At 36.7% G+C, this 71398-nt stretch overlaps 6 protein-coding genes across 7 annotated transcripts; 4 read left to right on the top strand and 2 right to left on the bottom strand.

Moving 5' to 3' along the window:
- The first annotated feature begins 12777 nt into the window (after nt 1-12777).
- On the top strand, nt 12778-20390 carry LOC108677419. Its single transcript, XM_018165638.2, has 8 exons — nt 12778-12906; nt 14344-14497; nt 14796-15052; nt 15212-15349; nt 15876-16262; nt 16604-16810; nt 17167-17498; nt 17790-20390. Exons 1-8 carry the CDS (start codon nt 12825-12827, stop codon nt 20082-20084), a joined length of 3852 nt encoding a protein of 1283 aa, XP_018021127.1. The 5' UTR covers nt 12778-12824; the 3' UTR covers nt 20085-20390.
- An 81-nt stretch (nt 20391-20471) lies between these two features.
- On the bottom strand, nt 20472-27103 carry LOC108677420. 2 transcript variants are annotated; one of them, XM_047882165.1, is made up of 10 exons: nt 27023-27103; nt 26601-26723; nt 26116-26255; nt 25208-25296; nt 24674-24763; nt 24193-24277; nt 22857-23036; nt 21856-21960; nt 21116-21222; nt 20472-20799 (listed from the first exon to the last, which is right to left on the bottom strand). In XM_047882165.1, the coding sequence occupies exons 2-10, from the start codon at nt 26716-26718 to the stop codon at nt 20772-20774; spliced, it is 942 nt and encodes a 313-aa protein (XP_047738121.1). In that variant the 5' UTR covers nt 26719-26723; nt 27023-27103; the 3' UTR covers nt 20472-20771. The 2 variants fall into 2 exon arrangements, with proteins under 2 accessions (XP_047738121.1, XP_018021128.1); XM_018165639.2 differs by having other exon boundaries at nt 27017-27101.
- A 405-nt stretch (nt 27104-27508) lies between these two features.
- On the top strand, nt 27509-30977 carry LOC108677414. Its single transcript, XM_018165632.2, has 7 exons — nt 27509-27614; nt 27887-28015; nt 28310-28535; nt 29044-29215; nt 29520-29735; nt 30100-30177; nt 30568-30977. The coding sequence occupies exons 2-7, from the start codon at nt 27901-27903 to the stop codon at nt 30703-30705; spliced, it is 945 nt and encodes a 314-aa protein (XP_018021121.1). The 5' UTR covers nt 27509-27614; nt 27887-27900; the 3' UTR covers nt 30706-30977.
- Nucleotides 30978-32218: 1241 nt separating this feature from the next.
- Nucleotides 32219-36216, top strand: LOC108677413. The gene is made up of 9 exons (XM_018165631.2): nt 32219-32276; nt 32866-32967; nt 33382-33446; nt 33604-33773; nt 34000-34171; nt 34456-34590; nt 34928-35035; nt 35339-35425; nt 35683-36216. Exons 2-9 carry the CDS (start codon nt 32868-32870, stop codon nt 35806-35808), a joined length of 963 nt encoding a protein of 320 aa, XP_018021120.1. The 5' UTR covers nt 32219-32276; nt 32866-32867; the 3' UTR covers nt 35809-36216.
- A 7254-nt stretch (nt 36217-43470) lies between these two features.
- Nucleotides 43471-46264, top strand: LOC108677416. The gene is made up of 4 exons (XM_018165635.2): nt 43471-43675; nt 43950-44058; nt 44737-44886; nt 45163-46264. The coding sequence occupies exons 1-4, from the start codon at nt 43542-43544 to the stop codon at nt 45232-45234; spliced, it is 465 nt and encodes a 154-aa protein (XP_018021124.1). The 5' UTR covers nt 43471-43541; the 3' UTR covers nt 45235-46264.
- Nucleotides 46265-59287: 13023 nt separating this feature from the next.
- On the bottom strand, nt 59288-62860 carry LOC108677426. Its single transcript, XM_018165644.1, has 3 exons — nt 62673-62860; nt 62367-62446; nt 59288-61720 (listed from the first exon to the last, which is right to left on the bottom strand). The coding sequence occupies exon 3, from the start codon at nt 61664-61666 to the stop codon at nt 59912-59914; it is 1755 nt and encodes a 584-aa protein (XP_018021133.1). The 5' UTR covers nt 61667-61720; nt 62367-62446; nt 62673-62860; the 3' UTR covers nt 59288-59911.
- Nucleotides 62861-71398: the final 8538 nt, after the last annotated feature.

The raw sequence follows: 71398 nt of genomic DNA, 5'->3' as shown, positions 1-71398 counted from the left end.
CTACTTGGCTACAAAATTTTATTCAAATTTTTTAGTATACTAAAGCGCGCTGTAGCCATGCTCACTTCTGCAGACAAAATTCCTCAAGAAAATCTCTTCTTCATGCATTGTCTGGTCGCCTGCATGCCGGACTCCGCAGAACGCAGAACTCTACACTAATTTTGCCTCCGCAGAACCAGAAAGTCTCGCAAAAACCTGCAATCGCTGTCTGCCAGTTCATCAGCATAACTCGTTCAGCCGCCTCGAGAAATTTCTAAGACATCTTCGCAGCAGACCGATACAAGTGCTCGATATTTACTGACGTTTTGCAGGCGTACTGTGAGTTCTCCGTGCTCGAGAAGTTATTTTGAAACCGTCTAATTTTTGTTGGTTTTGTCTTCCCATTAAATACTTTGTTTGATTTAACCCCTTTGAATGTTAAATCAACAGTCACTAAATGAGATTCCATCTTCAGTTCCATTCAACAAACAACAAATTTAATTCCATTGGGTTAAACAGAATTTTCAATTATACTCGAATATTAAATCGTCTCTGAATTCCTGGGTCAAGTAATTAATCCAGCCAGTTTTAAAAACATGGGCACTTCAGATTATTTCAAATATTCAAATTTTATGAGAAGGCTTCGCCGGCCTTCTTTATTGCTGCTGCAGCGCTCTAAAATTACAGTAGCAATTATGGTAATTATTAATTTGCCTTCTTAGCATTATAACCTGGTCAGCTTCGTCTCATGGACAACCCTTAATTAGCTACAGCGTTTAATTCCTTTATTTTACTCAATTATGATTTAGTGCTTTTCTTACTTCCACATTGACCGAAGATAAAATTTATTTCAAGTATATTTCTCATACCACCGATTTATTTATACTGCAATGTCAAACGATGCAAAAAGAAGCAAGACTTTCTCAGTTTTAAAGCGACAAATTTATTATTTTATTCAGAATGAACCCTACAGATTAGTTCGATTAGTTCAACTAGTTATTTTGATTCATATTTTGGCCAGAAGGAGAGATAGGTTTTGGTTAGGAAGAGGAAACTAATTCAGCTGCTAGAAAAATGTATAAATAACTCTAAGTGCCTTCATATTGTAAATCATTGATTAGGTGGCAAAATGCAATCTGTTCCATTGAGAGATGCAGCAATTAAATAGTTAATAGCAATGAATAATTTCGGAGAAGCAGATAACCTAAATCAAATTCTCGCTCATAACAATTTTATAATTGATAAATCAATACCAACGAGACACTTTACGACAACAACTTAACTTCACTTCTTGCTAAACACCAAATCCTACACCCAAATGACCGGTCTGGTTCAGTGGCAGGCGCCAGCATTGCACGCCGTCGATGAGTGCAGGCACAACGATGGCTGCCAGCTTTGAATTTGCAATTACTTTTTTTCAAAGCTGGGGTTCAATTAATGTTTTTAGAGCACACCGCAGGTTTGAGGCGTCGAGGCCAGCGCTGCTAACCGGTCTTCAAACATGTACTGCCCTTCTTCTCTGCTCATTTGAGAAAATAGTTTGGTTTATTGTATTATTTCTACCGGAATAAACAAATTTATTGAAAATAATTGGCCAGCATTAATAAAGATATAGAAATTCGGAACATAAATGAATATTTGTCACCGTTAACCCTCTAGGTTTGATTTCAAGTTACTAAACTAAAGCATCGCACTGATCAGTCTAAATTCTAAACATTATGCTGTTCATCATAAGCATAAATCTTTCAAAAAGAAAAGTTTGCAAAGATGTTTCGCCCCGATAACAACGAGAAAAAATCGTGATTCATTTCTGTATTATGCAAGCCTGCGCAATTTGTATAAAAATTAAACAAAGGATCGTAACCTCAAGCAGCAGATAAGCCGCTGTGCAGATGACGCTGCCTCGTACAGAGACGCAAGCGAACCAATGGCGCCATATTTTGACGGTCTATTTAGGACCGATCGTATCGTGCCTGCTGCTGAATTGTAACGACCGCTCACCAACGTAAACTGAGATCAGCAGTGCTTGCAGCTGACCAACACGGTGCTGTCCAGTGTCCAATGCTGACTGAACTCATCTGACCAACGAGGGGCTGTCCAATGCTGACTGAACTGAGAATGAAAATAACTGCTGATCCTAGCTTCCGACTGACAACTAATCTTTGTTAGATTAGACTGCTAGAGCTGTGTTAATTGCAGACAGACTCTTTGTTGACGATTAACAACTAATGCTGACAGCTGACCAAAGTAAGCAAGCTGACGTAACGAAGTAGTTTATTGTAACTTACGTGATAACAAAACAATTCTATTTCGATCAAATATTTACCTTTTAATCAAATTTATTTTCTACTAATTCTGATTCTTTAACCTTGGAAACTCAAGCACAGTGCCTATTGACCACAAAATATCCCACATATTTTCGACAAATGTTCAACACGTGAAGCAATCTTACTGCAATATCGCAGTTTGTCAACACCATGTCTATGTGTGCCCTAGCACCCGCCCAGCGCGTCGAGTTCACATCAATAAAGAAGAGCTTTGTTGAGACAGCATCGCAACGCTGGTGAGCTGCAAACGGCAACGCTGAAACCGATGCCAGAGTTTACATTGAAATTCTAAACAGAAGCCCCGAAGAAGCCTCTACCCGCTCAACATAGCCTCGAAAACAAATTGTAAACCAAGTTTTACGGCTGTGACGCGAATAATGTTCTAATTTAAGAAACTTCAAGTGAAATTTAACGAAAATTGCTACAATTTTTTTAACTGCGCCTTTATCCAGATTAAAATCGTTCAACGAATAATACATATCTTTGGATAAAGCAGCAAGCGAAACGCTTACACTTTAAACTAAATTTCTACACTACAAAAACGTGAGCAGCAATGGCAGCAACCATAAAGTAAATATGTGAATCTGACAGCTTAAATTCTCGACACCTTAAAGGAAGATTTTTGAATATTTTCAGCTCAAACAAAATCAGCTACAATTAATCTAATCGCAGGATGACGACCAACTTCAATTTTATCCGTCGAATTACTTTTTAAATTTTCGATTTCACCTCGCCAAACTAGTCCTTAAATCGCTCTAACTAATTAACCGATACCAAACTCGGGCGAGTTTCAATTTATCAGCATATTAATTGAAAAAAGTAGTTCGCATTATATTAGTGGTCCATTATTATGGCCCCCCTGAACAATACAGGCGCTGCATCAAACATGGCGATGATTCGAACAAACATCCCACGCACGTAAGTCACTCACATTTTGATGAGGGTGTCACTGTCACACTGGATACAATGAACTGCTGAATTTGGTCATGCTTGACCAATGTTCTGAGTGCAAGCGTTATAAGGCACGGCATTAGATTTCATTTGCATAAACAACTTCAACTCTTCAAGAAAGGTCGTAACAAGGAGCTGTTGGAGCTCTTCAGACTCCATTACAGTCTCGACACGTGAGCCTTCCTCATAAGATTCGCTGCTCATCAGCCACGAGTTCAAGCTGGGAAGGAACATAAAAAACATTTATTTATGACTCTAAGTTATGTACCATTGAATTGCTTTCAGCAGCTGATCTGTTTTCAAATTGAAAACAGTTCCCTAATCGTTCCCATGCAATGACTGACGTAACTTAATTTGAATAAAATATTCACTGGAGTGATGAAAATTGCTGAAAGATGATGTACGAATAAACAAAATTTTATTATTATTTAATTGTAATTTAAATCGTGTTAAAAGTATAATATCAGCATTCGCTGAAGCAGCTAGCCAAAATCAGTTTATTATTCGCACTGAACCCCTATATATGTATGATATTAAACGAAAACAGTCGCGCAATCGAAAGTCATGAAGTTCTAATCACTTGCAATGATAAACTATCATTCACACGAAAGGCACATCAAAGACTCACTACACTCTATCCACAACTCCACTTCATAAGCCTCCATCTATATAATACCGGAAAATTTTAAATCGATAGATTTCCCGGTGCAATTGGTGATTTTTGATCGCGTCTTCTGCAATACGTAATAGGCAGCATGTACAGGGTGAACCAGAATTAAGTAACCCTTTTAATTTATTAATAAATAAAAAACTAAGAACGTTATGAATTTGAAACTTGTTTTATTTAAAAGAAGAACATTTTTATTTCTAATATTGTATCCTAGTTTTTAAATATAATATATTTTAAATGCCCACCACAATTGTTTTGACAAAATAGGGCTCTTCTCTTCGTTGCTTTCATAACTTTCATTAGTAATTTCCCGGTATCCGCAAATTTTCGATAAAGAGATTTAATTGTTTTTTTTTTGAAGGACTGATTCTTGTTTTGAAATGGATCCTGTAATCACGTTGAACTTCTGTTATTGACATCGTCCTGATGTAGGTTTGCAGAATTTTCGTTCTTTCTTCTTTGCTGTAGCGAATCATGATGAAAATTTAAGGCTTGATGATACAATATTACCATAAAAATGTTCTTCTTTTAAATAAAACAAGTTTCAACTTCATAACGTTCTTAGTTTTTTATTTATTAACAAATTAAAAGGGTTACTTAATTCTGGTTCACCCTGTATAATGTGTACGGTAAAATCAGGGAAATCATTTTTCTGTATTTACGACTGTGAACCTTCAGAAATACAAAGCGTTTTGTATGACGATCATAAATATCAAGGGCTTGAGTGATAAACAAAGGATCTTAAAGGTTTATATGAGATTAGAATATTTATGGCACTCAAGGAGCAGGCTTTCGCTCTAAATAAGGTTATTCAGGTGAGTGATAAGGAAAACAGGCAAACAAGAGTCGCGGCCATTTACGGCGGCTGATGACCAGGGGCGTCTCTCTTTAGGATAAGAAAAAAATACAAAGAGAGCAAGGTGATGTGGAGGGAGGGTAAAGAGTGAAATCTAAAAGTAAATAAGAGAAAGAAACCCTATACCCAGACACTGCTGGAGTCTATTCACGCTTACAAAGGAGTTGAATAGCACTCCAGACGAGCCCCAAGCAAAGGCTGTGGATGCTGTAAACTGAGATTCATGTTATGAACCAAAAATATAAGAGAAATGATCGATGCAAGATCGTGACCTAACACTGAACGCATTAAGAAAATGAACTTGACGCGAAACGCAAAAACTTGAGACAATTTCTAATATTCATTCATGAAAAAAAAATTTCTGGCGTAAAAAGCTTTGATTGATGAGTTTTTTTTACAAATTTTAGAGACAAAGTTTCACACAAAAAAAAGTGTGAAAATATCCGGATTCACGGTTTAGCATGAAGCTTCTCTATATTGAATACAAAACAAATTAATGAGATTAAATTGTTCGAGGATAAAAATTACTCTCAATAGATTGTGAACAGTTTGAATTTACTTACGCTTGTGCATGAAGCTTCTCTAGATTGAATGAAAGAATAATAAGTTAGCCTTTAATTAGAAATTTGCGGTTAGTAATCTTCTATGAAATATTCCAACACAATTTATCTTATGTTGATATTCGCATTCCTTACGCACAGACTAGTTGGTTAAAACATATCTGAAGCCCGTTATCAAATTAAATCAGAGATTAGAGCCTACATCGATCGTTGTATTCACCCCGGCAATTAATCGCGAGTTTGTTGTGTTTGAGATGAAGGATAAAGCAATCTTAATGGTCTGTAGACACGACGGAATGTGCGCGACGTTATAGCAGCGATACGGACTGTGGCGCCATCCACGCGCTGCCAGCACTTACAGTACAGTTCATCCCGTAATGACCCGACGGCATCCCGGCGGGACGTCGGGACACGAGACGTTGTTCTTTGGCGGCAACGATGGTTCGTTCTTCTCGTGGTGGTGAACTCCTCATTCTTTCCAATCTGTGTGAAATGAAAAAAAAATTACATGACTTGAGGCTGATGTATAAGTAATATGCTCTGACATACATCAGTTCCGGTGCCAGCAGAGGTGTTTTATTATCACCGCTTGTGCTAAATTATACTTTAAATCATGGCAAGCTAATTAATCCAATCGTCAAATATTATGCTAGACTCAAAGATTTTTAGTTCGTCACTAAAATTTTGTAAGATAGCCAACTTGGATGTCCCCCTACAGATACTTTGTTGAAAAACACGCTGCATCCCCATCCCTATAAAGTTGCAGTCGTGTCTAGATATGATGTTCCAGCTGATAGTTCGTACATAGTATTAAGAAATATCTTGTTCATAAACATATGACTAATCTTACACTTACAATTGTCGATAATTGAGCATGTGCCGAAATGGGAATCATTAACTCTCAATAAATCGATATATGACGCTCTGATTGACACTCAAAGAGCCGATATGAGTCCTTAATAAAAAATAGCGATTTGAAAAGCAAGGGAGAATAAGACACGTTTTGATTAGCACCAAATTAACCGGAAAAGACTTTTTTTAAATGCCGAAATAAATTTACTATACAAAATCCACTAGTATGAAAAACATTGCGGACATTATGATGGAAGTAGATAAAAATAGGCCTTCAAACGTTATCCTCACCCCCTTTGTCTTAAATACGCTTTTGCATTCAGTAGAATACACATCTTGCTACAAATAATATCTCTAAGTTCATTCTTTCTTTAACCCGCATCAGAGTGCATGTTTACACAATTCTCATGCAAGCATTAATCATCACAAAGTCGTCTCCTACAACTAAGACAAAGCCATTTTCTAGATCTTCTGTTGCTAAATCAGGCTATCCTTAAAAGATCGCATCGCCTTGCCCTTAAGGGTTCAGATTAAGTGCACTCCTAGGGCACTCCACTTCAGATTAAGGGCACTCCTTGTTATGCCTGTACATGGTTCCTTGAACTCAATGCATGAGAAGCCCAAGCCCGCCTCGACAATAGAAGAGCGCTATGACTTGAGTTGGCTGTTGCTTCGCGACAGGCAATGCAGATGTCATAAATCCTTTTTATGTACATATGGATGATATAAATTGAATCTCATGACTGCTTGCAAAGTGTGAAATTTAATATGAATTCTGCATAAAATCGTAAGCAAAATCCTCATCGATATGTTTGATATAAATTATGTATTATTTCGCGCTGTTTACTAGCAGCCACAAATTTACGCTTTTTTGATTGTTGACCCGACAGGCGTGGCTGTTCGCCTGATAAAATTTGTGGGTTCAGTGAACTTCTCGAGAATATCTATTGGTGCACTTCCCTTAACACAGCTAGGTGCTGAAAAAACGCCAGTGCTGCGTTCATGACAAGTACCATGAGTGGAAAAACAACCTTTGCGATGGATTCTATAGAAAACATGTATTTGAAAATGCCATAGCTCGGGCCCGATCATGCACTTGTACGCGACTAGTAATCGTCTCAACATACGTTCAGTTAAGCGAGTGCGCTGTACGTTACTGCTGCACTATAAAGCGGATCAGAACATCGAAACAATTTTACGATTTTCTTAGGTCTCCCAAAACTCGATTGACTAACAATGGACTCAATCGTGGATCAGTCGAGAACAGCAGAACCTGTCGCGCTCCCAATATTTTCGCGCAATTTGGGCATAATGAGGAGCTTGAGTAGGAAATTTCTTTTTAATAGTCCGAGTTTGGTTCGACTTTGAAGTAGCCAACCTCCACGTACAGTTAGGTTGGCTACACATAACATGACAAGTATTAAAGTCACTTGTTTGCTTGAATCGCAAGTTAAGCAGGAATTTAAAGGCAAAGACAATACCACAAAAATTCACCATATCTTTATAAGATAAAACGTTTCGGAGTCCAGCTCCATCGTCAGTTCATAACACAAAATTCTGTTCAGAAAAAATTCAGTCCTAGAAACGCAAATACAATCAATTAGTAAAGTAAAATGCACTGTCAGGTTTCAAAACGGAAAATAAATAAATAAAACATGAAATTAACGCTAGTAAACGGCCTATCTATTTACTATTGAAAGAGGAAAGGTAAATAGTAAATAGAGGAAATAGTAAATAGATAGGCCGTTTACCGTTTACTAGCGTTAATTTCATGTCTTACTTATTTATTTTCCGTTTTGAAACCTGACAGTGCATTTTACTTTACTAATTGATTGTATTTGTGTTTCTAGGACTAAACTTTTTCTGAACAGAATTTTGTGTTATGAACTGACGATGGAGCTGGACTCCGAAACGTTTTATCTTATAAAGATATGATGAATTTTTGGGGTATTGTCTTTGCTTTTAAATTCCTGATTACACGACAATTCTTTACCTCTCATACTTAATACCTAAATAATACATCAAACACAAATTAACTGGTTTACTCATATCCACATTCGAATGGAGAATCAGGTTGTTCTTTATTTATACATAGGCAAAAATTTTCGACTCTCTCGACCTTCATTTATTATTCACATTAAGTTATTTTTTCAACAATATACTTGCCTGTATTTTCTTGCATTATTACCTGTCATTTACAGATATAAATTGAATATTATAACCTTCCACAGTTCTCACAATACTGAAATATCTGCGGATATTTACTGAATACTGAAATATCCCAATACGCAATTTGCAGATATTTATCTTGCTATCTGATTCCTCACTTCCCCATGCCTGTTGCAACGTATCTGCGTCAGCGTTTGTTTACGCAAAAAACTCCAATTAAGCGTTTTAATCCTTAACCCCCTGCAGGAGACTCCGATGCCCGGGTTCTTATCACTGGTTGTTGCAACAAATTGACAGATCTGATCTGCAGCGAAATAAGAGTTGGGATTAGCCAGAATTCGACTCACAACAGAATAAGCAAAAAGAAAATTCTTCTCTGTTAATGAGAAGATCCACAGAAACCGAACATTTCTGCTCGACGTGATTCGTAGAAAATATAATCAGCTTTGGGATTCAAATGGACACTAATGATTTTTCATATAAAAAGTTCATACATACTAAGCGATTATGCATGAATTTAAAAAGCGTTTTTCGTTCAGGAAACATCATTAAGATGGAGACATTTATCATTTAACAAGACATAAAAACTAATTAAAACCACGCAGAAAAAGAGTAGAAGCTGCTCACCAATGGAGATAAAATCAGCTATGACCGCTTCGAAACGTGATGCTCTTTTATAATTCAACGGGAGGCAACGGAAATTTAACAAGACTCAAGTGAAGTGGTAACTTATGATCAAGGAGAGAAAGAGCATGAAAATAATTAAGAATTAATGAAGCTCGAAACACAATCACGCGCTGTGGAGAAACGTTACAAGCGAAAGTTAAAGTTACGTTCCAAGGAAATCGAAACTTTAGGAAATTTCATCTGTCCAAAAAGTGACCAATATTGCGTCCCTGAGCCATTCCTATCAACTACACTCGAGTCACAAATTCAAGCAATATATTACTGTGTTAATTGCGTTTATTCCATTTGGCTGTTTCACATTTCGAAATACAAACAATATAGGTAGATTTTTATCCGTGATGTAAGTATACATCAAATACATACATTGTGCGTCGAGTAAATTTCTGACAAGTTGATAGGGAATTGATACGATCCGATGTAAACTGCTGATTGATTTTCTCTCGATACACTTCATAAAATTCATGACTAATTCGGTAGCTATATGCCGGAATCTTGGTACCTGCTTAAAAATTTTTTTCACGTTTTGTTACAATATTGAGTTAATTATGCAAGTCAAATGGGAACGAGATTGCTCAACGGATTTTAATGTTAATTGGATGAATATTTTTTTCTAGAAATCATCAACAAGCATTCAAAGAAACACAATTAAATTCTTCATATACAATTGAAATGTGTTGCTCGCAAATAAAACGAAAGACAGAAAAAATGAATTTTTTTTAAAGAGTTGTGACATGTTTTGAAGAAACTCCACATAATTTAGAAAAATCATGGTAAAAAAAACATAGTTCATCGTGATATGGAAAATGGAGCTTTGTAATTTCAGAAGCAATATAAAGCAGTTGGCGCGTTAGGCCTTTTTTATGGGGCTTCAGGTCACCTGAAATATTCTTAAGGCCCAAATAAACAATTTATATTTCTTTCTTAAAATAATTTTTTTAACTGCCTACAAATTCAATATAATGTGGCCTGACTCATAGTCTAAATAAATAATCATACAACCAGTCGTTATTAACTTGAATGTGATTGATTGAATGTGATTAACTTTGCACCCTTGTCTTTAAAACCTAGTGACGGTCCTGAAAACGCGGCCTCTCTCACGGCCGGTCTCGCGGCCGTGATTCCAAATTCAGTGAGCGTGGAATATCTCGCAAAATACTGAACGTAGCTTGATGAATATTTTGAAAAATTGTCACGAGCTAAACATCACCGTTAGGCTCTAATGATTATGTGTACCAAGTTTCATCAAGCTACGTTCAGTATTTTGCGAGATATTCCACGCTCACTGAATTTGGAATCACGGCCGCGAGACCGGCCGTGAGAGAGGCCGCGTTTTTTGTCCGAGACGTGTTCCTGAGTGGAACTCATCAGGGTTGCCAGATAAACGAAATAATGGCTAAGTCCGCGAACAAAAAAGGCCAAAAAAGGCCTATAACTTAATAAATATTAATATATTTGTAGGTTCCGGTGTAAGAATTCCATTTTTTTTTGCAGTTTATAAATTTTAATTAGGAAGTACCCATATCATAAATTTTAGTCAGCCAACGCCATTCAAGTTACCCAAAACTTGTTAGTCACGTGAATAAATTAAAAAAGGTGCTTCGGCTACGTTTAAATCTACGTTCACTGAACTCATCGAAGTGTAGATGAGTTCGAGGTGAAATGGATGAAGGTAGATGAGTTCAAACAGGGGGGATGGGAGTGGCAATGCTGACGGATGAGTATATCGAGTAGTCCAGATTGGCAAAATTAGTAGAAAAGATAACTTAGACGGCTGCCTACTTTAATAAACATATATTTCATATATTAGTGAAATTGATAGGGATATGGGAAGTGTTCGGCTGATAAATGGTGACAGGGCTTCGGGACTGGCTCCGAACTGCCTGACGCCTGTGTATGCGGAGCAGCCATCAGAGCGACTGCGAGAGCCTGCGGGTCGTCACTTCAGTTGACCATCAGCACTGAACGTGGGAGGTTGCGCCATTGAGTGCGCGCAATTGTTTAGCAAAGTTAAAGGGAATAGAAGCTAAAGTTTAACGTGGTGTACCGGTTCTAAATACATTATTTTACGTTATTATTCAGAAGTAAAATATTGTGCGTCGTATTATTTAAGACTTTTTGGCAGTGAATGTCATCACATTAGACTAGATTAATTAAATTGAGCCCCCGTTCTAGACGCATTCATCGCCAGTTTTTTCCTCTGCTGCCTGACCGACAGGGCGAGGTTGTTCATTGGAAACACTCGTTATCGCAAGAATTTCATCTCCTCTTAATTTTTTATGGGCCATGACGACCCAGAGCTACATTGTTGAAGAATGTTGCATAAAAGATCTTATTTTAAGCCAAGAAAACATGATATGGGTTGAGAAATGTGGTACAGGGCTAAATCTTTTGTTGCGTATCTTGGGACGTCAGCAATAAATTACTTTTCGCATGACATTCAGTTGTGGGCAGGCCTAAAGCTAAGGCAGCGCAAGCCGGTGAATTTTTAGCATTAAAGACCTCTTTCATTGTGATATTTAGCGAAACATTAAAAATCGCTTGTATCTAAATTTACAGTTAATATTTTTATTAAAATATTCATATTATTATTTTAATATTAAAATGTGTTACTGTTATGTATTATTTATTTCATTTATTTACGCCTTTTTTTCCAGTAGCACTAATTAGAGGACATTCTAAATAACTTCAAAAATCACAATTTTAATGAAAAATTAGAACATTACTCAAAGTTAGTTACAAGAATATAGGTAAAAAGTTCATGAATATTTCGTCAAAATCGGGTTTTTACCTTGGCATAAATGTATTCAGTATAAAATGAAATAAACATAACTGCAATAGTTAATAGTTATAGTTTTCTACTAATTTGTTCGTCCCGAGATTTCGCAAGGGCCAAATTCCCGATCTTTATCAAGGGGATTCAAAGTATAAATATTATGGCAACTTTAGACCCCCTCTGTGATCGGCAGAATTTTTAAGAACAGAATCAGGAGATTGGCCAGTATGATTGCTATGTAGCAAATCATGTTAGACTGTGCGGCCACAATAGGATCATGCTTGTTTGTTACCATGACATTTATTTGGTACTAATGATACATGCAAAATACAAATAATACGTTTTGTAGATAATTTGATATTCTACTAAATTAAAAATTAAAAAGGTCCAAGCAAACTTTTTTACACCATTCAATCACTAAAAGCTCTGAATACTTGGACTGTAAAACTCGTTGACATGAATTATGACGCTCACTGTAAATAATCGCAAAAAGCAGGCCAATCTTTAACTTGTAGTCTAATATTTTCTTAAAAAAGGATATAAAGACAATAAAGTATCTCACTTTAGAAGGATATTGTTAACGCTGGTTTATTTAATTTCTAATGAATAAATACGATCCAAATAGCCAAAAGCTGCAGAATTTAAATTCGGGAGACGTAATTATACTACTGATACCACAAATCTACGGGACTTTGCCGCCAAAAATATCCTCCAGCAATCAAGTTCCCTATATGACAATATGACACTGACGCTGGTGTCTTGAGGGCTTGGTATTATAACTTGATAAAACTTTAATTGAATGATGAATTAAACTTTACTGAGCTCAAACTCACTAGTGGAGTATTGCATAAATCACTTGGTAGTAACGAAAACTTCAACATTAAATATTAAACATCAAGTTTGATACTAAAATAACTTTATTCAATAACTGTTGCATTTTGTGCAGTGAAAATTTAGGAGAGAATTTAGATGCCAGTGCGCGTCGCGGCATCGCCGTATAATGGATACGATACTGGTAGCCCGCACGGCGGCTGTACTGCTGCTGTACTGCACAGCTACTGCAGCCCTCGCTATACTTAAAGGTAATTAACTGATGAGATCTTACTAGTGAGATGTGATAATAGTTACGATGCAAGGTGATTATCATTACCTATTAAAAAATTTTTGGGTTTGCCGACGTTCAAATGTGTTATTTTTGCACAAAATATTGGAACATTATTGGATTGGTAGATATTATTGTTGTCATGTCTATAACCAAATTTGTTTGTCAATTATCAATGTGTAAAATAATTACAAATAAAGCAGAAAATGAATCTTACAATACATGGATGAAAATGCAAAATAATTGGTTGATTACATTTCTAAATAAATTAAAACCAGAATAGCCGAGCTCATTTAATACATTAATGTGTATACGTTTGTTTTGTTGCTAATTTACGTCGTTATCCCCGTTATGTTATTATGACTTTAATTAGCTTGCAATCATTTCCTAATCATCCATCCATTGTTTTCTTACATGTATTTCTTTTATTATTAATCGTAATGTCTTAATTTTGCTGTTTCTCCTGGCCTTATTGAATACATTTGATGACTTTTTGTGGTGTATTGTCCTTCTATAATCTATATAATTCAAATAATGTCGAAGCTGCCTTAATTATTACGCACAAAAATGAATTTATTCCATGAATGAAAAACCAGTTGAGCATTTGTTATGCCATCTTCGCATGAATTGCAGAAGAATCTTCTTAAATCTGATTCACTTTGTGTCTTAACTGTTGAGGCTGTGTGACCTCGTAAAGATCCTGTAGAAGTTACCTATCTATATATTATGAGCAAGCAATATATTTATGTATATTACATGCTCCCTTATGTTGGGCCATGATTCTTCACACCTCTATGATTTCCGTGTGTACTCATTATAATATGAAAAATAACAGTACCGATTGCGATTAGTATTGTGCTGGAGCACTAGAAGCCTACCGAGCAGCCAAGTGTTTCGCTTATTTCGTTATGAACTATTACTGTTCCGGTAACCTTGTAGAAAGGTTTAGCCCGTGCAAGTGCTAATCACGATTCAGATTACGACAGAAATTTTATTCAGTGGTTCTGCATACTCAAGTTTTGCAAATCAGAATATTGGGAGGAAGTTTCATTAGTTCAATGTCTTACATATTACATTGTTTTTAGAGTCAGCTTATTTTTAACTCTTTCTTTTATTTTTCGTATGCTAAAATCTACCGAAATTAGATTCCATACTACACTTCCCACCAGACAAACGACGTTGAATCAACGTTGAAATAAACGTAGTTTGGTTGAATCAACGTTAGTTAAACAATGTTTCAATGTCGTTTTTCTGGAGAATCTTCACTCACTCCTCTTCCCAGTTGCTGAATCGAATGCCAATTCCAGACACTCTACAAAATTAATATTACAGACTCTGTAGCAATAATTACCACCCTTGCTGCAATCAATAAGTAAACGAAATTTTCAAGTCGCGAATTTCACTGCCTCAATTTCAGACTCTTCATCGCACGTGATCACGGCTGTTGCCGGCAGCCCGACAGTCCTGCCGTGCCCCACCGAGCCTCTCAGCCGCCCTCGAGGCTCCCACCACCAAGAGTCCCACAACCTCATCCTCGTCTTCAGAGACGGCCTCAGCGCCCCTGTCTACAGGTTAGACCCTTACAGGTGCTTGAATTAAGGGGAAAAAATAATTCTGACTTACGTGCTTTGGATAAAAATTGCATCGCTACGGGTGATGTTTGAAAAAAATAATAAACGTAATCACATTTCTTTCATTCAACGAAAAATTTTTGAGGCTCGTATCAAGCAAACAATTATACCAGGATTCAAAACTTGAAAATAAATTTAATCAAATGAAAATGAATCAAACTTTGAGTATTAATTATAGTTTTGATAAGAACACAAAGAATTTATGAATATCCTCACACTTTGAACTGTCTAACCCCAGCTGGGACTCCCGTTCGTCGAATGGACAAGATTCCGACCGATGTTCCAAGTGTCCAAGCGAGGAACTGAAAAATCGGGCATATTTTTGGGACAAAGATGTGGACTTGTCACGCGAACAAGTATTTGCGATGTCGGAACATGTGTCTGGTTGGCAACATCATGTTTTCCAGGCAAATTTCGTGTCTAGCCCCGAGCCGCAAAGTTTTCCCAGCAATAGTACTCTGCCGAGAGACGATTTGCATAACGGCTCTGAAACAGGTGTGTTCCACTTGTCAAATGCCCTCGCTTAATTCGAACAAATTATCCATTAGCATGTAGCTGGCCATTCCTGTTAAGCTGTTCGTATTGCGGCTTCATTAATTTTTCGATAATGCTTTTGCCATCATGATTCGTTAAATTAGATAGAATTTTTTTCAGAAATGGAACCCTGGCGCCCAAGTGAAACGGGGTTAGTGTTGGACCCTTTACAGCTGTCAGACGCAGGGGACTATATCTGCAGAGTTGACTTCCCAAGGTCTCCAACCCGCAATACATTTGTCCAGCTCAGGGTTATTGGTGAGGAATATTGTCTCTTCTCATTAAAGCACAAAATATTAGCACATTAACAAATTATTTACATTAGCAAGGTATTTAAGTATAAAGTACCGCAACAAGTAAAGTTGATAACGACTGATCGTTAGAGACGACTTCCGCCACATAATTTATGACTGTAATCGACATGGAAAGGAAATTTTCGGGTTTTGCTGTGATTTTGTACTATGATTAAGAAATACCAGGAGAAAAAATGTCATAATATTAAATTTGCTTTTCCGATGATTTTTCGTACATTTGGTGGCGTCACTTTGGCCTCGAATTGGTATGGGTTTATTTTACCGATGTAAGATGTGAAAACTCTTATGGCGACAAGATTAAAAATATCCTACGGTGTAATTTCTGGCTGTTCTTTCAAAAACAGTTTCACCCGTACCTCTCGTTTCATGTCATTATCGTTTCCAGCACCATTTAAACATTTACTGAAGATGGTATGGTAACATAATATGTTCTTATCATGTCAGTCATTTACATATTATCTTCTTTTCAGAACCCATGACAAGCATTGCAGTGAAGGGCTTTGTTACTAACATACTTCGCGACGTCTCCATCACTTCAACGATTACGCAAAATTCCACAAAAACCAAGCAGTTGCCATATGTTTCCAATGGAGCTGGAAGCCTACTTAAACCTGCCTTTCCTGAGGGTATCAAAATATTGAACAAATCCGCTTCTTCCTCATTCAATCCATCTGAAACTGCAAATAATTTTCAATTGGGTTCACGCGTGGATAATGAAGTCAGTGTGAGATCATCCGACCGAAAGCATGAAAGTCAAGCAAAAAAGTCAACAGGCTCTCAAAAAATTCCTTCTCCGACGGTCCTTGGCCCTTATCCCGTGGGGACAGAACTATTGCTGCAGTGCGAGGTCATTCATGGTAAGTCTGATCGCAATTATCCCATGTTGCTTCATTCATATCGTTTGCTGATAGCGGAACCAACGAAGATATCGTTCACTGGAAATTTTCCAGATAATTTTTCACCTACAGGTTTAAAAACGCATTTTCAGCACCAGAGGCGATCAAAATTGTTTCCACATTTGTTTTGCAAAAAAATTCTCTAAACAATGATTCCTTACCGTGCTTTCAAAATTTCTTGCGTACGTGACTCACCTACCTCTTGAATAAAATGGACTATATATATTGTTAACATCAGCAATATGAGGAAAAATAGTTACTTCTATCTCTACTAATGGATACACTCAATTACCCCAACGAAGGATCCCCGCCTCCCGTGCTGCGTTGGGAGGACGACAAAGGCTCTCTTATCGCGGCTTCTGCGTTAACGTCAGGCCAGCGGCGTTCCAGCATCAGTCTGAGGCTAGCCAGCATCAGCCTGTCTGACGTGGGCGCCTATATCACTTGTGTCGCACAAAACTCCCCTCTCACTCCCGTTCTCAGAGAAACCGTCATCATCGACGTTGCTGGTTCGGGAATATGTTATAATTAGACTATACATTTATGCATTTCATTTGTGCGTGATAATAAGAAATGTGAAAATTTCATGAATATTAGTTTGCTAGTAACAGTTAAAACTAATTTTTTGTAGGCCATTCATTCTTATGTTGATATTTCGAACGAGGATTATGTCATAAATCGATTTAAAATGTTTTTGTAGGCACGGAAGACTGCCGTATAATAAGGATGAGATTGATTACCTTGCGTACTACGTAATTGTTAAAAAACATATCACAATTACATACGTTATAATGAAATATTAAATATTGTCATTCAATCATCCGCGTTATCAATATTGTTAATTGTTGTATTTTTCTTCCGCTAGTCTCTACGACGAGTATCAGAATTCTGGCGGCAAAAGAAAAATACATTTCGGCTAACGCTTCCAAAGCCTCAACATCCGTTAAATCGAACCCAGAAAAATTTGTTCATCCCCTCGCTATGTCGGCCCCCAAGGTGGCTAGCGTTACGCGTGATTTGGACCTGACAACCCTGGCTACGGTCCGTATAAATGAGACGTCACCACCCGTCGTTGTGTTCGAAGTTGACGAAGCTGACGAATTTATTCTGATGTGTGAGACTGCAGGAAGCAGACCTGCAAGCCCTCTTCTGTGGACCCATGGAAAGGGCTCGCCGATAGACGACAAGTTCATTACAGTAAGAAAATATACTGGTTTTTATTTCCGTTCATATATCAACGGTTTGATGTAAATGTAAGTGGCAAAGGGAGTTAGGTTCCTAATCTATACAAATACAAAGTTAATAGTGTATGAAATAAAATCTTGCTTGAAATCTAGTATAAATAACGTTCTGTGAATCTATGCAGCATCATGATTTTTTATGTCCTTACCTTAGTACTTCCAAATCATTCGAAACCGGTGACTTGTGTTCTCAATTATGCTCTCATTTATATTTTTGTTAAATTGTAAAAATCTTACAATTTCTCAGGTGACTCACCTACCTGGTAACTCTCCCAGTTTGACAATAACGAAATCTGTTCTACGCATGCGCGCTACAGCGTTGATGCACGGCGAACTCCTACATTGCAGCACGGTTGTCGCTTCAATTGAACAGCCGGCGCTTCATCCTAACCTCACCGCACGAATCCGCCTCTCAGTCAGCTACGCTCCTGTTGTAAATCTGACAAGCTATTCGCCACTCACATCCCTCTCTGAGAATTCTTCTCTGAGTCTCCATTGCGCCGTCACTGCTCATCCGCCCATAAACGGCCACATCACTCTTTTCAGGAACAATGAAGTAGTACACAAGTGGCTATCATCTGGTGTGAACGCAACGGAGAACAAAACCGTAACTATACGAGTGACAGGTGAAGAGTCATCAGGTTACTACAGCTGTTCTGCACGCAATAGTGTATCCAACACAATCTCTGCCCCTCTACACGTCAGAGTGAATTATGCTCCCCGTTGTGCTGGTAGCCCACACGCATCGTACAGCACACGAGGCGGCGAACCTCTCCTGGTGACGTGCGCTGTAGCTTCGCAACCTCGGCCTTCTGTCTTCCGATGGTACGTCATACCTCCAAACGGGTCAGAACCTGTTGAAGTGAACCCTTCGTCTCACAGCGATTTGGGGCGTAGTAGCACGATTCAATTTGTTGCTCCTCTTCATCCTCCATACCCTAAACTACACTGCTTTGCTGACAACAGTGTTGGGCGTATGGCAGAGCCTTGCGTCATTGACATAGTGCCAGCGGAACAGCCAGACCCGGTACAAAGCTGCCATGTAGGGCCGTACGTTGTTGCAGACAACGAAGAAACATCCATATCCGTAGTGTGTGTTGCGGGCAGAGACGGTGGTCTCAATCAGTCATTCACTTTAGAGGTTCGTCCCACGAGAAACCCACTTGCTCGGCCTCCCAAAGCCCTTTACCATCGCCCGAAGCCTAATTTTGACGTAGAAGGTCTTTCACCAAACGAAGAGTATATTTTCACAGTCACAGCGTCAAATGCAAGGGGTTTGAGCGCTCCTTTCATACTTAGGTATATTGTTCCTCTAAATGAAGTTCGGGCTTTTCCTTCCGTTATTCTCCATGAAGAAATCACTCCTGTGCTCTTGATTACTTTTGGAGCCATGGCAACTGTCATTACTTGTAGCATTGTTGCTTTGCTGGCGCGATGGTTCTGCTTTAAAAATAAATCCTGCCAAGTCAGGCATCCCCGTCAAAGAGCAAGTTTTACTCCTTCGAATGCCGATTATACAAGACTGCAGCAGTACAGTAACGGCAGCTTAGCTCGCGGTGGCAACACCAAGATGCCAATTCTTGAAACGAGTATTTCTCATTCACGGGGGATGAAATCCTGCTGTTACGCTGACGCCAGCAGCTGCAGCGGTGACAGTATCTCCCGCAGCAGCTGCCGAAGTACCACAGACACTCTCCTCTGGACGTTGCCTTCTGACCCTGAATCAAATCTCACCTTCAGGAACTCTGGGTGCTACCATATTGCAAATCTGACACCACCAGACGGCGTTACTTTGCATCACGCTTCAAGATACGTCTACCCTCAGCGCCGAGACGTATTGGTCACAGAAGTTCATGCCCTTGACTCCCCCCGATCACTTTCAAGATCATCAGCTTATTCCACAATCTTTAAATCTTCCTCTGATGACTGCAACAAATCTGATGCAGATAGATTTCTAGATGAAATCGATAACCAATCTTTCAAAACCAGAAGATGCACAATCAGTGCTAACTCTTTTAATCAAAAGTGCGCATGTCAGACTCACAGTCGCCCAACCACCGTTTCTCTGCCTCAGCGAGGATCAAGACTTCCCGTTGAAGAAGAGTCTTGTCACACCGGATTGTTTCGACCCAATTTCTGCGATGCGGCAGAACCCAGTTCGGGAGAACATCATTTTCTATCGCAATCATCGGGTATGGAGCAAGAAGCAACATCGACAGAAAGCGATTGTAATACTGACAGCTCAAATTCCCCTCTTCTTCGAGAAATTTCAGTCAATCCATCAAATATCATAGAACAGACAGTTGGTATCGAGCAAGACTCGTGCGACTATAACGACAAGAGTCCAAATTTTGAAACTGCTGATTCACTGGTGCTAACTGGAAAAGATGAATGGAATCCAGAAGAACTATCATCTGATCCTAATAACTCTGAATCGTCATCAGAACAGTCCAGTAGACCTCCATCATCAGTGTCAATGGCAACGGTGGCTCTCAATCCTAACTTCGATCTCGACCAACAGTTATCGGAGAGTGATTCCTGAAACCACAAGAAATTGCTTCAACATTGCAGTCGCAAGGAATCAAAACGTTCTCTTTTCGCTATATCTTCGATCTTTAACGGCATTTTTTGTTTAAGGAACGCCATATCAAGTTATGTCTGCTGTCTGAGCATTTTTAACAATCAAACTAAAATATTTTTAGAAACTTCAAGCCAAAGTTAAAAGTCTTCCGTCCTGCACTGTATTTTCATTTTATACGGAAAATCATGTGAGCGCACCTAACTTGATTTGCGCATATTTTTATGGTAATATATGTTGTGCATATTTGTTTACTTATATATTGTGCATATTTCTTTCTAATATTATTATACCAACTATATATTTTATTCCTACACACGTCTTCCTCGCATGTAAAAGAATAAATGTAAATTTAGTTTCATAAGGTGTATTTAATGAAAGGACATAGTCAGACGGATATTATTATAAACACATAACGTGAATTATTTAAATAGTATCGTGAATTAGTCGTACGAATTCGTCCTGTAAATGAGCTTTGAATACATTGGAAACTGGAGGAATTGAGTGAATACACCTGTCTACTGACTTAATGAATGATGTTTAATCATGACTTATTACTGTAGCTGTCAGTAGCTACTAGTGACAATTTTAGGGCAATTTCACGAGCGAGCTTTCCTGTTACGTTGAAGTTCTTGCCACTCATGGCAAGTATTACTCCTCGTGGGGAGGCACACGGTATCTGAAAACGATATTATGCAGTTAGTTTTGCCTCTCAAAAAAAAAAAAATTCAGAATCATAGCAATAATTGCTTGTAATTTTTTCATTTCGTTACAGAAAGGAATGAAAAACATTTTTTCATATTAAAAAAAACGTTTTTCCATAGATTTGAATTATTCAAAACCAAATACGAGCGATAGATTCTAAAATATTGACTCAAGTTTAGTATTATTTAGTGGAAGAGCACTGACACGTTGTTTCTAATAATCATGGTAGTATAAATAAGTGTTGCTGGCCGGTAAAGCAGCAACACTTGCATTCTTCAAGCAACTCTTACCCGCTTGCATTCTCAGCCAAAAGCTCGGCTTTGAACCTCAGCTGCTCCCACTGACTGGCGGGGTAGCCAACAAAGTCCCAGTACCAAGCGGCCAGATCGCGCACCACCTGCAGAGATTATAACTTCTTCATCAACGTCCTCGGCAATTTATGAGATGTTTTAGGGTCGATTTCAAGCCGTATCGTCTTGATTGCAGGAGAATACTTTAAATTCTTTCAAATTAAATCGGAGTTTAAAGTTGTCCAATACCAATAAAAAGCAAAAATACGAGTAAAAGTAATTATGTTTATTAATGACATAAAACACATTTTCTGATTGGATAGATGATTCAAAGGATTCTCTAGCGTAAATATCGTAAATTTTTTATTTCATTGTTTCAAAAGTAACTTTAGAATTTGTTTCAAGCTTCCATACCTGCCGATTATATAACTTTAGAATCAACTATGCTACCACATAAAGCTATGACTTTAAAAATTTTTAATCGTACAAATAATCGCGTTGATAAATGGTCAGAAATATCTTAATATATGTAAACTTCTTACCTTCGTCCCCGTGATGTAAACAAGTAACGTCATTATAAACTTAATACCTCAAAGACCGGTGAATACGCTACATGGTTCTTGACACAATGGTTCGCCACATGGTTCTTCTCTGAACAATTTAGTGAATTTCGCTTGAAAAGCCCTCGATGATTGGCTAACGAAGTTACAAACTCGTAATTATTTTTGAAAATTGTTCACCTGATCCTCGAAGTTCTGACAGGCGGAAGCACAAGACCCAACCTCGCCGTCGCCAGGATGGATTTGTGTGCACGAGTCTTGCAAGCCGGTCACGTGGTCGGTTATCTGAAGTACGAGAGCTAAATGTGCTGTAATGTTCATTTGGAACGACCATTTATCACGATAATTTAATAATTGTTGCCCTCTAAATGCATTTTGAAATCGAAAAACATAACAAAAAATATTTATTCATTAAATTTTCATTATCAAATGATCACGTATTTTTCTTATTTGTGATATATTGTCGGCTAGCGGAAAGCCAGAATGAAAAATATCTTTCCTCATTTGTAGAGTAAACAATTTTATTAATAAAATACTTAAAAATACTTTTTAAAAAAACACGTTTTTCTTGTGGACTAAAAAGTAGAAAATAAATTATGGCTTTCCCCAAAAACGTGGGTCGGGCAGATTTATGATTAAAGCGAAAAGCACACAACACACGAATTTTGGAAATTTGATGGTAAACGTACAACCCGACCCACGTTTTTGGGGCGAGCCATAATTTATTTTCTACTTTTTAGTCCACAAGAAAAACGTGTTTTTTAAAAAAGTATTTTTAAGTATTTTATTTTCTCCTTTTTAGTCCGTTGCTGCACGGACTAAAAAGCATGACTTGGCGTACGTATCGATGATACGCAGCGTCAGCGCCCGCACGTCATACTATATATATACTATATATATATACTTTACTCGATTAAGCTCATTTAGGTCTCTAATTGCAAGTTTTTATGATTGTATCTGAAATTGTTAGGCGAAAATAGCCTGTATGCCGAATTTCAGATCTCTAGAGCAATCAGAAGTGGGCTAATTTTCGTTGTCAATTTTAACAACAAACAAACAAACGCGAAGCTAAGCTAAGAAAAACGTTTTAAAAAGCACATCTCAGACACTATAAAAATAAAATTATTGACAAATATATTTTCTATAAAATTCACTCAGGTCATTCATATCCTGAAACGCACGATGTATTTATCCGTACTGCCGCCCTCATCGAAGTAGCACTCGATGTTGTCCCGCCTGAACTGGAGCGTCTGGTCGTACAGGGTGCGGGAGTAGGTGATGTAGTGCGCCAGTTCGGTGCTCAGGTCGCGCCACCACAGAGACGGCGCCGTGTCGGGGAACGTGTAGCTCTCGGCTGCGTCCTGTCACCGTGTAGAAGACGATAGTTTTAACGACGATAGTTAATAACAAGATGGTCAAAGATCATGAGATAAGGTACCTACATCCTATCAGCGCGGAGATAGGATAGTTTTGACGACGAAGGATAGGAGATCTGAGACTAAGAGATAAGGCACCTGCATTCTGCCAACTTGAAGAAGAGGAGAGCTGTGACGTGAAAGAATAAAGGAATTGCAGGGTATGAAATATGGTAGCTGTCCTGTACCCTTGAAAAATGGGAAGAAAATCGAATGGAAATTAAATGAAGTTGGAAAGGTAAGAGAAAGTTCAGGTAAAGAATAAAAGAAAAATATAATTGCTCAGGAAAAGTCGAGTGAGGTTTGAAATAATGGAACAAAACATTACGCTCACGAAAGTGGTTTGAGTAGAAGTAAGATTGAAGAGAAAGAGGATGTGAGAATAGAAAATTTGAAGAGAAAATGAGTATTTAAGATAACGAGAATCCAAACGAAGGGAAGATTATTGCATCGTGCATGAGTGCGGTTTCTACTGCGGGTCTCATTTGTGGGGTTAAGTTTTTATGTAGGTAGGATTCCTTACATTAAGTTATTATGTAGGTAGGATTCCTAACATTTCTCTTCTCTGTCTCTCTCGTGCGGGCGGCCGACGACCCGTGTAAGCGACCGCTTGTTCGAGTGTCTTAGTTTCTGTTGCTGTTTACCTTTCCCTCCTTGTCGCTTCGTCTCTTTGAGATGCTAACGCTGATTCTTTCTTGCTAGCTTTAGAGACCTTCTGCCTCTTGTGGGTGATGAACGAATTTCAATTCAAGAATTCGAAATAATTGACGCCTTTCCTCTCGGTTGTGATGTTAAGCCTTGACTTTCGGTGCGAAAAAGCCAAAAGATGGAACACTAGTAAATATGTGTGTGGATGGAAATGATGACAGAAATAAAACCTAAAATATGAAAACATTCGAGCGGTCAAGATTCCAACACGCTTTTAGAAATAAAAATTTATAAGGAAAAGTAATAAAAAATAAAAAAAGAGCACAAATCACAAACGTAATGAAAACAAATCCAAGCTAAAAATGACCATCCAGCGGAGCTTTTGCAAGTAAGTTTCAAGATGAGGCGATCCGTCCAACAAATCGTCGCCTGCAGAGCGCGAACAAACTATTACCTGCAGAACGATGATGTGCATAGACGCGATGTCTACGAAGTAAAGTGTCATGGACCACGGCATCAGAGAAGCTTCCACCAAATACCTATAAAACATACATGCTTGGATTATTCTATATTATATTCAGATAATCACTTGCATTCTTCAAAGTCTGTTGTTGTAATTAAGTTATCATACCTCATTCTGTATCAGAGATATCAAACAACAAATAATGATGTAATACCATACATAAAGTAGAACATTAGTGTGACATTACTGTACAAATGCTTTATAGTTTATACAATAAAACTCACAGTGATAAGGTGTGATTTTTATAATTCATTTCGTTAGCAAATGATGTAGCGTGACATCTTATTTAATGACACCCCTAGTATAAATTTGTGCACTTTACATTGCCACATTTTTATTTATCTATTACTATAATATATCTTATTAATGATATCTTTATTATTATTGCTTGATTTATATTTCAGACACATACCGGTTGCTGATGATTGAGGAGGTAATGGCGTCAGCCTGTACGTTTTTTGTGGGGTAGCTGCCGTCACCCTCGACGGGGGAATTCTCGTATCTCGTGGGTGAATAATTTTACTTTAACCATTTAATAGTAGCAAATAAAATTACCGTAAAATTACCGTTCAACCTCAACAGAAAAGTTCTCGTGGGTAATAGGTGATTAATACGAATTTTCATCATTCTGGAACTCAGAAAAATGTGTCCTAAGTCGCAGTGAAAGAGCTAATATTTTTATCCAAATTAAAAACAGTGATCCGAAATATTCCGCGTTGAGTCGTAAAACGATAAAGCCACTGAAAATAGAGCGCATAAAACTATGCAATTTATGTCAAAAGATATTTAAACTTCTTGAACACCTAGAAATATTTTCAATCGTAAAAATTAAAATATGTTCAAGCATTTTTATATTAGAAAAAATATCATTTTAAAAAATATTCAGAAAATATTTCAATCAAAATGTTTTCTATTACGCAATTACTTGCGTTGAATCAATACTCACATCCTAAGCATGGTCATGAGGTCGTTCTTGTAGACAAGAACTTTGTCGATGTTGTCTTGGTTGACGAAGTTGCCGCACAGGTCGTGCACCTGTTCACAATTTGTGATAACCATGTTTATTCTCATCAACTCGAATTTAATGCTATTTAATTTAATTTTTATTTTATTCTAGTCTACTGGAACGACGTTGAAATCTAGATGATATATCTCTTCAGCCGCGGTACAGGAGTTCATACAATTATATTGATCTAGAATCTAACCTCATTGTTAACCTAACTGAAATAAATCTAACCGTTAGATTTCTTTCAGTTAAAGTAGATACAGTATGTCAAGTTCATATGTCTTCCAGATATGTCAAGTAAAGTAGAGTTGCGAAAACTATACCGACGAGTGTCATATCGAAGACTTTAAAGTTACATATACAGGGTTGTATGTATAGATTATTTCTATTCTAATTACAATTGGAAGCGTGTATATTAACATTAACAATTAATCGTTACGTTTGGTGGAAAAAGTTGGCCAGATTCCAATCCCATTTCTGTCAGAAATTACGAATTGCTGTGAAAATTACAAACGAAAGAAATTTGAAAAGCAAAATAAAATCTTTCTCGAATTGCGTCTGGTAAATTCATTAGGACCGCATAATTTGAAATAACGGGTCGCACAACGCTATCAGCCCACTGCTGTTGTCATGTAATTAGATCGTTTTAAATCTATTTTATTGCACTTTTCATTAGAAACTATAGTATGCTTCTCTTAATCTCGTGAAAAGAAAAAAACTCCGAGTGACAATCCTTCAAAGAGATAATCCTCCATAATGACCTTTGAAATTAAATTTATTCTTAAGGTAACAATAATTTCTCCATTAATTTCTTCCCCCCCCCTATTTCTAGAGCTCCTCCATGACACCTGTTGCTCGATGTGCTCCCAGTAGTCGTCCTCGGGCTTGGGGGTCCAGGCGTAGAGCAACGCGTCCAGCAGCGCCGAGAAGCCAGGGTACGGCAGGGCGCCGGCCAGCCAGTGGCCAACCGTCAGCCCGACCGTCAACACTGCCCCAAATTACGTTAGGTCAGGCTGACGTGCTAGGCCGTAATACAGGCAGCATGACGTAACTTATAAATCAATTTAAGTAAACCAATTAAGCGGATTAATTAGTTTAATTTTACTTGAAAGGATTTAAAGAGGCTAAATACTTTCTTATGCTCTCTACATGTGAGCAATCATCCGAGACAATATCAACAAATAAACGTACAGAAAATATTAATAAAGACAGTAATTTTACAGAAATTCGCAATTTTTATCATTTATATCTGCAATTTAAATCACTTACCAATAGCCCGTATAAAATTCTGATATATATCACAGATACAGGTTATGACTTTCATATCACTCACGAGTGCCATCAATGTCGGGTTCTTCAGGATACGAAGTGACGTATGCGTCGCCCGGACCTGCGACGACCAGCAGACTCAGCAGAGCTGCTGCTGCTGCCCAGCTTCCCTGAATTTTCATTCTCTCTGAGATGTCAAGAAAAATATTCTGTATCAAATAACAGCACCTGTAGGATGAAGTTATTGGAAAGTATATTTATCACCATCAATCTATAGATGATAGGCATAGTAGCAATTGTATCAATAGCTATATAATGACGTATTTTTAAACGCATTTTCGTATTTACGATGAAAGCAAACACGTTACTCAATTGAGCACAAAAAAGTGTGAGAAATCACAATTATTTAAATTTGATCGTCTCTACTGAATCATCTGAAGGTCAGTCTAGCTAAATTTTTTTCAACTTCATCGCATATACCTTTACAAGTTGTTATCACAACGTCGTTTTGACTAGATCTGAGTATCCAAGGGCTCTAGGGTGACCATCTCCTAATATCAGTTCACTACTAGGCAAATTATTTCTCCATTTGATGGACATCTTGGATATAGAACGTCGCATTTGCAGGCATTATCTCGTGCCTGATAATGAAGAACAAACAAGAGACAAGGTATTGATTTCCCAACCATTATTGAAGAAGTTTATATTATTCTTATTACATTTTTTCTTATTTTTCTGCCATTATCCATAAGTTAGTATTATGACTTGAAATTTTGAGCAAGAATTTTAATATTCAATAAATCTGCAACGGTATTGTTCAGTAAAGTGTTTAATTATAATACCACATTCAGACGAAAAGCATTGAATCAACAAGCATGCTTGTTCCACAAATGTCAGGTGACGCTAACCAAATCTCTCGGTCGTTATCTAAGGAGACCGAAGCAGCTTGGATAATTTCTCATGCGCTTTATTGATGCGCATCTTGTCTGGTGTCGCTGATAACTATGGTAGCTGAAACTCGCTGATTCTTGAATCACTAAACACTTATAGATTCTTTTGTGAGGTTCTATACCTGTAGGTTAGTAAAGCTGGAATTTCCATGGTTTTTTCGCAATCTTATAAAAAAAAATTAGGGAATGCGCATAAGTTGATATCAATTGATTAAATAAATCCGTACTTATATATGTGCATTGTTTCGTAGTTATTTTCGGGGCTAAATAATTAATTTCAGTATTTGTTTATTGGAGTGAAAATTTCCATGTAATATCCGCCGGACCGTAACTAAACTAATATTGTAATAATTTACTCACAACAAGTGCAGAAATTCTAACGAACCACTCTATTTTCAAGCGATTTACTGGAAAATGAAGAGAATGAAGACGCTGGTCGCTGCCGTGGTGGTGGGGCTCTGCGTGGCGTTTACGGCCACGGCATCGGCTGTCGTAACTCCACGGGAGCTCATCACCATCGATGGACACCGTAAAATTTTACTTTATAAATATGTTTTAGTCACTGAGTTGGTATGCTGTGAATAAAATTAGTATTTAGAGGCGATGAATAGGGCATCTCTAATCTATTTTTTACAATACGAGTTGTTACCTTATTCTTCAAATGCAAGCCTCAGTTATTCGATCTCCCATTGAACATCTCTGAATTAAATCCTCAAATATTACTGCAACTGTAGTCAAAAACTATTTCAAAATATGAAAAATTTTAGGGCATGGAATACAATTGGAAGAATAATTTGACTCAATTATTTTTATTCGAGCACAGAAAAGACCATTGCGCTGGCCACCGCAGAACAGATGAGCGGAGTTTCAGCTGCCCTGTCCTTCACCGACCTCATCTTATCCATTGTTTTTGCCTTCAATCAAGAGGAATTCGATTACTGGGCTAACGTTGAAGATGAAGTCAGACTTCTTGTAGGCGCTTACATCAACGAACATAACATGAACCAAGTTGAGGCTTTCCAGGCAGACTTGGAGACTCTTCTTTTGAGGTTGGAAGTCAAGCAAGCATGGAAAACTGGACTTACATGTATTGCTATTATTATATTTACCGCCATGTTAAGTGTCGTACATAACAACTTGTACTTTCGGTGTCACTTGTTGTCATAACTCGATGCGTCGATGTTACACGTTACATCGAATTCTGTTTTAGAACATTTACGTGTACTGTCAGTTTAAAGAGTAAACCTGCAATATATGCCTCTTGATTATTGACGTAATCAAGCCATACACCGAGAGTTAGAAAAATTTTACAGGTCCTCGGTGAAACAAAACAAACGTAACCTCATAATAACTCATGGCACCGACGAGAATTTTCAGTTTTCTGTAGAAGTGATATTTTTTATAAATACATGTTGACCGATACAAAATGCCTCTCCTGTAAAGGTAGGTCATCAAGCGCTAGTAATAATTCAGTAAAGATTTCTAGTCTTCTCATAACTACAGTACGCTTTAGAAGAACAATTCTTCGCTAATCTTGAGGTTTCCTTGCCCCGAAAGGTACTTAGACGCGCCGGTGGAAAGCGACACCTACCCTGACAAGAACGAGCAAGCGGCCGCCCTCTCCATGGCGATCATCAGCCACCGCTACCTGGTCATGAGCGGGGACCTTAGGTTCTCTCTTATTCTCCACTTCGAGGACATCGCCAGCATGCATATTGTTGTCCTCAAAGTAAGCAGTGTCTGTCATTTTTGTGAAATAAAATTTAATTATCTCAGTAGCTTTACCTATTTTATCAGAATTATGTTACCTGCAGTACTAAGTATAAAAATTCAGGGACCAAGTCGGCACGCATCCATTGCCTTCGAAATCAGAATGAACCTCTTGCCAATAAAGAAAAATTCATATTGGTTTTATGCAATAGGCCACACCTTTCGGTTTTGAGAATTTTTTTATAATGAACAACGCAGCATGTATTTTGCCGTTTCTAAAGTGAGCAAAATTGATTTATGTTATGCATATTAATTCTCCCTAGGATGCAGCAGAAACTTACAGTACCGAGACAAAACCGTCCCAGTGGTGGCAGGACTTATCTTTCGAGCTCCAAGAATACCTTGACTATTCCGTCGTGGTCACGCAAGAGTTCTACCAGTTCAGAATGGACATGATCACATGTACTGAAGATTTGGACGCTTGCAGGATGAGCGACGGTCCTCAAGGTTCCACCCGAACTTGCTACGACACTTATACGGTAAATAAATTGCATCCATCCTTGAAGGATACGAACTAATAGAAAGGATTTTATTAATGGAAACTTTTATAATAAAGGTTAATATAAAGGTTCATATCCTGCATTTCTCCAATTGAACATCTCTAAATTAAATGCTCAAATATTAAAACGCATATGTAAATCATTATTGCATTTCAAAAATTTAATGCAATTCCAAATTTAAAGTGTTTACGTTCAACCTCGCTTATCTTGAGCATACAACACCAATTCAAACAGATTCAAAGTCTCCAAGTTTCAGCTGTACGTAATAAAATGTACATAGCATGCACGACGATTCCAGAACTAATCAATAACGTCTTGCGACTGTAATTCGTTCGTTGCACAGGTGTATGATGGCATCACGGAGGAAGAATCGACGTGCAAGCAACTAGCAGGATCTACTGACTGTGTCAACCACTGCCAGGTAATTAGTAATTTCTTTATTCTTTATTCACATAGGAGCACACAGAAATTTATAGCAAGAGAATATCGAAAATTTGAATAAAATACAAAATTCTTCCTTGTGAATGCCCTTATAAGCTATAGTCTCAATGACCTAAGCCATAATAGAAAATTATTAAATCTGCACCAGTAGAAAAAATATATAAAGACTAATCGCTGCTAATAAAATAGGGAAATAATCGCGTGGTTCGATTATGTTAATACTTTACGCAATATGTAATATTTATTTCAAGTTTATACTGAATCCTGAGATGTACTTTTTAGTATAAATTGAATACCAATAAGACACGAGTCAACACAATGAAAATATTAATTTATATTGAAATAATTACAAGACATTTCCATGCTGCAGATATACCGACAGCACCGTGAGCTGGAGCTGGACCAATTCTTCTCCTCTAAAGTGTCGCCTGTGACCGCCGAGTGGCAGATCCTCAAACAAATCGCCGACGACATCATTAATTCTGCCAGTGAATTTATTCCTCACTAAAAAATTATCTTTCACTGTAACCGCTAACAAGACAATTCATATGTGGAAATCCATTTTCGTGTGTCCGGAATTTTTTCGATGGAAACTAATTAGTTTTTAGGCCATTTTTCCATACGAGATATTGGATATACCTTTATTCCATACCTTTATGAAACGAATAAAAATTCTAAGTTCGAGGTGAAATTTAAGCTTTGGCGGATAAGATCAGCCTTCTAATAGATGAGGATTTTTCTATTTTAGTAATTTGAATAAACATGTATAATTGAAACTTTTTCTCCGTTAATTTAATTCCTTCCTTCCAAAAATTACGTAAAAATTATTATTTGATCTTCTCCCGCATGTGCGACATTCATAATGACCATGAACAAAGAATATCGTTCATTTATATCAAAATATAAAAAGAAATCAACAAAAAATCATTCGTCCAGATTTTCAGGTTTCATTTTTTGTGATTGGATTGGAAGCTTTAAAATAAAATACGATTAAAAATTACTTTTTAAAGACAACACTTCTAAAGAATCCAGTGTCTCCAATGTTAAAGATGTATAATGAATTTCTCATTTTAGTTTCGAATATTAAAAGAATTAATTTTTCAATTTTTTTAATTTATAATTTTTTTCGAAATTATTAATTCTGTCAATTGATTCATGCATTGCCTTCGACTTCACACAAGTGTGCAAAATTTCAGATCAATTGGACAGGTAAAAGTGTGTCAAATATCAGTTATAAGATTTGTAGCTAACAAAATTATTTTTTTTCAATTTTTTAATGTTAAAAAAAAATTTTAAATCATTTATTTTGTCATTTGATTCTTGCATTGTCTCCAACTTTACGTAAGTTTGCAAAATTTCAGATCGATAGGATAAGTAGAAGTGTGATAAATTTCAATTATAAGATTTGTAGCAGACAGACAGACAGACAGACAAACAAACAAGAAGTGAAGTTAAAGAGAAGTGTTGTAATAATGACAGTGATTGCGGTAAAAAAATTAAGATTTACTTGATCAAAATTGAGATAAGAAACGGAGTTCTATTTAAAGTATTTGAATTTTAAGTCAAGATTTTTAAAGCAGAATACACCAAATCAACCTCAACTGACATACCAAAGAGAACACATTTAACATCAACATTATTAATAATTTTTATCTTGATTGATGGAAGCTGGAAATTGAAACTTTACTTTAGCCGGGAGAACCTAATACACGCCATGTACTTAAAAACATAAATAATTTAATGATCCTAGTCATAGAACACTCTAATTATTGCAATACAGACTCGTAAAGCATTATATATCACTCGTATTAAGAAAAATGAGTTTTCCTTACTTACGATACTGGGATTTGGAATTGGAAATTTGGGGACTATATCAACGAATACATAGTCATGGCACACTTGTTGTCTAGTGTTCAAGGGCACCATTGTGAATTGTAACCGTGAGAGATTGAACAACTTTGTCGAAACTAGCTTGCGGGAACACACACAGCTGACTTTGATAATTCTATCTTGAATTTGCAGCCGAGCTTACGACGTCACACTCGTTTTCTTCATCGTACCATAAGAAACACCACTGAAGTGAGTTGTATTGCAGCTTTTGTTCCAAAATATTATAGTTTGGGACGTAAAATATCCACGAATAAGCAATTCTTTAACGTGTTTAATACAATAACGTTGAGTCTTTTTAGAAGAGGTAGTACAAGGCCACTAGTATTCACCTCATACGACAAATGAACACAGCATAGATTTATTGATCAGCGAGCTGTGATGGCTCATTAGTCACCAAGAATCTTGGAGCACTTAATTACAAATCTATCAACAATTATGATTTTTCTGTTATTTTTTTAGTTTAATTTGACTTAATTTTCTTTTATATTATTATTTTTATTATATTTTATTTTAGTTCATTTCATTTTATTTCATTTTATTGTATTTTATTTTATTAGTTCACTAAAAAGATCGGATAAACTTTTTAAAATATAAAATTATATGCTTCCAACCAAACTTTAGTTCATATTACTGTAATGAAAACATAATTTGCAAGGATGCAAACAGACTAAAATAAATGAAGTTAGCACGCAATATTATTAATCTGTTATTTAATGATATCCCTAAATGAGAATATTTCATTCGTTAAGAGAAGAGAACTCTAGTCATTTCTCTGCAGAAATGGAATTGCGTGCTGTGTTGATTGTAGCAACAATGGCGGCTGTCGCAATGGCCCAGCCTCGCCACCCCCCAGCCAAGGAAATCATCATCGATGGGAAAAGTGAGCTGCTTAGACCTTACGAAACGGAAAAAATTGTTGAAACCCTATTCAAATCTAATCATAGTTACAAATGTAATAAAAAAATATACAAGCAATATAACCATGGTGGAGTTAAATAGGACAACTCGTAGAGTTTACGCAGTTGTAATGTCATTTCACATTTTGTAATGTGTAGTGACATTACTCTGCTGTCTTTACAAAATGTGTTCGGGCTGATATTTATTAGAAAACTGTGAAATAGCATTTGATAACGGCATAATGATATTAAAGTTTGTAATCACAAAACATTGAAAGACTTTAGTATCAGCTAAACATTTCATAAAATTTAACAGTAAGCACTCATAATAAAGCGCTTACGATGAGCACGATTCATCACATCACCAACCACAACCTAACATAGCGACAAATTTACAGACGTGACCATCGCACTCACCGCGACCGCCTACTTCTCGAACGCCATCCAAAAGCCTTTCGTCGAGGTGGGTACATGAGGACAGTCCAGCCTACGAGCTTCGTTCAGTTAACCATATTCCCTAGCGGGGAAATTTTATTTAAGAATATTCATATGAAAATCCTACCTTCCTATTTGATATAAGGGAAATGCTTAGTTTTAAATTGCAATATTATTTTGATGAGGTAATGGACGTAATCACCGGCGTGCTCGCTCCCCCAACCCCCGAAGAAGATATCGACTACTTCAGTCTGATCGAGGAGGACGTGAAGGAGGTGGTGGGTGAGTACATCAATCAGCACAACATGGACCAGATCAACGCGTACAAATACGACCTCGCTGACCTACTCGACAGGTACGTGCCTAAATGCTGATATATATTATATACTATCATGTAGTATGTCAATGCGATAACCGAAAGAAATAAGACCGAGCAGATTTTGCAAAAATGCTGTTTATGTATTTTTGATACAAATTTCCCCAGTTCTTCCTAATTGACTTTTGTAGTACGATCTCGAGCGTAATCTATGATTATAAAGCTTGCATTTTAGTTAAAGATACAATAAAATTATGTGCCCCAGATATGGCCACGCTCCGGTGTCAAGTTCGACTTACCCCGACAAGAACACCGTAGCCAACAGCGTCTCGACCGCCATTGTGGCGAACCGCTTCCTCGTGGAGGCCGTCGAGTGGCCGTACTCCATGATGCTCCACTACGCGGACATCGCCTCCATGCACCTCATGGTGCTCCAGGTGACGCATATATATCCAGGGTTGTCGTAGAAGTATTGAGTTCATTGCGGAATAAGAATGTAGCAAATGTCCACGTATATATTCTAATATGCTCAGATTACTTGATAAAATAATAAGTAAACGAGTTCATTTATATGAAGGTAATCAGTAAATAGCATCATTTCATTAACTTCCGAGTTAAATCAATAAAAAACTTAATAAAAAAATTCAATCAAATATATTTGCTCAATAGTTCAAACTTACTCGTGAGTCACAACAATATAAGATAAACCTGAATTCATCAGGACGTGTCTGAGACGTACACAACCGAGGGCGAGACGCCGTCCCGCTGGTGGATCGACCTGGACAACGAGCTGGCGCATTACATCGAGTACGGCAGGATGCTCGAGGATACCGTCGTCGACTGGCGTAACGACTTGGTCAGTCTTTGTTGGCAGTAGCAAATGGTCTGAGTCAAGACAACATAAAATCCCACAACTATTTCCAGAATTCACGCTTGAATGTCATAATGAAAATGCCCCGATTGGCCAGCATAGGGAGCCAATAGTTACAAATGAACTGTAATGACAATGGTCCGCGAAGTTTTTTGATTTCTTGCTCACGTTCTGTGAGGATTCTTGAATGGTTATTTGACAGTCGTGATGGTGAAAATTTGGCCAAATATAATAGGACTCATTATAGAAATTAAGTTGCATAGGTTGTTGATGCAGATAACATTAATTGAGTTAATGCATGACCACCGTACGGTTCTCTCAGGTCCACTGTTCCTTCGAGGAGTGCGTCAAGAAGGAAGTGAAGTTCACTAAAAAAATCTCCGAAAAACAAAGAATTTCAGGAAAAAAAGACTGCTTCGATGTCTGGACAGTACGTAATCTCAAAGCATTTCAGATGAATATCAAATCATAAGAAATCAATTAGGTCGTGAACCGATCCCGAAGACATAATAGTAGTTCATGTTCAAACATATTATCTTACATCTATACTTTTATCTACTATCTTGAATGACATTGCAAGTAAAGTAAAAGCCATAAAAATTACGAATTCCTTGCAAATAAAAGACCACTCGCCCACGCTAAAAACGTTGATCAATTGCGCAAATATAAGACAACCTGTCATATATTATTTCTTGTGGTCAACAAAGACCTTCAATGGAGTTGTTGCCGGCAGGTGGTGGACGACGTAGCCGAAATACAGGACGACTGCACGGAGCTGCATGGAGACACCAGCTGTGATGATCACTGCCAGGCTTACCAGGTCTTTATTATTTAAATTTTATGGGCATAAAGTTGTATACAACGTTTGTCATGCAGCATAATCATGTAAATACATACATAAATAACTACACCACACGTAAGCGATTCGATTGCTAAAAAGTAAACCCGTGCGCATTATTTGCATTCCGAGATTTTCTGATGCTACATCGTCAAGATTGTTAGGTATTTCTTTTACATTAATTAGGAAAAAATTGGATTAACAGGAATTATATTATATTTTTTAAAATACGTTTCCAGATCAATATGAACCGCGAAGTGTCGGCCTACGTATACAGCTACCTGGGCCGCCCAATTGAGCAGTGGCAGGAGATGAAGGTAAAGAGCTCGGAGATGGCGGCGCTGGCTAGCGGCGGCGGCAACTGAAATCCAGCGGAGGCACAACTGAACTTCAGCGGTGGCGTCGACTGAACTTCAATGGAGGCAGCAACTGAGCTTCATTGGTGGTTGCAACTGAATTTAATGGCGGTGACAATTTAACTTCAGCGGCGGCGGCGGCAACTGAACTTTAGTGGCCGTGGCAACTGAACTTTAGTGGCGTTGGAAACTGAAGTTTGGTGTCCGCCGCAGCTTAACTTTAATGACGGTGGCAATAGAAATCAAGAAACGTTAGCAACTGAACTCAAGTGACAGTGGTAACTTCAGCTGTGATGAAATTTGAACTCAAGTCTGTTGGCAACCGCCGCCGAAGGGCCATAAGAAAAGATGGTAGAACTTTAAATATCTTTATTTTCAACAGACGCAGATATCTTTCAGGGATTTGCAAATTGATGAAAAATGTAGTGATTACATAATTATTTTTCATATTTTTTGTCCAATTCAATATAATTCTGAAATATATATCAATAAAGTTTTGTTAATTTACACATGACTCCTTTTAATCCTCCCGTTGAATTTATGAAATTTTGAATCATTATTCTAGAATGAAATTAGTTTTTTCGGTATAGATACGTAATTGAACATTTAAAAATTAACATTAATTGGGGATTCAAACAGAAAACTTGTGATTTTTATTTACAAAATATATTAAAAAATTACATTGTCTCCATTTTTAATCTGTTAAGCTTTAATTCAATTTCAAAAAGATCATTCTATGATTTAGATCCAAACATGTGCACAGTACAAGTGAAGCGCGTCATTGACATGAGGCTCACGATAATATTATTAGCTATCACTGTATACTTTGGACCCTAAGACGCAACTTTTGAAAATACGAAAACTCTCATTTCCATATCGATCAAAAGAATCTCACTGCCTGGATCCTAAACTCAATTTAATCGTGCGGAATGTGTGGCTCCATTTGAGCACAGGACTAGTGATATTAAGTGCCTGCATGACAAGCGCAAGCTCTCATCGCCCTACATCTGTGTGCAAGCACGCCTCGTTAATATAATGTGTGTCCCATAACCAACCGATGCTAACGAAGCGTATGCTTTAATTATTTACTTGAGTGCAGCAACAAATTATCTCACCGACAAGGGGCTGTTACCGACCAATATATCAATGCCTTTAACAACGAATCAATAGTTATAATTATAATTATGCAAGATGCATTCGAATTAATTAACGAAGTGTTCTGGATTCAGTCTCACTCGCTCTCCGGGAACAGACGCTTCTGAGAGTTCCGGCTGCGACACAAAAGAGAAATTTCGTCAAAAAACTAAATCAAAGCTAAAGTTTGTTACCTATTCGAGCTATTGATGACGTTATTAACTAGGACGTAAAATCTGTTTCATAAACATTTTTTAATACGCTTGTTCTGGACCTTAATTCGTGGTCCGCACTTACGTTTCTTGGCCAACACCTAGTAATGGGACGTAAAATTATAGAGCTATGATATAGCATGTAGTCAACGGACCAGACATCAAATTCATTAATTCTAAGTCTTTATTAATAGTGGTAATTTTCTTTATTGATTCCGGATCTAACTGCAGAATTGTTCATAATTTTGCAATGAAAGTGGTTGATGGTCATGTCAGAGGACATGACGGTTTGTTGGTATACTTTTGCTAGTTCTACTCATTAGCGACGATGCAATCACTACCGCGTAGCTGCAAACAAACTCAGCTTTGCTAGAGATTTTTAATGATTGACAAGGTTACTTCATTAGTGTCATGCAATTAGAACTCCTGGAAATCGTGAGTGAAAAATTGAAAAAAAATTCTGGAAAAGGACATATTGTACCCTTTCCTACGAGGAGTTTTCTTTATAAGAAAATTTTGAAGCCAAGTCGTCTGTGTGTTTAATTTGTAGGCAAAGCATTTACTCGAACGTCAGACATGGAAACGGACTATAAAAGTGCACTATGGCGGCAGTAACTTCGCTATTATAGCCCGAGACTAGGCGAGTACACACGGTATGATGATAATACGCAACCTTAAGACTGTTCATCAAGTCGGCCATTGGGTCATTTGTTAACAGTAGAATAATATACGTTTAAAAATTACTTTTTAAAGACAACACTTCCACAGAATCCAGTATCTCCAATCTTACAGATGTACAATGAATTTCTCATCTAATTTTCGAAAATTAAAAAAATTTACTTTTCAATTTTTTTAATATATATAAATTTTTTAATATATACATTTTTTCAAAATTACTTATTCTGTTAATTGATTCATGCATTGCCTCCGATTTCACACAAGTGTGCAAAATTTCAGATCAATTAGAAAGGTAAAAGTGTGTCAAATATCAGTTATAAGATTTGTAGCTGACAAAATTATTTTTTCAATTTTTTTAATATTGAAGATTTTTTTTTTATTTTTAAAATATTTTATTTTGACATTTGATTCATGCATTGTCTCCAACTTTACACAGGTGTGCAAAATTTCAGATCGATAGGATAAGTAGAAGTGTATTAAATTTCGATTACAAGATTTGTAGCAGACAGACAGACAGACAAACAAGAAGTGAAGGTAAAGAGAAGTGTTATAATTATAAAAGTAGCAGAGCCTCGTCTTGTTGAAACCAGAACATCCTTCACGAGCCATAAACATTTGGATCTTACCATACATGTTAATGTTCAAGAATCATTGTCATTATGGAAAAGACAATTTAAAGATATTTTTATGCCTTTAATTATTAGATTACTTCTTTAACTTTTAAGAAAATCAAAATTTTATTTAAATGGATTGTAGGGGATTCCCAGATCTCAGGTTTCATCTCAGTTTGCGCAACGATGTTTGCGTTTCATCTCAGTTTGCGGTTAAGCTGTCATTATACAACAAAGACTGCGTAGAGGGATAAGTATCAAGAGCAGTTATATTCTTTTAGGAAAATTTCTAAATTTTACAGCAAATACAATAACTACAGAATCACAGGACACAATCTTTACACATTCACTTTACAATACGTTATACGAGTCACAGCTCCTACAGGAGACTTCAATATTGATAGATGAATGGAGTTCGTCTATACCAAAAGAGTCATGTTAATGACATTGAGTAGTAGTTAATAAGAATAACTTCGAAGCAAATAAATTTTCAAAAATATATGCTAATGGCAATTGATAAAGAGTTAATCTTTTACTCATTATCATTATTTGAACAGGGAGCTAAAATCGTCCTAAATTAAAGAAAAATTTCCTCACGTCCTAGAAATGATAAGCTTACTGCCTTTCCTCCGAACGCGTGTTCTCTAACTACAATTTATAATTTATGCATTTAAATTAGTCAATTTACAGGACAATTCAAACAAAGAAAACAATTTCAGAAAATATAATGACGAAAACACGGAAAAAAACTAAGATGAGAACCTGTGTGAATGGAGGGAGGTGCAGCCGTACTGGTGTGACCGTTTGAACAAAAAAAAATACACTAAATAAATACGGTTTGAGAAGCATAAGCAAAGAATGGTCGGCTTCATATGATGGATAAATTGCACCATGGAAGAAATGAGGTATAACAAACAAATGGGGGATCTTAATTATCCTTTACTAATAATACTAAAGTGTCATGGGACTCACATGTTGAGCGTGGGAAACCATGGTCTAAATCCCATCCCGAAATGCTCAGAGAAAGTAGCCCTCAGTAGCTTTTCAAGTAAGCCCTTGCTGGGGCATACTTGAAAATGCTTTACATAGAAATAAATGAAAACTTGAATCAATGGCAATACTTATCATCTATTCGGAGAATACGTACGAAAAAACGATGAGAGGGCTGTAGAAAATGCAGGCTCAAATGCCTCAAAACCTATCAGAGTGGAAAAAACTCCATCGATGAGTATTACTCATGTTTCATTCTACACTTGTAGACAAATAAAATAATATGCATTTAAAAATTACTTTTTAAAGACAACACTTCCAGAGAATCCAGTGGCTCCAATCTTAAAGATGTACCATGAATTTCTCATTTAATTTTCGAATATTGAAAAAATTAATTTTTCAATTTTTTTAATATATAAATTTTTTTGATATATAAATTTTTTCAAAATTATTTATTCTATTAATTGATTCGTGCATTGCCTCTGACTTCACACAAGTGTGCAAAATTTCAGATCAATTAGACAGGTAAAAGTGTGTCAAATATCAGTTATAAGATTTGTAGCTGACAAAATTATTTTTTCAATTTTTTTAATATTAAAAAAAATTTTTTTTTAATTTCTAAAATCATTTATTTTAACATTTGATTCATGCATTGTCTCCAACTTTACACAAGTGGGCAAAATTTCAGATCGATAGGATAAGTAGAAGTGTATTAAATTTTGATTACAAGATTTGTAGCAGACAGACAGACAAACAAGAAGTGAAGTTAAAGAGAAGTGTTGTAAAATAGAATTAAGTTCTATACATTGGATTACGCCTAAATAATACAAAAAATTGCGGTAAAAAATACATTCGTCTTAGGTATCAGTTATTAATTAATTCGGTCATAAACCGAAACTATTTCTGCCTTCTCCAAACTGGAATTATCCCAATTGAATTCTTTAATAAGGTATTTTGTAGCTACAACTAATTAAAATGCAGTATATGTAAATGGATAAGTGAATTATAGGTGAATTAAAGCTATAATAAATAGGCACGTTTGTGAGGGCTCACAGTCATCATGCTCCTGGGCGTCAAGCAGAGCGCACTGGCGTACTTACGCTACTTGAGCTTCGTGGGGAGCTTTGCTTCTCCGAAAATATGGAAGAAAAAGGTGAAGTAGAATTAATGGGTACTTATGACATTTATAATCTTATCTTATAAAGTATCAATATCGCTGCGATTCACTTCCCTTAATTTATTTACTTTTAACTTTTCCATTTTATCCGTCGTAGGTTGCGAAGTATTTTTGTGAAATTTTTTCCATTGTTTTTAGTAGTTCATTAGGAACTAAGATTCCTAGAAGCCGGCAAAATTTTCGACGTAAGACCAGTTACTCACTATAAATTAACTTAACTACTGTCCTCTATCAAACATTCATTACAGATCAAAATTCCGGCTGAAAAGGACAAATTTTTGGCTCTGGGAAACGAAGCAGGAACGCAGCGATGCCCGAATTTTCCGGCTAACTTTGGGTGAGTAAATGTTTGCAGTCTTAGTTTTTAGAAAAAAAATAATTTTGAAATATTTTGGCTTAATGCCTGATATAGAGCTGTAAAATATTAGACATTTAATTTTTTACGATTAGTTTAGTGGTCAAAACTTGTACAGAACTTTGCCCTTACCTGTGAGCTATTGAATAAAAATTTTTCGTATGCACAGCAAACTCTCATGTTTGGGTGGCTGAACAGATGGAAATACAATGAGTGCTTATGATAACAGTACGATGGTGAAAGTGAAATTCTGATAGGATTGATTTTTAAAATATCAGAACATCAAAACGGATGGCGAGCCGGGGAAATCTCTTCCGCATCAAAAAGAACCGAAATGGTTTACGTTGCCTGAACTTCATCTCAGCATATACAATTGGACTCATTGTTTTCATGGCTGTCTACGGTATTTCACGACTAAGAAGTAAGACTACACATGACTTTAATTCAGCATTTCTATTATAATTCACATACTTAGTGTTAATACACAGAGCCGCTTCAAATTCATCAAACCTCATAATCAATCAATATATTTTTCAGAAAAGAATGTATGAACTCGTCTTTAATCTCACTGAAACTTTAGGTCGTAATCCATATGTAAGATAATGAAAGAAATTTTATCTTGTACTTCACATTTGAGTTATCTTCCGTTTGATTGAACGGAGTTAGTTGGCATATGGCCTCGCTATGTAATTATATATACGCGTTGCAGATACTCTGAACATTGGACATGGCCGGTACAGCAAAGTTAACACCAATGATATCGTGATGTTATCCATGGTCATCACCACGCCCATTATGGCAACTTTCACAATGGTTGAGTATCACTTCTGTTTTTTTTCTGTTCCGTTATATTTTATTAAAATTCTAAAGATTTAATCAATAGGCCCAGATCTAAAACCGATGCAAGTTTTATTTCAGGTTAATTGCGGCATTTTTGTACATTTCATTGAATTTTTTTATGTGAATGACCAATTTGAATCTGCAATAAATTTTGATTAGTGTTTAATCTGCAATAAAATTTAATCAATGCTTAATTTTTAGTAAACTTTAATCCTCGCCTAATCTGCAATAAACTTTAATCATATCTTAATCTGCAATAAACTATAACCCTCGCGTAATCTGCAATAAATTTTAACCCTCGCGTAATCTGCAATAAACTTTAATAATTTCTTAATTCTGAAGTTTATCTGATTGAAGTTTATTTTCAACAAACTTCGATCATTGGGATCAGCTGTGTCAGCTGGTGCGGGCTGATGCTATCGTACGTCTGTACGGCCGGATCAGTCGCTTATACCGTCGCCAGCAGCACCCGGAACGTGCAGCCCCTGCGAAAGCGCTCCTCATTCTCGGCGGTGTTATGATCTTCTATCTTGGTAAATACAAAACTGATAATGATAGACAGAATGCGGTCTGAAATTATAGGGCGATGCACTAGAATTGTAGGAACGTATAAGAGATCCCGCTCAAGGGAAAACTGAGAGTCTTGAGTAAAGCTGTTAATATATCTTATTTGATTGCGGCCGTTTTCATCAAGGTTGATCAATCACAAATGTAGATAGAAGACAAGTTGATACCTAATTATGCGGTCGAAAATTTTCTCTTTACTTTCTTCAATTAGGTTTTCAGTTTTTATTTTTACGTGTCTCACCAGCCCTGCCGTTTCAAATACTTGGACCGGGAAGCAACAAAGATCAGAAGGCTCCTCCACTTGAGCCCGGAAGTGCAAGTACGAAATACAAATGATTGCAAGCGTGATCAGTATATAAGTGTCCATTTAGTCTCATACAATCACGTCCCGTAATTCTGTCATCTTAACTAAATCTCAGTTTAGCTTAACTGAACTATTCCTGATGATTGATTGAAATGTATTGAGACTCGAGTTAGCAATCAGTTTCATGTTTCCAACAACTCCTGATGTTAGTTGCAGACGTGCTGTTCTGGCTCATCACAGCTCCAGGCATCACTGCCCCTGCCTTCTTCTACGCCTTCATCCTAACCGTCCTGGCGTCACTCTTTCAAACAGTCGCTCAACAAACGGATCGTCTTCTGGTCTGTTGCATGCTTCATTAACTATCATTATACTGTACATTATGAAGACGTGTAACGATAGTTATTCTAATATATTCTTCAGGTTTTATGCTCCTTAGTTCAGGAATCCATTTTTGAGGCGTTCTGCTTCATTGAAATTATGTCGCGCAGAAACTTTAATGATTAAAAAGCGTACTTTGCAATAATAGGAGTATTCAAAAAGCATCCCTCCCGAATAATTTATTCCTGTTTGACTGTTGTTGTTTCAGACCACGAACACGCATATCTGCTTCCAATACCAGGCATTCTAATTATTAAAATAAAATGTAATTAAAGATTACTAAATTTAATTGCGTGCTGAAAAACATTAAACTTAAAAGCCATATTATCGCCAGAGCACGTTTCAATTTCAGGAGAAGTTCTCCGCCCGAGAAGTTGCCAATATGAATCGAGAAATTTCAAAGCACTCGAGCAAAATCCGTAACCTCGTTCTATGGAGAAAAGAAACGTTCGCATTAGAAGAAGAGATAGCTGAAGAGACGCTCGCATGCCATCGTATGTATGAAAGCCTAGTAAAGCTAACGGATTCGGCCAACTCTGTTTTCTCTCCGATGATCTTCTTCACTTTTATATACTACGGCATGGAGCTTTGCCTCGTCTTGTACGATCTCGTCCTCACAATTCTCTACAGGTGTTGTATCAATTCATTCCAAAAAGATTATTACAGTATATATTCCCTACACGGCTACAAATAACTTTGTGTTCGAATAATAATTAATATCATGTAATAATGAAGATATTTGCTAGCTAATTTTCCAGTGACACAGCATTGGAAGCAAAGTGAACTTCTATAAATAAATAATTTCGTACTTATTCAACTGTCTAACCATGATGGTTTAGATGATTAGCTGCAAATTAAGTATAAAATGAATCTAGAATGAATACGAACTCATTCATAATGCAAGGGACCTGGGCACGGGTTACCGGGGTCTGGCAATGCAGCTGATCTACTGCTTCGTGTTTGCCGGGATTCTGAGCATGCTTAACGAGGCTGGTCAAGACCTGCAGAATCAGGTGAGAAATTCAACACCAAGTGATACAACGATCCGTTTATGATTTAATCAATGAATAAAACCTTTAAAAGTTAACGTCATGTCTAACAAGCTTGTCTTTCGGGATATTCCTCAACCGAGGTCAGTTTGTGGCTAGGGGTTGAAATATTTCAGCTAAGACGGGATATTTCAAAAAGCCCATCCAAATATGAGTAAATCCATACATATGCATCCCTTTATCAAAGAGACACGCATCCCATTCTTAAAAAGACATGGCGGTGCTACATTGAAGATGCTCAACAATTATTTTATTCTATTTTTGGGTCAATTTTTCTATTTATTTTTTGTTTGAAGACAGATCTTGATAGGAAACAATATTATCAGCAATAATAGTAATGCGAGAGGAGCAAAACTCAAATGCCTGCTGCATTAATCAAGATAAGACCCTTGAAAAACATCTCATCCCTGATCTCGACGCAGAGCGAGCTCCACGAAGTGGCCGCCTCGAGCGATAAGCGAGCGCGGGTGAATAGCGACTTCACTATATAGCCAATAAAAATCTTGAGCAAAATTTGTCTAACATAACTCGGTACGCCAGAGCAGGGACATTAAAATTTTCAAATCTCATAGGTACATTAAAATTTTTCTTTTGAAAACTAAGTTCAATGAATTTATAGACTCATGCCATTCTCTTCGACAGGGGGAGAAATTTCCCGAAAGCATGCACAATGTTACGCTGAAATTAAGTTCCAACAACAGGAAAATCTTCAGTTCGCCGTACCGGCAAATTCATCAACCCAGGGGCCACGCATCACACTTTTTCTCCTTCAACCGCCAGTGCACCTCAGCGGTAAGTGGCGACAAGCGAAACTCTTGAATGAAAAATGAACATTTGGGCAAAAAATAGTGAGTATTTAACAATCTGTAATTAGGTGATAAGCTCATCACTAACAGCACTATAACATAATAAACGCGATGCGTTTTAGAAGGTTTACCCACCTATCGTAAAAGTATAATTTGTAAATCGAAAAGAAAAAAAAAATAAAATTTCCGCAAAGTAACAAACTTTTCTCTCCACATTAAAACAATAACTTTTAAACAATAACTGTCTTTGTGTATTCAACAGGTTTCCAGTGGCATTTTCACGTACATTATTATCCTGGTACAGTTCAAGAATAGCGAAGTACCCAAAGAATAGTAGACGAAAAGTCAAAATTTGGGAACGAGTATCGAGCACAAAAATTTTGTTCAAGAACATTGGTCTGGAAAAAAAAGCCTCATTCATGAAAAAGGGTCGAGAACTGAAATCACATAATAAACGAGTGTCGAGCACCAAAATTTCATTAAATACAGTTTCGATTACAAAAACCTCATTATGGAAAAAGGGTCGGGCACCGGAATCTGATTCAAGAACAAGTGTCGGGCACAGAAGTCTCACTGAAGAACAAGAGTGTCTGGCACCGAAGCTTCATTCAAGAACACGTATCGGGCACCGAAGTCTAATTCAAGAACACGTATCGGGCACTGAAGTCTAATTCAAGAACAAGTGTCGGGCACCGGAGTCTCAGTCAAGAACAAGCGTCGGGCACCAAAATCTCATTTAAGATGAGGTATTGAGCACCGAAGTCAAAATGGCACAAGCAACTTAATTGAAAAATAAAATATCACTCACAAATTATCGTAGGGGAGTGAAATAACTAGAAGTCGCCCCAAATTACTGATTCATCAACGAGATACAATTGACGCTTTATGACATGAACCAAACAATTACATCATTTTTCGTCAAACAAAATGTCAGTCAGTACATGAATATAGATACAAAAATATCATTAAAGAAGTTAATCAAATTACACCATTATTGAAAGAACTTCTGTCGCTTCTAATCATATCGAGTTACTATGAAAGTTATTTATTCAAAAATAATAATATTATTTGTCAGGAACAGAAGTCGTTTCAAAAACCGACATCTTAAGTGCCTCCTATACGAACTTTTAAACATTTTTGCAGGGACAAATTCCGCATCGTGAGCATTTTACGGGATGCACTCCAAATTATCAACTTATATATTCAGATGCTCATAATTCGTAACACATAAAAAACACTTCTGTTAATATCGAATACATTATATGTTATAAATTTAATGGATCTGTAGTTTCACCATCTGAACATCAAATTGCATACCAAATAACAAAAACGGTTATTTTTACGCTTTGAAAAAGTTCAAGTTAAATTGAAGCAGGTTAATTATATTAAACATTATGAATTTTTGGCTTTATGAAATGGTATGAGTATGACGTATCAGCTCGTAGATGGCACTCGTATTTTCTTCCATTACTATTCAAAAAATATCTTCGAACCATTCTGCTTCAAGGTCTAAACTTTAAAATGTATTCTGAATTTTATTAAACTATTCAAAAATATTTAATTTTTATTAAATAAATTCCAATCACATTGAGAATACGAAAGTTGCAGCCCCGTAACCAGCCACAGAAAAATTCATGTGAGAATTTCCATTGAAATCTGTTCAGTATTCTGGGATATATATTAGGCTCAAGGCGAATTTCAAGATCAACTGCATGTCCTCCGGCTGTTTTCCATCGCCGCTGAAATAAAAATTATGCAAAAATTTGTGAAATTCAGCATTACTTGGCTCTTGCGATTTCAATGTTGTAATTTAGGGGGCTAAATTTACTTCCAGTGTAAATGAAGAATGAGAATAACTTTGGCTTCATGCAGCTACAAATCGTGTATTTATAATATTTTGTAGATTTACTCCTACTACCTTCAGTGTTAAATGGTCCAGAAATTGAATGAGCCAGTGAGTAAGTAAAGAATTATGCGGCCGAACCAGACGACTGGTGCATGGAACCATGGTTGAACCATTCAACCATGCATGGAACGACAGAGTCTAAAAATCTATATTCAATCAAGCAGATGGACCGGCAGAGACTCGCAAGTGAGTCTCTGCAGAAAGCACAGCCGTCGGCCGCATTGTTAACTTTAAATATCCTTGGAGTTTACGCTCATCCTTATTAATTACGCACATCTTTCTTTTCATCCATAACCTAAAATTAAACTACACTGAGCCTCGAATTAGCATTGATTCGACCATTGAACAACTGTGACCAACTTAATATCATTGCTTTCTGCTCATGCAGTTTGTTGCATGTCATGGCAACAATCACCTACAGTTTGACAAATACATTTCGTAAATAATCTTTCGACAGCCTGAGATAGAATCTCCAAACCGGCAACCATCCTGCACCTGGAACCTAAAATTACCTCCACTCCCTGTACGTATATCGTATGTCACTTCACAGCTGCTACTTGATTCAGCTTTCTCTGACCCAAGTCGCATCGCAATAGGTAGCAGTCATAAAGATATATCGGTCAATAATATGATACGCGTATATCTACTCTATCTCAATTGATTCTTGGATACTGATGCACAGAGCTGAATATTAAAATTTTGTTTGTCGATCAACGTAGGCATCAGAGAAAGGCAAGCGTTTCATAGTAATTTGAGAGTGAAATTTATATGAATCCAATGTAGGCTAATTGAATAATTTCAAATGCATACAGCCCTTTGTACCGCCGCTGGGGCAGTTTTCTCAATTATTTTGGTAGTTACCAAATTTTAATCAGTGAGAATTCTCACGCCCCACTCCTTGTCTATGTGGTCCTAAAATTAATATGAAAAATTACATTTGCCTTTATTTAATCAACACAAAGTACTAGGATATATATAAAGGAATCATAATTAATATTTTCATACAAAAGCAAGAACTTAAAGGTTGAAAGTGAAATGGAATTGAATCAAGGACAAATGAAGAGTACATAAAACGAATATTGACAGTATTGAATTAGAATTTGGTGACGATGAAAAAAATCTCTCTTTAGTGATAGAAATCCGCCCGTGTTTCACAATACAAATAAATAAATTGGTTGCTGACTTAAAACAGCCAATCTTGTGTTATTCCAAATGTGAACTTTGAGAACGTTTCTTTTGGTTTACGAGACGGCGAAGTTAAAAAGCGTCCCAGAGATACGGTGGTACTAAGGGAAGCGAGCAGCAGTAAGCTCTCTTCCAAACAAATGAATGCTGCCAGTCTAATCTTATCTAGACTAAACTCGGTGTGTTCCCAGTAGCACTAGTGCTCGTGCTGAGTCAGATGCCATCTACTAACATTGGTGGATTCATATTTCTGAAATCATCTGGCTTTACAGATGAGAGAATAATGCGATTACTACTTAAAGAGCCAATGAAGAGAGAACGCTATTGGGTCATGTAAAAAAACTGCGTATATCCGCAAAAAGCATCGACAATTTTTTTGACTAAACTTGTCTGAATTTTTATTGTTTATGAGCATAGAGTTACGCGCATAATTGGAAACTGGAAACGTGCTCAAACCAGTGTGATATACGTTCGAACAGTCCCTGTAGATTTGCAGCTCCTGGCTTTTAGACGCTGACTTTGATAGATATGTAATGGATGTTCAATACATATAAAGACATTCTGATTGTATAAAAAAATATTAGACGGCGTTGCGCCTATCGTTAATTTCTGTAATATTGAAATCCAGCAATTCGAAGTCCCGGTTGCAAGATAAAAAATTTATTCTAATTGAAGAAAGCCCTGTACAAACTCGCATTTTACGTGGAATGACAAACCGAATTTAGGTATATAAGCCGAAAAAGCGTTTTCACGGTCTTCTATATGAACGTTTTGTAAAATAATTTATGAATCAAATTTTTAATTGTGCCATCGAGACCAGTTTGATCATGGTTGAATTAATATATTATTAGGTTTAATTAATACATATTAATATATGTATTAATTCAACCATGAGTTTGATTCAGTGAAAAGCGTTTCAATGCTACGTCCAGCCTCTGCTCGCGCTCTGGGTATAAAGTATCACTATTCAGTCTAAATGGCCCATTTGTTTCTCTGAGTGAGCACTTCGAGTCGATGGGTTGTGAGCAGTCGAGTACCATGCAAGCTAATATATCTAGCACCGCACAATGTGGTACGTACACTGCACTCTAAATAAACTAATGTATAACGACATCGCAATACTTATTTCGAAATATATATATATATACCGTATATATTATATAAATCAATAAGATGCACTTTTTCAGTGTACTAATATATCGATAGTATTTCAATCCATGTCCTTATTCACCATACAACTCAATAAATTATAGAAAATGAATTGAGTCCTCGAGTGATCCGTATGAATACATAATTAAACTTTTTATGATCATACTGTAACTTTGGATAATGCTAAATGCAATGTTGCAGTCTCAAGAAAGGTTAAATAAGAAGTCTAAAGCTCAACATAGGTCAACTTATGTTTACTTAAACATGTGAGGTGGAGCTTGTAAAATATTATTATCCGTTCCACTTCCTGTCAAAAACCATGTAAAAATTAAAGAATAATAAAGAATTTGGCCGTGTCTTTGCAAGTCCAGTACCGAATAAAGCAAATATAAGTGAACAGCGAGAGAATAAATGACCCTTAAGCAATTGGTCTATTAAATGAGATGGAGACTGACAATTAGATATAGAAATAGAAATTTAAAAATCCTAGACACGTCTTAGCCACAAAACTCTCCATGGAGGGCAACATCTTTTATAGTCACACCTCAGAAAGCCTGTTGGGAGATGGAAACTTCAAATTGCCCTGACAAATGATTGATAGGAGTTGATAGCATATTAACATAGGTGCTGATCATCCCTGGTAAATATAAATGAACATGCATCCATTTCATATAACTGAACTGTTAACTAAATTAAAAGTAATCAAAAAATAAAAGTTCAAAACAGAAGCAATAGCTACATATGAAAGTCTCACTGGTGATGATTGTTGATGTTCAATATCAACATCTCAATTTGCAATACATACATTGGCAAATTTATTAGTTTTTATGAATGAGATCACATAGTAAATTATCGCACAAACTTCAGAAGAAAACATGAACCACAAGATTGAAGGAACCTGAGCAGCCCTACCTAGCTGAGGGTTGGCACTTATGAGCATCTTTGTAATTCTAGTTTCCTGTAATGTAATTTGTAATTCTATTTCATTTTATGGGACGCAGAAAAAAAAAATTTATACATGCCATGATCCAAATCCATTCTAAGGCCTCAGAAGACAACTCAATGTAGCCAAAATGGAAAAGCTGGAATGAACTTGCAAGATCACAGATAGCATTGTAAGCATTTTTGTAGAAACATTATTTAGAAAGCAAAATGAGAGCATGTTACAAATACATACAACATAACTGATTTAATTTTTTGAACAAAAGATTCTGGAACAAATAGACAAGAGCAGATATGAGCCCATTCATTTAAGCTCTTGGCTGGCAATTGCTTTGATAGGCCCACATATACAACAGCTAAAACATCAGAAAACTTCATTACAAAAGCAATACAAAAGGATTACACATAGGTAGGCAGCTCAATCTTCATTCCATAAAAACATACATTAAAACCAATCAATGCTATCAAATTATTATGAATGGAAAAGATGTAGTCATTACAAATTAAGACAGAGGCCAATGACCTTGAAGATCTACTCTCTTCAAAATTGCTTCACTTATTTTGTCAGAGGCTTTTAATGCAAGACATTAATACAAATCAAATATTTGTTCAAAATAACATGATGAAAAAATTATAGCTTTAAACAATAATTTATTTTCAAATGATGATAGTCTAGAGCAAAATTTTTCTATAAGCAATGAAAAGATGGATGTAAATTACTCCATGGAAGACGAATTATGAAGCTAATGATTAAATTTCTCCAGGGTACACTTTAAATAATTTCCAAAAGTATCAGCTAAAAGATTATTCTCAATATTTTCCAAGTATTCTTTTGCTTCATTAACATCAAGAAGAGCACATAAGGCAAGTCTCAAATGGACATCCCAAATAAAGAGTTTATCATGCCTAGTTTCAGCAAGGACAGGAATATTGTGGTGCTGTAAGAACTCAATGAGTGCTACATATGAACTTTCAGATTTTACAGGAAATTTTAGTTGTCCAATTTGGCCGAGGATTTCAAAAAACATAGTACTAACTTGAGATAATAATTCTTCTGAAACAGACTGATATCCATCAGGAACACTGATGATTAGATCATTTGTGACCCTTTCTTGTAAAAGGCTAGAAGTGTCAGCCATGTCTGTCAAAATCTTCTCTTCTTGCTTAACAGGGTAGTCAATAGCTTCATGTTTGTAAATATCAACTTCAGCAGGCTCAGGTTTGATAGGTATAAGAGTACTAAAAGAGGAAGGAGGCAAACAATCCTTTTCTTGTTTTATTTTCTTGTTGCAAGGGAGCTCAACATCATTAACTTCTTTCCGTTTAACACCCACTTCACTTTTTACTGGGTTGGAAGAACATGATGGAACTGCAATATTATTAGGAGGTAAATTTAGGGTGGAAGAAGAATCTGGCTCTGAATCGGTGTCAGAGTCATTTTCATGAACAAAAATACATTTTTTCCCCAAATGGCACTGCTTATATTGCTCGGAGAGGCATTTTATTCCGTCCTCTTTTGGTAGCCGGTGTAACTTTGTGCACTTGTCCTGACACTTCTTTCCTTTCAAAAAACGTCGACAACGATGACTGGCATGTGGATCAAGGCAACCATCATTTTCGCCTTTAATTTGAGTTGAAGGAGTATCAACAACTGCAACAGGAGTATCAACAACTGCGTTTTTCTCCATTTCAGATCTGATTTTCTGTTCCTCCCAACATGATAGCATGTTATGCTCATTAGCGCGAATAAATTTCGCAAATCCGTGAAAATTGTCCCCTTGAACGAGACTTTCAATCTTGATTTTCATTCTTGAAAATTGATTCTCAACTTTGAAAAGCTGCAAAGGAGAAGAAATCTTGTCACTTTTCTTCTTTGTAACATTACTGGGAGAAAACTGCATCTCGGGAGTTGGAGGTGAAGGATTTTTGAAATCCATGGGTTCCTGGCCTGGGCAAGGTGGTACAGGATTGGAGTAGTTCATTTGCTCCATCGGCATTGTCCTACAAAATAGCCGCTGGCCAAGAGGGGGATTTTTCACTTCAGGCAAAGACATGGAGCTAAATTTCCTGGAAATAAGAAGAAAAAAAAAATATTAAAAACTGTTCCTACAGCAGACAAACTGTTTTTTGGAAGAATAAAAATTTAGAAATTAACACTTTTGACAATGGAACAATAATAACTTGTTTACAAATAGATCCACCAGATACAGATGGGAAAATCCTTAGCTCAAAGGTAATACACCAAGAACAAGCTGTCACGTTCACTTGAATGTGTTAAAATAAAATGTACCTAAACGCTGAATGTATTCTGCCGTGGCAGACCATTATAGCATTGGGCAAGGCAGCCCCTGCTGGCTCACGCCTCACTCGACTTAGTCATGCTGCGCGCTCGTAGTGTGTGGTTCTCCCATTAAGCGTTCTCGTGCTTTCACTTGTCTGGGATTCTGTGTTTATTCTGATTATCTCAATTATTGTCATGAATTGTGTCATTAGGAGAGTGATCAGTGTCGAGTGACTGCACGAATGTGACAATGCTGTAGCACAACTTGTTAGCAATCAATTTAAAGATGTGTTGAATGAGAGGCTCGTTCTGCCCCCAGTGTCAGAGTGCCTTCTCAGTTAATTTGTCTGAAGTTGAAGACTGATTCAAGTAATATGTCATTGTATTGTTCTAAATACCGTGTTGCCTGCAAATGACCAGAGCTTGTGTTGCTTGTTTTAAATGAAATAATGTGACGGAAGTTTGCTCAAGAAGCAGTCGTTAAACATATTTATGTGGGATCGCTTTCCACGCCAAAGACAGGCAACCGAAGACTGAGATTCAAAATCCATGCCTGCCTAGCATCGTGTGATTGGTCGTTGGTGTCTGATTTGTTGAGAATGGCACGCCTGCCATGAATGTTCTAGAAAGCCCGTGAATGTATGCCTGAATAGGAAACTGATTCGAGCTAATGTTTCAACCGTGTCTGCCCTAATATATTAGCGCTGCAACATAATTCGTTAATTTCACTTTTACTTTGCCACGTTACAGGTATTGTAAAGTAACTTACTAAAGTAACTTAGTCGAGTACCGTTGTCGAGTGCTATATTGTTTAGGAAAGTTTCATTGAGCGCATCTTAATGTGTCGTAAAGAAAACGTGAGTAATCAGTGTTTGAGTAGGGTGTATATTCATAGCAAGATGTAATAAAGCGGCCAGTTTCAAACTTAACTTTAAGTAACTTGTGGCCAGTACAGAACTTGCTATTACTAGCATTAGAAATATATTCTATGAAACTGAATTGCTTTCAGAGCATATGTTTTTTTGACTAGCCTGCACTGATAGTTATCACGGTGTTTACCACCTTTTGTGCTTTAGATTTTCCCTAATTCTTCTCATATCAGCATTGAGAATATTCTGGCACCCGTTTATTGTTATCAAGACTTGTCGTACGTGTATTCTTACCAAGATTTCAAGCGACAAGAATTTTGAAACCAATGTGCAGGGATTTATTTAACGTCCTTGTTCTGAGTTCAGAACACAGTTAATAAATCCTAGAATTAAAGTAGCGGTTCGTGCAATGCTCATCCTACGAGCTTGTTTAACATTGAAGTAGTTTCGATTTATTGCTATTTCATGCTGTAGTACATTCCGAATATTATGTTTCATGTAAGTTTATACTTAAACTTTGCCCATTTATATGCTTTTAAAATTAAAAAAAATGTATTATATATTTCTAATGAAAATTCTAATGTGCAGGATTTCATCATGGCAAGAGGATAGCTGGATAGTAAAGAATTAAGTGAAGATCGTCTTATTGATTCTTACTGTCCTCGGATCTGCAATTAGGCAGATTCCGCGATACAGCAGTTGAAGTATTTGTGTATTCTGTGACACAAGCCACAATCAGACATACGGTATTCATTAGGACCTAACGGTGATGTTTAGCTTGTGAAATTTTTTTTTAATTTAACCTTCATTTGTGAGTTACATGGCAATATGGGTCAAAATTCACAGTGATCAAGCAATTTTTTTCAAACTACTGAACAGATTTGAACGAAATTTTGAATTTACAGTCCCAACTACCAAACGGTAATGTTTAGCTCGTGAAAATTTTTTGATTTGCAATCGTTCGCAAGTTCTTTTTTCATTTCACCTTCATTGGTGATTTAAACAGAAATACGTGCTTAAATTCGCAGTAATAAAAAAAATTTCTTCCAAACTAATGAACAGATTTAAGCGAAACCTTGGATTTAAATACCTAACCTCAGCAACGGTGATGTTTAGCTCGTTACAATTTTTTTTATTTTGCCTTCGTTTTCGAGTTATCCGGCTATACGTAAACAGCTCTTGGTTAAACCGGCCAGTAGAAAATCCGATCGTTTCTCCTATATCTTTATAACTCGCGAACGAAATCCAAATAGAAAAATTGTCACAAGCTAAACATCACCGTTGGGAGGTTAGGTACTTATATACAAAGTTTCGTTGAAATCTGTACAGTAGTTCAGAAATAAATTTCTTGATCACAGCAAATTTAAGCGACAAATTACCCGGCGGTACAAGCCAAATATAAGGAAGTGTGAAATCAAGAATGACGGTGGAATGAAAAACAAACTCGCAAGCGAAGGCAAAATCAAAAAAATTTTTGAAAGCTAAAAAAATCACCGTCTGGTAGTTAGGAATGTATATTCAAAATTTCGTTCAAATCTGTTCACTAGTTTGGAAGAAATTCTTTGATCACTGCAAATTTTGACCTGTATCGCGATATAACTCACGAATGAGGGTGAAATTGAATAAATTTCCACGGTCTAAACATCACCGTTAGGTTCTAATGAATACATGTTCCAAGTTTCATTGAGTTGCGTTAATTAGTTTGGGAGATATTCTTTGATAATTGAATTTGGAGATTGGCCGTGAGACCGGCCACGAGTCCAGCCGTAAATTTGCCCGAGACGTCCTAGGTTTCTAGTGCTGAAACAGTTGAAACATCTGAAAAACATATTGGTTTACTAAATTGGGTTTTATTTGTGAAATACACATTTGTGTTCAACCTTTATCTTTTAAAATTGCAGAGTACTAAATTTCAAGAAAGAGGCGTATGTTTTTATATGTGTCTGTGGGGGGCGCTAAAAATTCAATAGGGAGCCAAAGGGGGCGCCAGCCTGAAAAAGTTTGGGAACCACTGACGTACAGGATCAGCGGCAAGAGGGAGCTGGACCTGAACTAATGGGAAAGGCTGAAACACCTGGGACTGTACTCACTGGAGAGGAGAAGAGAGAGGTATATCATACTGTATACTTGGAAGATGGTAACCGGACTGGCTCCTAACTTTGAATGCGAGACCTCCAAAATAGTGACACAATAGTGACACACGAAATAAGGGGGAGGCTGTGCAAGATTCCCCCATTTAATAACAGAGCCACGGCCAGAGTACAGACTCTTCGTGAGAGATCAATATCCGTGGTGGACCAAGGCTGTTTAACGCCTTACCAAAGGTGCTGAGAGGAGGGGAGTTTACCGTTGCGACTTTCAAGAGGCAGCCGGATAAGTTTCTGAACAAGATCCCAGATTGTCCAGTAATGGGAAACTACCCTCAGCAAGTGACAAGCAACAGCATCTTTGTATCAGCTGGCCAGCCTGGCCCAAAGGAGGGCCAGCTGATGGCAAATAGACGGGACATGTCTAACGTTTCTTCTGGAACTTGAGGGCGGGGTGAATTGCCTAGCAACGACTCGGAGACGGAGGACGACAAAGGTGGAGCATCAGCTTGACCGTGGACTACGAAGTCCTAAACTCATCATAAGGTCATAAGCCACATTCATGTCCTTACCATAAAATGGGGTAACTTAGACCACTTTTATTTTTATAAATGATGCCATTTTTTTACTAGCTAAATTAAACTTGAATTGAAACATGCAAAATACAGGTCTATACTCTAGCTTCACTCACCATAAATTGCTGGCTCCTGCCTTTCATAGTCTTTACGTAATTTCAAAAAAAGTGGTGGTCTTTGTTACCCCAGCTCTTGGGGTAACTTAGACCGGGTGGTAAAATCTAGCAGAAGAAAGGTGGTAGATGAGTGACTGACAGCAGTGACAGGCAGTGTTTCAAACTGGGTGGTGTTGTTTGAGGCAGATTCTGAAAAAGTTGATGAAAGAACAGGTTTGGCGTGGTATTGAAGTCTGGGCTTCTTTATCTTGGCAGGTCTTCCTATCACAGGTGAGTCGGAAGGGAAGCCGGCAAACTCAGACGTGTCCATACCTGCTTCAGAGAAGAGCTCTTCTGTCAGGCTGGGGCCTGACGATGATTCAGCCATACCTATTGATACCTTTCACCTTTGATTGTTCTTCACACTATTCGGTAAGCACTAGTATTTATAGATTTGCACTGGGTTTCAGATTTCACACCGAGAACTTTGGTTGTTCAGCGATAGCACCACACGTCTTGTCACCATGAACGAACAAACGAAACGTCCTTTCTGTAATACCAATAATGTCTATGCGCTCGTTTACGATCTCAGTTCCTTGGGTCATGGCACATAAATTTACTGTGGCTCGTTCTCGCGCCGCTGTCACTATCCAGTGGCTGAATTTCTTGGAGGCCACGGCCGACCAATGGCTTTTTAACGGGCACTTAAAAACGATGCGACAACGATGGCAAATGATTTTGTCTTCGCATGTAATAAATTGATGTTATTATTTCGTTTTTCTGCACCTGGTACAGATTCAAATTTGCTGGGCACTCCTATGAGTTAGTTGCAGATATCTACGTCATTCCAAGCCCGTTTCAAAGTAAGTCGCCAAATTCGATTACAAGAAGCATCATGGTTGTCATCTACCGAGAAAGATTTAAGCAAATCCACCTACTACCATGGGTCTTAAGACGACTTAGGTATCATACGCAATGAATTCGAGGTTATGCACAAACGAAAATGTCACATCTTCGGTTTGACCGGCGTCTCGCTTTCCATGACGAATACCGGTATCAGTGGGCAGTGAAAATACGGAAGTCCCTTTCCTCTGCAAAAATTTAGAAGCCAACAAATTAAACTTAAGAACCTCTTTGGTATTTAGAATTTGCATGACAAGGAGTGTAGCCCAAATTGGTATATTCTGGCGACAAGTTACTGTACAGGGTCCGCCATATTTATGGCAACGGATGTTTGCTATATAAAATAAATTGTTTTCTAGGAGACTTTTCTTTTATAATGAAGCTTAATATCATCTATTAATTCATCTATTTTATATTGCAGAAGTCCAAGGTGTCTAAATTTACTATTCCTTATGGCAGTAGATAGAAATGCAATTGTAACCCTTCATGAAAAGGGCGAGAGTAATTCAGTCAATGCAAACAAGCTCCAAATTCGTCGTGAAACTGTGTGGAAGGTGGTAAAAAAATCAAGGAAACTGGTGAAACATGCAATCGACCTGGTTAAGGAAGGAAACGAAGTGTCCGAACAAAACAATTGGTCAAAAACACGAGGGAGAATTTGAGGAGAAACCTTCGTCGCTCAGCTGCAGAAGCAGGAGTCAGTCAGACATCAATGCGTAGAGTCCTCAAAGATGACCTCAAAACCTCCCCTTACAAGATGCAAACAAGGCATGAACTTACAGACCATCATGAACGAATGATGCTAGAAAGATGCCAGCGCATTTTGGATCATATTGAGGATGGCACGCTGCCCACCTTGGTGTTCAGTGACGAGAAAAAATTTGACATTGAACAGAGCGTTAGCCGTCAAAATGACAGAGTTTGGATGGATCTGTGGCAACCAGAACAGCAACACGACGTCAAAATCCCATGTCCGTGATGGTTTGGGCCACGGTAACCGAAACTGGGAGGTCCCCACTCGTTTTTGTCCCCTCAGGAGTGAAATTGAACAGTCAGCGATACATTTCAGACATTTTGGAAGCTGTGAAGTGTTTACGGACCTTGGGTCCGTAAACACTTCAACGGCTCACCATGGAGTTTTCAACAAGACTCTGCCCCATCACATAGAATAGAATAGAATAGAAAAGAAGTGTCGGCGTTGAAGAAATAGGCCCATGGCCTGTTGCCGATTCTTGAACTTTTCGTGACTTGATTCACAAGGGATCCGGCCTTTGGAACCCGATCTTTCCATAGCTGACGATTGATTGAGATAGCTGCTGGACTTATTGCCTGGTCCGTAATTTGCCAGGCATTTTAAGGCTGAACATATGCTACTGCATAGCTTCGTCTAGTCTGTTTTTGAAGATGTTGTTCTATTCCATGACGATTCGTCATGGAATAGAAGTGTCGGCACTGAATAAATAGGCCCATGGCCTGTTGCCGATTCTTGAATTTTTCGTGACTTGATTCACAAGGGATCCGGCCATTGGAACCCGATCTTTCCATAACTGACGATTGATTGAGATAGCTGCTGGACTTATTGCCTGGTCCGTAATTTTCTAGACATTTTAAGACTTAACATATGCTCCTGCATAGCTTCGTCTAGTCTGTTCTTGAAAGCGTTCATACTCGGAGCGTCAACGGTACTATCAGGGAGGCTGTTCCACATGTCGGTGACTCGAAGCGAGAAGAAATGTTGTCGCATGGATGTGTTACAACGCAGTTTTTTTAGTTTATAGCTGTGGCCCTTGGTGTTGGTTCTTGTTTCAAATTCTAGTAGGTAATCCTTCTGGGACCTAGTATAAGCCATGAGTATACTTGTATGCTTCAATGCAACATGACCCAAAACTGGATTCAGGGTCACATCCCAGCGTTCATTAGCAAAAATGAATGGCCCTCAAGAAGCCCTGATTTGAATCCTCTCGACTTTTCTGTGTGGGTTATTTTAGAGAGTATGGTCTGCAGAACACCTCATGATTCTTTGGATAGTTTGAAGTCTAAATTGACACGAGAATGGGACTTGATCCCTCAATAAATGCTGCGTGTCTCATGTGACGCTTTCCCGCGTAGATTGGAGGCCGTCATTAAAAATAAGGGTGGTCATATCGATTAAATATGTCTGAGAATTGTTTAGGTGATTCTTGGCTACTAGGTCATCCAATAAAAAAAACAATGCACCGGTTTGTTTCATTGAGAAAAAACAAAAAGCATGCGTTGCCATAAATAAGGTGGACCCTGTACTAAGCAGTTAGCTTATTACCTCCGAAATTACCATAGCGATGCTTTCATCGTATTAATTATTACCGTGTTCACAAATTGAGCTTTTCAATAATCAATATGGAAAATCAATCTCGGGTCATGGCACATAAATTTATTGTTTACAATGTAAAATTTAGAAAAAAATGACGTGTAGATAGCTTACATCAATTGGATTTTTGAGACAGCAAAATAACACCTAATTCATGAACACAGTTCAATCCAATCTTTCCGGAAAAGAAGTAAGTATCATATGAGGTTTAAACAATCTACCAGAACTAGGAGGAACACTTAATCCAAAAGCTACTATGTACATAATTGTACACTCACATCCACATCTTGCAAGATAATGAGAGGAGAACTGCCTAGGAGTCAAGAAGTTTATTCCTTAATTGAATCACAGGAGAAAATAAATTCCTTGTTCAATTTCATGCAGGCTAACTAAATTTTGGAATTTATTTTAAGTAAGTTAATACACAAAAGTCAAGTGATCCACACAAATTCCAATGAGGAATAAAACCTTGGAATTACTAAGGCAATGAGTGGTTATTTTTGTAGCCACTTCTTTCATGTCACTTTTGTGAAAATATGAAAAAAACTTTGTATTAAATCACTAACAGGAATAATTAAAAAGTTCAAACAACAAGTCACATCTGTATACCAAATTAGCAATTAAATTAACCGAAATGCCTAACACATGTAACATTGGCATACGTTACTTTGCTCAAGCAGGTTTGTGCACTCGCTGCAAGGTTCGCTTCAAGAAACTATTGAATGGATCATTCATCAGATGTCTCTCAATATCTTTCTGGTACTCCCTTGCTTCATCAACATCAAGAAGTGCACACAAGGCAAGTCTCAAATGAACTTCCCATACAAATTGCTTTGGGTGTTTGGTTTCATCAAGAACGGGAATATTGCAGAACTGCAGGTATTCAAAAAGTTCAACATAAGAATTTACAGACTTGACTGTATATTTGAATTTGCTATTTTGCTTGAGCAGTGTCAAAAATAAAGAGCTAACATCAGACAATATGTGTTCTGGAAGAGATTTATAACCATTTGGAACACTGATGATCAATTCACTATTTAATTCTTCCATGTTGCCAGATGGATCAGGGAATTTCGGAGTACACTCTTCTTGTTTAACTGGCGGAGGACATTCAATAAACTCATATTTAAAAAGTTCATGTTTAACTGTTACTGGTTCTACTTCTTCTAATTTTATAGCAATTATTTGACATTGTTCAACTTCATTTGATGAGGATTTATTGGTTCCTCCATCCCCCGATTCGTTCTTAATTCTCTTGTTAGCAGAGTCCAATTTCTCCAGCTCTTCCATTCCTTTATCCAAGTGACGTTTAACACCCACTTCAGTCTGCTTAGAAACATTGATTGCATTTTCTGGACTACAAGATGTCTCTGTAACAGGGCTTCTAATAAATTCTTCATCCTCGGGATTAGAATTCTCAAGGGTTTCATCACAATCAGCATTTGGAGGAACATCTTCCAGAAAGTCATCGGCACAAGTGCGTTCAAGATCTGAACTATGATGTTCTTTGGAACTTGCATGCATTGAAATCAAATTACCACTTGCTGAATCACTTGAAGTTGAAGAACTGAAAGCTACAGTAGACGTTTCTGTAGCACCTCTGCAAGTTGCATTTAAAGTATTTTCCTGTTGTGGGCTTTGCACCAAATTTTGAATTTTGTCCTTTAACTTTGGAAACTTCAATGCTTTTCCCTCTCTAATATTGGGCACATTCCCTTCATTTGAATTCAATTCATTTTCATGAACGAAAATGCATGTATTCCCCATATAACACTCACCATACAGTTCAGAAATGCACTTAATTCCATCTTCCTTTGGCAGTCGATGCAACTTTGAGCATACTTCTTGGCACTTTTTTCCTTTAAGAAAATTTCGACAACGTTTACTTGCATGAGAATCAAGACAAGCATCTTTCAGAGTTCCCATTTCATTTGAGGAATCTTTTACAGAACCATCACCCTTCTCTAAATGCAGCTGGTTATTCTCATCTTCAGATCCAGTTACTGTCTTTTTCCTATGAGTAATTGGTAGGTTCTTGCTTGCTCTTAAGAATTTTTTTAGTCCATATGCATTGACTCCTTTCAGTAAGCTGTCAATGTTGTCTATCATTTTTGAGAACCTGTTCTCCACTTCAAATAGCCGAGGTTTTGCATTAATGGCTGCATGCAAGGGAGATGGATCAACAGAACTATTTCTGTCTTTTTGACTAGAAGATGAATTCTGCACATTTTTGAGATTTTTTGTAATTATTTCATCAAGCAAAGTTTTGCTTGTGCATACTCCATTACTTGAAACTTGGTTTGGAGAAGACTGGGACTGGAGCCTTTGAAGTGGCAGATTGTTGGAATTCACAGCAGAATTGGAGGCACCAGCAACAGGTTCCAGCAGGCCATTGCTTGGTGGCTTACAAGTGTTGATGGACTCCATTGGCAATTGTGTAACAAACCGCTCTTTGGAAGAGAAGTACGGTATTTGTCTCAGCTGCAAGTGAAGGCAAAGTAAAATGTTTGAGTAGAATTAACAAAAAAGATTAAAACACATTACAACCAGAGAAAATAAGTAATAAGAAACAAATGGAATTACCATACCTAAACTGAACAAGAGAGTATTTCATTAGCCATTCATCTGAGAATTAAAATCAATACCCAGTCAATGAAAACTGTTAACAATATTAAACAGCTTGCTTAAATGCCCACTTGCTAGATATAAAACTTTAGCACAAAAGAAAAATTAAAACCCACTGGCCTAATTAACAGTCAATGTAATCTTCAGATAAAAATTAACTTTACATTAGCAGTAGTGGTATTAAAAATTTTACAGATAAGTTTTACCATTTATTCTATTTAAGGCTGCCTTAATTTTCAAGCCAATGTAACAGATGGAAATACATAATGAGATAAAATGATGCACACAATAGTTGGTATGGAACATTTCATTCAGTGAATTTAATAGGCAACAGCAATCATTAGGTGGATAAAATTCATAGATTCAAGACTCAAACAATTTTAATGGTAGCATGTGATTCTGAGGGTAGTGACTTCAAGTTCACAATATAAGGGATGAATTTACCTCTATGAAGATGTCCAACATGGGAGTGTATGACAGCCACAATTATTTTGCTACTCACATAATTCTCATTTTCCGCAGTACAATTCTCATTAGGGGTCACCTCCTCACAATTGAAGGTGTTTTATTGCAGCTCAAGCTCTGGAAATAAATTAAACACGTTGTTCAATAACATAAAAATTAAAACAGACAAATTGTACAAATTTTGTACAATATAACTCTAATTTTGTACACTCAAATTTAATACAAATGTTTGTATATATTATCAAATTACAATCAAAGCAAAAATGCAGATATATGAGAATGCTCTGGGAGATAACAAAAGTAAGATGATCCAAAAAGAAATTACTGGTAGATCAATACTCACCTAACAGTTTTGTAGAATAGAGCTTGCCAAACACTGTCCTTGTAAGCTGTTACAATATATGAATAAATAAGCTGGATGAAATTTTTCTTCTTACAGAACTATGTCTTGTTAACAACAGAATGGCCAAATGTCTGAATGCTCATCTTGCAAATTTTTTGTAAAGAAATGATGATGCATGTACGGTATCTGAAAAATATATAATATTAGGAAAAAACTTGAATTGCTTACTAATTTGATTGAAAAATAAAAAGGCATTATGCTAATAGAAAATAGATTGATTGAATATTGGGACTGACTATAATTGTTAGTTAAACTTTGAAATTATTATTTTATAATTACCACAGAACTGCTTAATTATAAAAATGTCCAATGAAGCAGCCATCATTTTGTCTTCATTGCTTTCAACAAAGCCAAAGATTAACTGTAAGATTGTAGATGTTGCAAGATCAACCAAATGAAATGTTCTCCAAGTTTACTAGTCCAATCAAATTTTAGATCAAACAAAAGATCAAATTGGAAAAAATTAGAACTTGTGCAATCATCATTCTATAATACTGAAACCTGTAACTAATTATACTGTATACCTACCAATTTTCATATCATTTGAAATCATGATCCAATAATCCTTTTTATTTTGATCAAAACTCCTGATTTTTCATTTAACAAATAAATAGGAAAATCATGATATATCTAGCAATGTTTATGAGTAAATTTAGCCATCGTAATTTTGCATAATTTATGATTAACGTACTTAGAGAAAACAAATTTATCAAATCTCAAATGAGATGAATTAAAAATTTAATAGGACAATGAGATTCTCACACAAAAGATTGCTTTCTACTTATTTTCTAAGAGAACTTGGTACTTGGTAGCACATGAAAATTTGAGTCAATTATTCTTCTCCTTTAGTTCAAACAAGTGACGTGTCAATAATCTTGAAGTGTAAAAGTGTCATCCGCCAATAGCCTTTTCAATTTTTATCATTTGAATTGCACCACTGTGAAATTTTACAATTGTCTGGTAATTTTAATTCTACTAATTGGCTTTTATTCTAATATTTTTTAATTTTACTGAGTATTATGGTCAAAAACTTGTATTAATCATCATGAAATGCAATACAGCTTGCCATGACACCTGATCAGCTAGTCATTTATTAACAAAAAGGAAAAAAAATTAAATTTACAAATAAATGCCCGTAACTGAGGTCAAAATAATTTGTAGCAGAAATTTTTCTGTGCATACCAGCATCTGTTCAGGCAGAATGATGTTTTTAATTATTTATAAATGAAATCCAAAGTATAGAGTGATTCCTCATTATCCCTTCGAGTGATGGGTGATTAAAAGGTTCAAGATTGTTTATTCACTATTTGACTAGGTGGAGCATTAGCCTGACTGTGAACAAGCTTCAATGAACACCTGGCAGCCAAGGTAATAGTATCTGTGAGCGTGGGAAGTTATTCAACAGCCGATGGCACCTTTCCTCTAATTTTAGATTTTGAGAGCTACCTTCAAAAGTGGTAATAAAGGACTGGCTGGGTAAATAGAGACAGTCCTCCATCATGGCATAAAATTGCAAAACTAAAAAATAGTAGCATAAACTTCAACATTTTTCCTATCTATGCAGCATAGAAGAAGTTGAGAAATTATACATTTACTAGCTCTAAAAAATCCCTGAAAAAATTATATTTGGAAAAGTACTTCTGCTTATGTCTGTAGTAAAAAACGATTCATGATATTAAAAAAATTTTGCTCTAAAAAAACTTGCAGACAGGTGTTGGCTTCGAAACGTAACTGACGGAATTTGCGAACATCAATCCAAAACAAAATGGTGGCTAATTCCACAAGACTGCATTATGAGACACCGCCCCCTCGGGCAGGTAATACGGAACACCTACAAATGCATTTGCAGCAGAGCCTAGGTTAACAAAGGCTCTGGTCAACAAAAAATCAGTTAATGACAAAAAATTTTAACTAAATTTACCAATCTCATTGTTGCAGGGGGAGCAGCATTGCTTTTCAGCCCAAACCCAAACCCTTTGGCTTTCATGCTCATTTGTTTAATGTCTGTGCTGTGTTTTCTCATTATAAAACTTTTTATGTAATTTTTCTTTTTTCTGTTTTTCTTCTCTAGTCCAGGCAAGGAAGTAAAATTATTATTGTGAAGTTAAATTCCAAAACCAAAGCATAATCCTAATGCAAAAATACCAATGAATTGCTACAATAATTGCACAAGCCTGGGAAGCTAAGCTAACTCACCACTTGAGAGGAAATGAGTGATTTTTTATTGCAAATGTCCACTTTTATTACCAAATTCATGTTTATATTACAAATTGTTTATACCTTGTGATTTTGCTCTTTCTTATTTTCCATTGATTGTCTTCAGCGTGTTTCAATTCTGCAAGCTATATATTTTGTTGTTCACGAATTCTTCATTAGGCTGTTTGCTGCAATATAAGTTTGCTTGATTCCTTTTTCTGCATCCAAAAGTAACACAGTTGCTCTAAGAAATCATCATTAAGGTTCTTTATTATTACTGTTTTTCTACTTGTTTATTCGATGCTTGTTCATATTTAATCCAATTCTTTATCTTATAGTCTTAGGGCTGTGATGCATAAAATTATCAAGTTTTACTTTCTTTATGGCAGATCCCATGTGCATCATGTCCAAGCTCTTCAACTCCTTAATTATACATCTATTTTCCATGCTACCCACAATTAGGCCATTCTTCATTCACTTATACACCACATTTGTGTTCATTTCATGACTAATAGCCATTTAATTGAACTGTAATTTAAATTCTGTTTTGTTTGTCAGTAATAAAAGATCAAGTTTAGTCTCATCATTATCCACTCCAAGTAGGTTGTCGCCAACCTATCAAGTAGAAGTAGGCAAAGTGGTTGCCTCACCCACAGCAACATTATCAAAAGATTTCACCTGAAGAAAAAAAATGCATCATCGGTCATCACAAAATTGTGCATAGAATGTCACTCACAGAATTGTGAACTGGGCAACACAGAATTTATATAAACTAGGTAAATTCTATGATTTAGGTATCGTCAAGTGGGGAGACTTCGGCCACTGGGGGTGACTTCGGCCACACCTACAACAGAAGCAAATGGCAGCAAAACAAAATAATAAATGTTGGCCATAGTGACTGGGGTGACTTTGGCCACCAGGGTGACTTTGGCCAACTTTTATTATTTTGTTTTGCTGCCATTTGCTTCTGTTGTAGGTGTGGCTGAAGAAGCTTGTGGAAGTGGAAGCTTCTGAAAAAAATGTGGAAAGCCAAGCTTCTGGAAGAAATTCTATACAGCTGCTGATATGAAGCTTGCAGTGGACAAGGTTGTAATCAATGGCATGAAAGTTTTTTTTTTTTTGGTGTAAGTGTTAGGTGTAAAACATAAAAAAAATGAAAAAAATGAAAGAGTATGTGAAATTCATAGAAAATGGCAAAAAAGGGGGGTACTGTAAAAATTGTAATTGTACTCCTAATTCAATCAATGTGTTATAACATTGAGAGACATATCATTCAATTCATAAACACCAAATATAGCCATTGACTGATAATTTTTTCAAAATTTTCATGGCATTTTTTCTGATTTTCCATTTCCCCCCCTCCCCTCCCCTATTTCTACAATATACAATCAAACAACGAAATAAAAAAGTGATCGGTGGATTGCTAGATATTTTTTTTTTTACAAATCAAATGGTATACCTCTCAATGCTGTAGCTAAAAAATCATAGGAGGAGGATTTTTTTTGTTCAAGAGAGCCAAATGAGTAAAATTTATTGAAAAAAATAATGCCAAAAAATTGCTTGATATTGTAGCCCAAGCTTTCCCATTGCCAATTAATTTCATTTAGGGTACCAGCACACGTAATAAAGACTTATTCTTTTCTAGTTTAACAAGAATAATAAGTTATAAATGTGATTTTTCTGAATTTTTATTCATATAAACTGTTAAGTTCATAACAGCTTAACACAAAAAAAAACATTGCATGTACATATGTGGTATTTGATTTCTTGAATGTGCATTGTTTGAACCTTTCAAACGAGTGCAAACACTTTTCAAATAATCTGAATAATGATCTATCTACACCATTTTTATACAAAAATTTTGAATTATTGTTATTAAATGGTAATTTTATGAAAGTTTGAAACAGCCTCACACAAAAATTGCTGCATGTACATCCATGGTACCGTAAAATGGGGTTACTTTGACTCCCGGGGTAACTTTGAACACTTTGTTTTTAAAAAAAAAAACCCCAAAACTCAAAAATGATTTGACTTAGAAAAAATTGTCAAAGGCCATCAAAGGCCTAATACGGAGGCTACGTAACAATATAGAAAGATTTAAAAAATTTGCACCTCTAATAGGTTAAAAAATTAAAAATGTGACCCACGAAGAAGAGCTATTATTAAAAACCTGTCAGAGTACACACCCCCTCCAATTTTCTTATTTTTGGTAAAATAACTCCAGGTTTTGATGCATTGTAGTAGAACTCTTCTAGTTACATATGCAAATAACAAATTTTAGGAAAGTGTCATAGTTTGCAAATGGGGGTGCCACCCCCTAATGGGGTACTCTGACCACCTAAATTAAGTTAACCCTTTACGCCCTGAATTTCTGGGATGAAAATCGTAAAATTCACTTTTTCGGTTTTAAGTCTCACTTCAAAGCTGACATTCTGACCTATCCAACGGTACCAAAATTGTCTCTGTACGTTGATTTATGCCTTGATGACAGTTCGTGAAAGGGTTAGGGGTGGGGGAGTTCTTTAACATTTAATATGGGCGAAAATTACTGGTCAGGCACATAAATAGACAACCTGAAGATGCTGCTCTTTAGTTACCCGGCTGCTGTTGTGTGGGATGGTGCTCATGCAGTCGTTTCCACCATCCTTGACTGAATTTCGGCTCCAGTAATGTCTAGTCTTGCATCTATGTCACCTTGAATGCCTATTTTGAGGGGCTCGGGACTTTGTCGCGCCCTACTGAACATTCACACTTATTGTCACTGCAAACCTATCTCCTCTCAGAGTTTTTAAGCTACATCAATGAGTAATATACCGTTCGATTCGCAAATAAAAGATCTAGAGATTGGTCGAAGCTTTTTTTCATTTTCGTTATAGTTTTGAAAATATTTTGAAAAAAGGGGAGGGGAAATTCAAAACGGGGGGAGAAACCAATTTTTTCGAAAAATGCCCACCCCACCCACAAAAATTAGAATTTTGAAAAACAGCAAGGACCAATCGATAGATATGGTCCTTACGCATCGAATGATATCCGTCTCGATGTTGTAGCTCAAAAATCATAGGAGGTGATAGATTTCTACAGTACCCCCTTTCTGTCAGTTTTCTAAGAATTTCACGTTTTCTTTCACTTTTTTGGAAAAATTCCCATGAACAAAAAAGTCTTAGATTTATCTTTTACATATGTGTACCAAGTTTCAAAGTTATCTGTAAGTAATTAACCGAAATAGAATTTCCATAAAAAATTGGACATTGACATTGGGAATTGGAAATTTTATTTCGGTTACTTACCGACAGATAACTTTGAAACTTGGTACACATATGTAAAAAATAAATCTAAGACTTTTTTTATTCATGTGAATTTTACGAAAAAATGGCAGAAAATGTGAAATTGTTGGAAAACCGATGTTTTTTTCTGTGTGACGAATTCGTCACGCCAGGGAGTAAAGGGTTAAAATTAAGTTATTATTAAATTAAGTTAAAATTACCATAGGTAGCTATATAACATATTTTATGTTTGATACACCTATTAATGTTTTTTCTTTATGTTTCAGACTCTACAGAGTCTTATATATGGTAATTTTATCTTAATTTCCAAGCCGGTCAATGTTACCCCGTCATGGCTGCCATTAGGTGGTAACATTTCACCCATTGGGGGGCGGCACCACCAATTTGCAAACTATGATACTTTCCTAAAATTTGTCATTTGCATATATAACTAGAAGTGTTCTACTACAATGCACCAAAACCTGGAGTTATTTTACCAAAAATAAAATTGATTTACCACCCAGTCAAAGAAACCCCAAAGTGGAGGGTAACAAAGACCATCACTTTTTTTTAAATTACATCAAAACTATGAGAGGCAGGAGCCAGCAATTTATGGTGAGTAAAGCTAGAGTATAGACCTGTATTTTGCACATTTCAACTTAAGTTTAACTTATCTAGTAAAAAAATGGCGTCATTTTGAAAAAAGGTGGTCAGTTACCCCATTTTATGCTATATATATTAGCTTTATTAAACACATTCTGTTTGTAGCTTTCAAACAAATGCAAACACTTAGCAAGTAATGAGAATAATGATCTATAAATAAAGATTTAATTAAAGAAAACTTAGTACATATTGTTAAAAATTGTTCATTTAATATAATTTTGAAATTGCTTATACAAAAACTAGAGCACGCACATACATGCAGTTAGCTGCAATAGACGCCCTTTTTCTACAGCTATAAAACAAGCCGAGAAAACAGAGAAGCCAAATTTATCAATTTTTTACACAGATGCTCCTCTTAATGAAAAATGGATATGGTAATATCATAAATAGTGGAAAAACAAGTCCAAATCACAGAAAAGTAATTTATTCTACATCTACATCATCTACAAATGAACAGGAGGACTTCTGAGTACTGTAAGTAATGAATGAGTACACTCTGCGTGCTACAAACCTTATAAAATTAGGTTTTGTTTCAAGTGTCCCAGATTACCCCATCCCCAGGGTTAATTTGGGATGCTTTTTTTTTTTTGCTTCTGGCATCTCATGATTAGCACATGGAAATTTTTTGGAGATGCCATATGATAGCCCTTGCATAGACCATTAAAATTACCCCAAACTCATTTATGAAATGTTTCACAGTAAGAAGTTATCAACAAAATAATTGTCCCTTATTGTTTTTGCACAATTTTTTCATATTGTCTTCACTTCAGATCCTTAATGATTGTTTCTCTCATTGTGAGTTTTCTAATGTCTCATGTCTTTTATAAAATGTGTGTTGTTTATAAGCAAGGTTTACTTTATTCTTTTAGTGAAAAATGAGCCGCTGTCTGCAGTGAAGATGAGAAATTTTGCGGTAACTCAGGAAATCAAGAGTTTTCAAATGACAAACAGTAATGAAAATGTATGCCTTGACACTAAATGAAAAAGTATACCTCAACACTAAAAAAATCCATGCACAATTATTAGTGCAGTTCATACTTCACTATTCTCATGCAACCTTGGCAACATCACTACCCTGCGGCTGAAGTTTACACTAAGTTTGCCAAGTGTGCCAAGTTCTGTGTTGGAGCATCCGTAAACAGGCCTCTTAATGGAACTGGATTAACTAAAATTTTTGGACCAAAAAAAGTGGCCCAACTAACTAAAATTTTGGACTGATTGAAAATAACATATGAACCATCACTTCTAGAATTCCACCCTGGACTTGCTAGCACCAAGCATGAGACATTACCAGACTGTAAAGCATGGCAGAAGCCAGAACATAGGTTGAGGATGCCGTTTTTCCAACCAAAAGACTCCAAGGCAAACCTACATAGATGTTGGACATCAATATCCATCAGTAACTGGTTGCTGAGGATGCCAAAATTGATGGTGAGTGGCCGGCAGTCGCCAGTATGCATCAGCTAATAAAATAACAAGAAAACTTGACAGTTAAAGAGTCAGCTTTGCAAAACACAAATTGTGTCGTGAACCAGTAAATTTCAGCCCCTCTAGTGAGTTATGCACCTAGTGCGGCTGAAACACCTCTCCCCAAGCCCAAAGTTCAAAGAATATTACACAAGCAACCAGTAATAGCAGCAACACGAACTAGAAATAAACAAGGTTGAATTTTTTTGACAGTTATCATCAAGCGTGCCATGTTTGTTGTTGTTTGTTGAACTGTCACATACAGTGAAGCTAAAAAGCAGACCGGACACTGAAACCCACACTCAGGAAGATGTAACACTATTTGAAAGTGTTCAATAGTATATAAACAGGGAAATTTCCCGCGCATAAATAGTTTTTTATATTTTCTTCGTGCATGCGTTCGCACAAATCACGGTCATCGATTCCATGCCACGCAGCACTTGGCGCGCCACGCAGCACTCGGCGCGCCGCGCAGGCCGCGGAGCCGTCTGACAGTTCTGATTTAGACTGTAGACACAGTTTTCATCTGAGTGGAATGGCACATCGTCTGTAGATTTCACGTAACGCTGAACAATCTTCGACTTCGAGTGTGATGTGTCCCTCTGAAGCTATTCTCATTTTTATTAATGTTTGTTGTTTGCCTCTATAACTAACCTTCATCATTGCAATAAAAACAAAAAATTATAGTTAAGATAGATTTCTTCTGGTGCCTGTGTTTTTTATGCAATTAGCACTTATTAGTGAATGAATAATTTGCAGTGTGGTTCTTTAATCTTGACTTCTGCAGTTTGCACAATCCCGGCCATCAATTCTACGCCACACAAGAGCAGTTTGTGGAGGAACAGACGCAATACTCAGTACAGTATGCCTTTAATTATCCTTCAATAATATATGCTTTTTCTTGATACGGAAATTTGGTGAATGAGAAATCTAGAACTTTATTTTGGAAGAAATTATCTCCAAAGTCATATGGCAACACTGAACACCGTATTTTTACATTTCATATGTTTAATAGCCGCAGTTTACGATTACCGTATGTTCTGTATCCGACAAGCGGAAGAGTCAGAAGTAACCCGG

This window comes from Hyalella azteca, unplaced genomic scaffold (genome assembly GCF_000764305.2).
Source record: "Hyalella azteca isolate HAZT.00-mixed unplaced genomic scaffold, Hazt_2.0.2 contig9815, whole genome shotgun sequence".
In the NCBI taxonomy this organism is placed as follows: Eukaryota; Metazoa; Arthropoda; class Malacostraca; order Amphipoda; family Hyalellidae; genus Hyalella; species Hyalella azteca.
This window is presented reverse-complemented; position numbering and strand designations above follow the sequence as displayed.

Excerpts from the sequence above, each read along its gene's own strand:
- LOC108677419 (XM_018165638.2), top strand. The coding sequence starts at position 12,825 with ATGGATACGATACTGGTAGCCCGCACGGCGGCTGTACTGCTGCTGTAC. Across the intron at positions 12,907-14,343 it reads AGCCCTCGCTATACTTAAAG|ACTCTTCATCGCACGTGATC; the intron begins GTAATTAACTGA and ends CCTCAATTTCAG. Across the intron at positions 15,053-15,211 it reads GCATAACGGCTCTGAAACAG|AAATGGAACCCTGGCGCCCA; the intron begins GTGTGTTCCACT and ends AATTTTTTTCAG.
- LOC108677420 (XM_047882165.1), bottom strand. The coding sequence starts at position 26,718 with ATGAAAATTCAGGGAAGCTGGGCAGCAGCAGCAGCTCTGCTGAGTCTG. Across the intron at positions 25,297-26,115 it reads GGGAGCACATCGAGCAACAG|GTGCACGACCTGTGCGGCAA; the intron begins GTGTCATGGAGG and ends AATTGTGAACAG. Across the intron at positions 23,037-24,192 it reads TGCACATCATCGTTCTGCAG|GACGCAGCCGAGAGCTACAC; the intron begins GTAATAGTTTGT and ends ACACGGTGACAG.
- LOC108677414 (XM_018165632.2), top strand. The coding sequence starts at position 27,901 with ATGAAGAGAATGAAGACGCTGGTCGCTGCCGTGGTGGTGGGGCTCTGC. Across the intron at positions 28,016-28,309 it reads CATCACCATCGATGGACACC|AAAAGACCATTGCGCTGGCC; the intron begins GTAAAATTTTAC and ends ATTCGAGCACAG. Across the intron at positions 29,736-30,099 it reads CTTGCTACGACACTTATACG|GTGTATGATGGCATCACGGA; the intron begins GTAAATAAATTG and ends TTCGTTGCACAG.
- LOC108677413 (XM_018165631.2), top strand. The coding sequence starts at position 32,868 with ATGGAATTGCGTGCTGTGTTGATTGTAGCAACAATGGCGGCTGTCGCA. Across the intron at positions 32,968-33,381 it reads AATCATCATCGATGGGAAAA|ACGTGACCATCGCACTCACC; the intron begins GTGAGCTGCTTA and ends ACAAATTTACAG. Across the intron at positions 33,774-33,999 it reads CTCGCTGACCTACTCGACAG|ATATGGCCACGCTCCGGTGT; the intron begins GTACGTGCCTAA and ends TATGTGCCCCAG.
- LOC108677416 (XM_018165635.2), top strand. The coding sequence starts at position 43,542 with ATGTATGAAAGCCTAGTAAAGCTAACGGATTCGGCCAACTCTGTTTTC. Across the intron at positions 44,059-44,736 it reads GTCAAGACCTGCAGAATCAG|GGGGAGAAATTTCCCGAAAG; the intron begins GTGAGAAATTCA and ends TCTCTTCGACAG. Across the intron at positions 44,887-45,162 it reads ACCGCCAGTGCACCTCAGCG|GTTTCCAGTGGCATTTTCAC; the intron begins GTAAGTGGCGAC and ends TGTATTCAACAG.
- LOC108677426 (XM_018165644.1), bottom strand. The coding sequence starts at position 61,666 with ATGGAGTCCATCAACACTTGTAAGCCACCAAGCAATGGCCTGCTGGAA.